Below are 72,089 nucleotides of genomic sequence, written 5' to 3' on the forward strand. Positions count from 1 at the left end.
GAAGTTGTAGAATCAGAAAATGAACATAAGAATATTGAAATTATATACCAAGGTGTAAGAAGATCAAAAGATGTAGGCGATAATTATACTGAAGCATTAAAGTAATTTTTACCCAATCACGAAAAAGTGGCAATTTATTGGCCAAGTGATAACTTATTTTGCTAAATTCAGAAAAAATATGGTGAACTCTACAGCAATCAAAGTAAATAAATATTACTAACATGCCCTTTTAAAAGATTTAAAAAATACAGACGATGCATTGAATCTAATTGGAAAAATTCATGAGAAATTAAATCATAGAGGAATACAAGAAACATACCTTGAAATCAAAAATGAATGCTATTTTCCGAAACTAAGGGAATTAATAAAAAGATACATTATTAATTGTACCATTTGTCAGATAGCGAAACATGATAGAAGCCCGGAGAAAATAAAGTTTGAAATAAGCAAAATAGCACTTAAGCCAAATGAGCTCTTACATATGGATATATAAATTCCAAGTAATGATATTTACTTTTTAACAATTATAGACAAATTTACTAAACATTTGACAGGTTTTCTAATAGCCAGTAGAAACAGTCATAAAATAATTGAGCAACTTAAACTTAGGTATTCTATATTAGGCAAACAACAAGAAATAGTATGCGATAATGAATTTAATGGCCTAACATTTAAAGAATATTGCAATGAAGAGGGAATTAAATTAAAATTAATGACCCCAAATCATAGGACAGGAAACTCAGATATAGAAAGAGTACACGGAACACTAAATGAGCATGTAAGAATATATAATGCACAAGAAGAGAAAAAGAGCATATTTAACTTAAAAGAAAAAGTAATAAAAGCAGTTAGTGTATATACATAAATGTACCAAAAACACTCTAGTAAAGATATAAATCCTTCGTACGTATCACCTTCCAAAACCCATTTGTTTACATTGTTGTATTTGTAATGTGAACGAATTCAACGAGAAAAATTGACGTTTTTTCACGCATACATTGACACACTTACTGAGGTTTTTGGGGAAATTTAATAAATTAGAGGGGAAATTACACGCACACTATGAAAAAGTTTATGAGGCTGATTTCCGGTTTAGCTGGTAGGCAAACCAAGATGTCTAACGAGGATTTATATCTTTATACAGAGTGTTTTTGACTGTACAATACATTCAACGACATTAAGAAAACCAATAGATTTTATTAACTTCGAAGGGATAAGAAAAAGAGTCCAAAAAGTTAAAGACGATAATATGAATCATAGACACACCATATAAGGATCGGAAACAAATCTGTCATTCTGGTTTGCCTACAAGCTGAAATGTAAACTTACACACACCCTCACGTCTAACATCAATTCACCACTGCTAACATCAATTCACCACCCTCTAAAGTCAATTCACCACGAAAATAAGGAATAGTGATGAGAAATTCTTTAGGGGTGGCGCCTAGTGGGTACGGCTACATTAGCTATTGCATTTTTTGGGAAGAGTACGATAACTCAGGCGACAAAGGTTGATGACGGATATGTGTAGAACAGTTAAAAACAAGTTTGGGTTTGTTTCCCCCCATTTAGGACGTAGGGACATTTTAAAAAAATATCTAAGTTAAATGAAAAAGAAATAATGGTAATACTTAAAACTGTAGTACCCGTAGCAAGATGGTTAGTGGGTTGGACTGTCATGCAAGGGGTCTTGGGTTCAATCCCTGCCTGTGCCACCTTAATTTAAAAAATTAATTTGCGCGGGTACTGCCTCTTGCGAGGAATTGACAAATCCTTCAAGAGTAATTCTTGTCATAAAAAAGTGCTTTCTCAAATTAGTCGTTCGTATTCGGCCTTAAATTATAGGTCCCTTCCATTCCTGACAACAGTACTCGCACATAGGAATGGTTGAGAGTTGTAAGTCACTAGGCCCTGGTTCACAACGGACTGTTGCGCCACCCAATTTATTTAATTTATTAATACTTACAACTAAGTTTTATAAATTTTTCAAAGCCAACAATTTTGTCCATTAGCTTTTCTTTATATCAAGTCAAAACTGTGTAAATTAGAATAGTTCGTTGAGATATTACATTTTTAAATAAATATTTATTAATCCAAACATCTCAGATGCCAACTTAAGACTAAAATCGAAAAACATTTTTGCTGTTAACTGTCATTAAATATTGTTAAACAAAGACCTTATGGTTTCTTATACATGAATCACTTATTAAGAAAACAACATGTTCCTACGTGATTGTATTAATATGTAACATAATATTTAAATCATATTTTATGATCAAGAGGATCGTGCTTAATGCTTATTACTATATTTTGGTTCATATTTTCTGATTACTAATGGAAGAGACGTTTTAATTTGCATAGTTTTTGAAAAAAAATTGTTTTTAGCTCAAAATTTGGGCAAAAAATGTAAAAAAAAGATTTGAAGTGTAATTTTCAAAACTAAGATTATCTATTATTGTTTTTAGAATTCATTGTTCATATTTGTTTATGATCAAAAACTGAAAACTAGATAAAATCTTCTTGTTCTTGAGAAAATTAGCAAAAAAATATATTTTAATTGAATTATTTTTTCCTTCCTTGGGTATTTACGTAGTCTTATTTTGATAGTAATAATCGAATATGGATTAAGGTACACACAGGGTAAATTATTTTTTCTTAAACCCAGCTTATTTAAATGCAAAAGAAACTTTTGTAAGAAGAAGAAGTGGCAAGAATTTTTTAATTTTTAACATTACTATATTTAAAAGTGTGTACCACGTTTAATACACTTTTCAATTCATTTGTTGTATTATGTAAAGAAAACCTGAAATATTTTAGCAAAAAATGTAAAACATAGTTTTTTTTTAAATTTTGAATATAATAATAATAATATAAAGAGTTCGTGACGTGGACGTGTCCTTGGAACAATAGTGTACCTACAGGAATGGTTCATACCTTCCTGGAATCCTTGAAGTGTGAGTAAAAACTTTGCATTCACACTTTTTGGTAAAAATCAAAAAAACTTGTAAGAACACCTCCAAGTGAGTTCCAATGTTCGTATTTTCCTATCGAAAATGTTTAAAAATGCAAATATTGGAATTCATTTGGTCGTGTCCTTGGAACAATAGTGTACCTACAGGAATGGTTTATACCTTCCTGGAATCCTTGAAGTGTGAGTAAGAACTTTGGATTCACACTTTTTAGTTAAAAACAAAACAAATTAAAAGAACACGTCCAAGTGAGTTCCAATGTTTTTTTTTCCTATTAAAAATGTTTAAGCATTTTTTCATTAATTTTTTTTTTTCGGCTGACTCGGAGTTAATAAAACACTATTAAAATTTGCATTCGGCTTTTAACTTTTCGTGGAACCTACGGTTCCATTTTCTTTTTTATTATTATTTGAATATATAAAAATCCATTCGAACACAAAAATAAATATTAAAAATCTAACAATATTTCTTCCTAATTGCTAAATCAATAGAAATCAACGGATTCCAGGTCGATGAGCATTTTGTCACGAGTTTGTTGCTTAGAATCTTCCTTGATTTCTGTTGGAATTGAATCACACTGACCGAACATGAATTCCAATTCATCGGTGGTCAATTTTTAACCACGAAGCTCCAAGGCACCAATGAATTACTTTCTCATTTGGCCTTTTGGTTCGCAGATGCTTCTCTGTTAAATTTGGAATGCAGGTGGTGGCTACGACCGCAGGAACTGTTGCATATGGAGGTGTATGAGCGAACAGAGCGGCACAACATTTGTGTACAAATGCAACACAACCCAGTTACCTTCTCCAGCTTTGGTCCCTTCGTTGATGTAATCTTATCCGAAAATTTCCCACACTGAACAGAAAAGAGCCTTATCTGCGAATGCTCGCATCTATGCCATTCGTTTGTGACGATATTCCTCGCGAACACTTTCGTCTTCGGAGTCTTCAAATTCGTCCATGTTCATGTCTTCGATATTTTTCTGCTTCTCACCACCAGTTCGCTTCTCAATGGCATTCTCGAGCATGGGTGGAAGGATACCTTTTGCACGGAAGACATCTTTCCATTCGGAATCTTCATTTAGATCCTGCATTTTTAAACAAATTAACAAAACAACAAATGCGTCATTTGACAGCTTACACTGCAGCAAATAATTGCACGTACATCAATCAAATTCAAATAAAATTATTACATTTAATGTACTTATAACCTAATCCACGTACCGATTGACTTTATTTTGAACAAAAAATGATACATAGATGTAAGTACAGTATTAATAGGTAACACAAATTTCGACCTTTCTTCTTATAACTTTTTTTTTTATAAACATATGTTTCTATAAGTATAAAAAAATTGCACGTACACCAAACAAATGTACGTACACTGTTGTTTTTTTCTACAGAAATGAAATAACGGTTCTTTTCCAAGCCAAAAACTCGTACGATCATGAGATTGAATCTCCTACTCAGTCTGTTATGTTTAATTGATCTGGCTAAAAGTGTTTTTTTTTGCGTTTTAAATTTTTTTTTTAGATATGGAATCATCACATAAAAAAGTTCCTATTGAAATAAAAAAACAAATTGTGGATCTTAAAAATTATGGAAAAAGTTATTCTGAAATATCATCCATTGTTAAGAGATCAAAATCAACTATTCAATGCGTGATAAAAAATTATGAAAAAAACAAAAGCTTCGAAATGGCCCGAGGAAGAGGTTGAAAAAAAATTTTAAATGACAAAATGGAACGCAAAATCGTACGAATGGTGAAGGTTGACCCAAAAATAAGTGCTCCTAAGATAGCTGCAGAAAACACAGTAAGTCATGGAATATCACTAAACCCACAAACAGTCCGGAACGTATTGCATTCAAAGGGTTATCAAGGACGTGCAATAAGAAAAAAGCCTTATATTTCGAAGACAAACGTGCAAAAGCGTTTGGACTATGCAAATGCGTATATGTTTCGAAGCCGGATGATTTCTGGAAAAACGTGATATTCCTTGACGAAAGTAAGTTCAACATTTTTGGGTCGGATGGAAGAAGGTTTGTGTGGCGGCAACCAAACACGGCCTTGGAGACAAAAAATATGCAGCCAACAGTGAAACATGGAGGCGGAAATGTCATGGTCTGGGGAGCGATGGGGGCTAGCGGGGTTGGGAATTTAGTATTTGTTGAGTCAACGATGGATAAAATGGTTTATCTGCAAATACTAAAAGATAACTTAAAAGCCAGCGCTAATACAATGGGCTTAAGCGAGGAATTTGCATTAGTACAAGACAACGACCCTAAGCATTCCTCAAGGCTTGTGAAAGAATGGCTGTTGTATAATGTGAAATCGCAGTTGCCTCATCCTCCTCAATCCCCAGATCTAAATCCCATCGAACATCTTTAGGATTATTTGGAAAAGAAAATCCGACAATCGGAAATAAGAAACAAAAATCAACTGAAAGCCGTTTTAAATGAAAAATGGAACAAAATTCCACCGGAAGTGACTTCAAAACTAGTCCTGTCCATGCAAAACCGTTTAAAGAATGTTATTAAGGCAAAAGGTTACCATACTAGGTACTAAACGAAGCAATTAACTAATAAACTTTAAAGTGTGTGTGCAATTTTTTTATGTTAATTTTAGTTTCTTCCCTTTTTGTTATTGTTTTTTTATTCCTATGAAGTCTATGTAACTGAATTTTATTTTGTTTTTACTTCTATCATAATAAAGAAAATAATTAATGAAAAAATAAATATATAATAAGTAAGTGATAAAGAATGTGCATTTTTTCACTAAACAGTCAGATGTACGTGCAATTTTTTGATGCAGGTAAATGAAATCTAAAATTCTCACCACAGCAATTTAACAAAAAAAAAAAACCTATTAAAACAAGTCAATGCACCGCATCGAATTTTTGTTGGATTTCACAATTCAAAATGGACGTAATGTCAAAATAACAAATACAATAATATGGTGTGTCTATTATATGAATAAAAGAAATCAAAACAAAACAGATTTTGTTGAACCAATGCAGATGCAGTAAGGACATCAAAGAAAATAGCCGCAAAATATAAGAAAGCAAAAGTAGAAAAAATTATTATTATTATTATTATTATTGTTATTATTATTATTATTATTATTATTATTATTATTATTATTATTATTATTATTATTATTATTATTATTATTATTATTATTATTATTATTATTATTATTATTATTATTATTATTATTATTATTATTATTATTATTATTATTATTATTATTATTATTATTATTATTATTATTATTATTATTATTATTATTATTATTATTATTATTATTATTATTATTATTATTATTATTATTATTATTATTATTATTATTATTATTATTATTATTATTATTATTATTATTATTATTATTATTATTATTATTATTATTATACTTTATTGAACAATAATATAATTACAAAATTCAATAAATATTTATCAGAGCATTAGTTACCAGGGCCTTCAGCTCGTTTGGAGAAAACTTAAGTTAAATATGTATATTAAGTCTTGTAATAATTTCGTTCACAAATTTTATATTACTTGGTGATATTTCGGTTAATAGTTCTTTGAGAGGTTTGTTTGCTATGGATAAGGATGTTGAGTTGATATGCGGACATTGAAGGATATGGGAAATGTTCAAAGTTGGGCACTGGTCGCAGAAGTTACAAAGTGGTGCTGGTTCTTTAGTGATCAGGTGTTTGTGGGTGGCATTTGTATGACCCATTCGAGGTCGTATGTATTTTGTTACCATACTTCTGGGAAGTTCGACAGGGAAAGTCGCCCTCGCAGCATCAGCATTGATTGTTGAATAGTGGTGAGAGTATTCCAGCCAGTTATTCTTATTTTTTTTTCTCATGGAAGTTTTTAAACGGTTTAACGTGTCCTTTTTGTTAAATTGTATAAAAGAGATAAGAGGCTGTCTGAGAGCGAGTTTGGCTTCTGCGTCGGCAATTTCATTACCAACTATCCCTACATGCCCAGGAACCCATACAAGCTTGATAGTATTTCCTTTTGTGATTAGTTTATCCCGGATGTCAACTACTATATCACATGAGTTGTTTATATTTTGAATTGCTTTTAAAGATGAAAGGTTGTCGGTGAATATAATGTTTTTTTTATTTTTTGCACTGTTGATAGCTTTGAGTATGGCATAAGCCTCGGCTGTAAATGTTGACGATGTAAAATAGAGCAGTCCTTTACTAACGACACAGCCATCTTTCGTTACTACAGCATATGAGGTACCGTCAATTGATTTTGAAGCACCTGTAAACAAAGAATTCCGTCCGAGTTTCTTATAATTGTCCTCGATTTCATTAAACAGTGTTTTGTATATATCGTTGTTTGTGCTTGATTTATTATAATTCGACAGATTTGTCAAAATATTTTGTTTTGGGAGATACCACGGAGGAAAGTCAACGTTGTTTTTGTTCTTTACTTCAATTGGAATTTTCAGCTCTTTCGCCGATTCCAAAGCCTTGTACAAAGCGGATTGGTATTTCGGTTTTTTCTTTCTCCTCAATAGCTTTTTTATATCCTCATGTATGGGTGATTTAAATGACGAGTTAATTTTTAGTGTTATTTTCCAGGTTTGGAAATCAATTTGGTCATTTAGGTTAGGGAGTCCTGATTCAGTAAGGATGTTCTTGATTGGTGTTGAGTAGAAGGCCCCAAGGCAGGTTCTTATAGCGGCGTGGTACGGCGTAGAAATTAGTTGCAGAGAAGATTTTGAACATTTCCCATAAATTGGTAGACCGTAATCAATTTTTGATAAAATAATTGACTGAATAACGTTAATAATAGTATTTACATTACAGTTACTTTTTTACTTGAAAGATATTTGATAATATTTACCCTGGTAGTTAGACTTTTTCTTAAGTTAATACAATGTTGCTTAAAACTATAGTTATATTCGAATGTAATGCCTAGAATTTTTGAAAAGTTTACATTTTTTATACAAGTGTTGTTATACGATACATTTTAAACTAGTTTTGAACATTTGTGTTTTTTGCAAATATGTAATATTTCGCATTTAGAGAAAGATATTTTACCCCCTGAGGTTTTACCTCATTCGGTCAAGTCTTTAATGATCATTGAAAAAAGATGTGATACTTCTTCTAGGTCTTTCAGTTTAGTGAACAAAATGAGATCGTCCGCGTAAAGGACGTGATTTGTTTTAGGGTATACGCGAGTTATTTTACTTATTTCATTAAATGCAATTTTGAATAGCATGACCGAAAGGGGGGAACTTTGGGGAATGCCATTCATAAGTTTATGAATTTGTGAATACATGTTATTATTAGTTTTAATGCGAAATTTTCGGTTGGTAAGGAAAGCTTTTATAAAGTTGAACATTTTTGTACCGACCTTCCAAAGTTTTAATTGGTTTAAAATAACGTGAGGTCCTATTCTGTCGAATGCTTGTTCAAAGTCAATTGAGAGAATCGAGATATGATTTCTTTCTGAGAGCGCTGAGGTGATGTTTATGTCCAAATGAAGGAGTGCATCTTGTGTCCCACAACCGGATTTGAACGCTGTTTGGTTGATGTCGATAAACTTATTTTTTTCCAGCCGTAGGCCATAGGCGTTTGGAAACGATTTTTTCTAAGACTTTTGAAAGACAGGGCAGAAGTGAGATTGGACGGTAGCCTTCGATAAGTGTGTGGTCTTTGTTTGCTTTGGGGATGGGCACAATGGTTGCCACTTTCCATGTTTGGGGAATAACTCCCTTATCAAATATGTGATTGTAAAAGGATAATAATCTGTTTTTTAAACAGGAAGGACTGTTTTTGGTCATTGAATAATTTATTCTGTCGTATCCGGGGGGGTTCCCTTTTACGGAGCGCAAGCTAGTTTCAAACTCTATAATATTGATTGGGGATTCTATTGATTTTGTTGAATGAGTGATGGTGTAGTTAGGAATGACTTCGTTTAAGCATTTGTATTTTTCTTCAACGTATTTTGGTTGGAAATTAGAGTCGTTATGGATACTTTCCCAAAATTTAGCAAAGTATTCGTTGATCTTTATAGGACATGTAATATTTTCAGAGTCGTATCTGATAAGTTTAATTGTATGAGGTGTAAAATTTCCTGTAAGGCTTTTAATGTCAGCCCACATTTTTTTGGGGTTGAGTTAGGGTTGATTCCCTCAGTAAATTTTATCAAAGAAGACGCTTTCGCTGTCTTGGCTGCTCGTTTAAATTGGGCGTTGGCTTTCCTATAAGCGATTAGATTAACATCATTTGGATATTTTTTGAATATCTTCCACAGGTCTTGTTTTTTATTTCGCAAAGTGCTGAGATTTGGGTCCCACCAGGGGACTGTTTTGTAGTGGATCTTGTTAGTGGTTTGGGGGATTGCCGCATTTGCGGCAGAGCGAATTATCTTTGTAATGAAGGCGGATTCTTTATTCGTGTTAATATTGGTTGGGGGTGGTTGGGCAGAGATTCGGGCTGAGATTTCGGATTGGAAGAGATGCCAGTTGGCATGGTCGGTGGGAAATTTTGGTTGGGATTTCGGTAGAGTTAGACTGTTATCTAAGGAAATATTGGTAGGGATCGGAAAGTGATCACTTCCGTGTAAGTCATCGGAGACATCCCAAGAAGATGATTGTGTGAGGTGTGGAGATATCAGAGAGAGGTCGATGTGGGAGTATGTGCCATGGGTTGAGAGGTGGGTTGGTCGTCCATCATTTAAAATTGCCAGCCCAGAATTTGCGATGAAATTTTCGACTAGCTTTCCGCGGCTGTTGATTCCAGGAGAACCCCAGGCAGGGGACCATGAGTTGAAGTCTCCGGTTAGAAGACAAGGGGTTGTTATATTCGTAAAAATGTTTTCAAGATCGTGGTAATTGAATGATTGGTCTGGCGGGATGTAAATTGAGATGATGGTAATTTTGTATTTTAATTCAATTTCAACAGCTATAGCAGATATGTTAGAGTCGATCGAAATGAATTTGTGTGGAAGTGTTTTGTGTACAAGGAGTCCGGTGCCTTGTTTGGAGTTTGTGTTGTGGGGTAGGTTATGAAATTTTGACGAGTATTCTTTTGGTGGGAGTGGTTGAAAGTTATGTTTGATGTGTGTTTCTTGAATGGAAACGATACATGGCTGGATTTCTTTGATAAGCAATTGGAGCTCATGATAGTTATTAAAATAACCATTCATGTTCCATTCCAATATTTTTAAATTATTGTAGACGGTGGATGGCAACTTTTTCCCAGTACAATTTAATGTACTCGTCAAAGGTGCCCTTCCACCTGGTGATAAATTATTTCCGCGCCGCCACTGGTGACGAGTGCCCCCTCCAAGGTGGTTGGGGCAATCGTCATCAACGGAGGCGCGGGTTGAGTGGGGACAATTAATTACACTAAGAGCTGTCATTTTCGTCTATGATCATTGCGCTTCGTGTGGGAGTATGGGGTTTTTGAAGAGAGATTTTGTTTTGAGTGTTATTGATGTTATTGATTAATGATAATGGTGTAGAAGTATTGTTTAAGAGATATTCTTGTTGTGATTGTGGTAAAATGAGAGAAGGTTTAGATTTGATTCCATTTGAGATTGGAATAGACGTTTTTGAAAGATTTTCTCTCGTGGGAGAGGAGGATTCAGCAATTAGTTTTTGAGTGTTGGTAATTTGTGTTGTTTGATTATGCAGGTTTTCTGAGGTAGATGGTGGAGATTTTTCTCTTATGAGAGAGGTGAAATCATTAATTTGTTCATCGATGTTTGCATTTTGTGTTAAATGTTTATGTATGTTATATGTTGAGTTTTTCTCTTGTGGAGAAAAAACTGTTTTGGTGGAAGTTATTTTTTCTTTATCACTAGAGTGAGATAAATTAGAAGAAGACGTGGATGGAATAGGAACGTTTTTTTTAAGCGTTGCATTTTGGAGTTTTGTAGAGTAAAGATCGGAGGAGAAATAAGGAATTTTTGGGTTGCGTTCTGAGTGGATGCGCCTAGCTTCTGCCAAGGTGCATTTGTTTTTTGTTTTTATTTCGATTATTTCTTTGCTTTGGACATATCTTGGACATATTTTTGATGAAGCGGGATGGGGCCCAGCACAATTTGCGCAGAAAGTGCGCGTGCAATTTTCGTCTTCATGAAGAGGAAGATTGCATGTTTCGCAGGTGGCTGGTTTTTTACACCATTTTTTTGTGTGTCCGAGAAGTTGGCATTGCATGGGGTTAGAGACATATTCAGAGACTTTAGTTTTATACCAACCAATTTCAATTGTGCTAGGTATTTTAAACATATCGAAGGTGAATATCATAAGTCCCGTGGGAACTCGTTTGCCTTCTGGATTTATTTTTGTGAATTTATAGACATCGGTTATATTTTGAGCTTTAAGTTCACTAACGATTTCGGTTTCGGTGACATTTATGAGACATGGTGCATATGCGATTCCCTTCGAATGGTTAAGATTGGCATGTAGTTTGATATCAGCAGATGGGCAAATAGTGCCGAGAGCTTTAGAGGTTATGAATCTGTCGGCAATTTTTTGATCTTTGGTAAGAATCAATAATGATCCATCTCTAAGCTGGGAGATCTTTTCATATTGTGTGCTAATAGAATCAATAGTTTTTTTTAATAAAAACACACTGATAGATGATAGTGGTCTGTCTTTAGAGGTTATGTGAATGAAGCGGGGGTTTTTGTACACTGTTTTTGTGGGCAATTCTGGAAAGTCGGAAAATGTACTATTTGAAGGTTTAAATCTTTTACTCTGTAGGATGGGAGGGGAGTCTGGGGGATCGGAAAGATGGCATTCATCGAGATCACCAAATCGGTTTCCCGATTTTTTGGCAGGCTTTGGCGCCATGCCGAGAAAAAAGTTTTTTATTGAGGAAACTAATAAGCGTTCACTGGGTATTTATGTATTTTTGGATAAGGAAGAATAAGAAGAAAGTGAAGAAACACTTACAAATTATGTATATGAGAGCGGGAGAATGGGAAAAAATGTGATCACTTTTATTCACCAGAGTAATAGGTCTGTACGGTTGGGATGTCAGCCGATGACTGAGAAAAAATTAATAATAAATATTATGTGAATAATAAGAAAATACATAAAACACATTTCAAAAGCAAGTATAAATATCAAAACAGTGATAATATTAATTTAATCTCTTTGCAGCCAATATGAAAATCGTTACCTTTATTATATTGTTCGCATTAACTATAGGCTATGGCGAAGTCAACATTTTTGTTGCAAGAAATTCATAATCAAGCAGGAGACATAAGTATTAAACAAGAACCCATCCAATTAATTTAAAAATATGTTAAAATACTTCATATAATTAATTTAGAAACGAAATTATTAAACAAATTTAAATTTTTATAGAAACAGGTTATAACAATTTCCAAGACTTAAGACTAAAAAGACTAATGACAGAAGCATTAGGAAATTTAAAGTCAAAATTATATAGTATACTCAATTATTCGAGACAAAGGAGAAGAATAATAAACATAGGAGGCATTGTACTCCATTTTCTTTTTGAAGTTATGGACAACGATTAAATATTAGAAATTGAGAATCACTTAAAAATTATAGAAGAAAACTATATACATAAACGCTATAACAGAATCAAAGAAACAAATAAGTTTAAATACACAATTCCAAACAGGATTAGAAACTATGGCAGACAGAATAAACAAACACCAATACGTGTTAAGAAATTTTATCAACTCAACAGACATTATGTTATTAAATAATGAAATAGAAAAATTGAAAGACAACATAGTGTTTTCAAGATTAGTGGTTCTAGAAAGATATAAATTGACTAGGGATGAAAATATACGATTTAATGTAACTATTGATAAATTAAAATACATTGAGAGTAGCCTATTAACCAGAAATAACCAATAAGTGTTCGCTTTAAAAATACCAGTATTTAGAAATATCAACTTATAACTGTATAATTTGTAACAATTTATTATATGAACAAAATTTATTTATAAAACATTAAGAATATGTCCACTATGTATGCAAAACTCATTTAAAAATAAATATCAAAATTATAAAATAAAATAAATATCATGAATTATTAGAATTAGAGGATGGATTCATCTTAACAAAAAACTTAGCGGAAACAAATTTAAATGAATATTGTAATAACATTAAATATAAAATTACTAAGAATAATTTAATAAATTTTAAAGATTGTAAGATTCAAATAAATTAAACATTCTACTCAATTCAGAGAGAAAATTTTAAACAAAATATTGTAATTCCATTATATAACTCATTGAATTTAACGAAGAAAAATCAAACTTTAGAAGACATCCATATAAACCAAATTGAAAATTTATAAGAATTAAAAGAAATTAAATATTAAAATAATGTAAAACATGTTGTATCATATATCATAATCATAGTCGTTGTAATTAAATTTTATATCGATATTGCAACATAAAAGAAACCAAAAAATTGAAAATTGAAAATAAAATTATAGATACTCACGAGAGCATCAAACTTAATGTGGGAGTTATTACGTTCCTAGAACACCCTACCATCACATTATAATTATACAAAACACCCTTTATCAATATAAAACTGTAATGCTAACACAAGATACACATCAAAGTGCATATCAGCATATTTAATTTTAATTCGAGATCATCCTTACAACTAAATGAAATAGTTAATAATAAGGACAAAAACAAAAACAAAAAAATATATACGCAAATACAAATCAGTGAAAAGCAGTGATAAAAGATCTAAAAAGACAATTCTATTTGTCTCGTAGAGAGAATGCTTAACTGATCGTGAAAAAAAAAATACAACTAGTGAAAAGAAAAAAAAAACAATGCAAAGCGGATATATAAGGTGAACAAAAAAAAATGTTTTTAAAATTGAAAAGTTAAGAAGAAAAAAAGAAGGAAAAGCAGTCAAACGCCACAACGTGATCGATTAATGCAGAAATTCAAACCCTACAGTGTACCAGCATCATTGGAAGCCGATATAAAGTCAACAGAACCAGAAGAAAATTTCAACCAAGAAGCGGAATTAGAAAATAATGTAAAAATTGCAACTATAAATATTGAACCATTGGAACTCTTTAAAAATTTGCCAAATTTGAATGGCAGAGTATGAAACATTATTTATAAAATGTAGTAAGCCAATATAATGAAGCAACGAAATTCATAATGAACGAAATTAAAGGTAAAATCACAGATAGTTCACTAGAGGTAGTATTACGGGGTGTTGTGTGGTGATGGTGACCCAAATAACTGGCAGGAAAAAAAATTATTAACAAAACATTTTGGTAAAAAAGAGTCCTTTTAAAAATAAAGTCTATACCAAAAATATAGCTCAGTTATATAATTCTTTTGCGGACATTCTTTGCAGATTAAATAATAAATATTATTAATCGGAAGATAAACCAATAGAATATAATTGTATTAATAACGAAGCGTCATTATTAGCAAAATTTTGTGAGAAAATTCCACCAAATGCTAGTTCAATTATTACTATTAATCATGGAATACAAACTTTAAGTGAAGCCTTTTATAAATTAGAATCTTGTCATTGGACAAAAGAAGGGAAACAAATATTAGAAATCAAAGAAATGAAAGTTACACAACTAATTCTAGAAATCATAATTACAGAAATAATAATCAGTATCAGAACCTTAACAGAAATAATAATCAGAATCAGAGTCAGAACTTTTAAAGAAATAATAATCAGAATCAGAACTTTAATAGAAAAAATAATCAGCGTCAGAACTTTTATAGAAATTATAATCAGAATCAAAACTTAAATAGTAATAATTATCAAATCGAAACCATCGATATAATGGGCAACCTATCCAATCGAAATCATCCTTTTGCTATACAAAGAAATATTCCAGAACCAATGGAAGTAGATAATATTACTCATAATACATCAAATTTTCGAGTGAAAGCCTCAACAGACCTTTACCCTGCATAGATATTCATATTCTCAATAAAAAACTTAGATTAGTTGTAGGCACAGAAGCAGCGACTTCTACCTTAAATGAAAATATATTTCCAATACATTTTGAAACTAAACTAGACAAACCACATAACATTAAAACATTATACTCAGACAACTTAATATATACCAAAATAATTGTGCCATTACCAAGTGAATTTAATAAAAATGAATCATACATGAAATTTTTAATTACTCCAATAACGAAAAGTACATTTGCCGGTATTTTAGGAAATAATATTCTTATACCATTTCAAGCCAAATTATCTTATTTCACTCATGCTGTGAAAATTTATAATATAAAAAGACCATTGCTCTGTAAACCCAAAGATTATCCTTTAGATAGTTACATTGAAGATTTATCATGCAGACAAATAAATTTACGTAGAACTGATGTAAATTCAGAAAATTTAATTGACAAATTAATGAAACCTTATATGTACGCAGGTGAAAAGAAAGCTTTAACTCAAATAACCAAGAAAAATAAACATTTATTTTATAAAAAAGGAGATATTTTAACTAATTTAAAGGAAGTTACTCATAAAATTGATATTGAATTGAATCGGATGCCATTCGGACTTAAAAATTCACCGGCAACTTTTCAGCGAATGATAAATCACGTCTTAAAAGGACAAATAGGAAATATATGTGTTGTTTATTTAGATGACATTCTAATATTTAGCACATTATTAGAAGAACATATTTCTTCAATAAATAAGGTATTTCAGAAAATTAAGGAAAATAATTTAAAAATACATAGATAAATGCAAATTTTTCAATAAAAGTACAGAATACTTGTTATAACTACAAATGGTATAAAACCAAATCCAGACAAAATAAAAGCTATCGATAAAATACCTTTTCCATGTACAACTAAATAAATAAAATAATTTTTGGGACTTACGGGCTATTATAGAAAATTTATCAAAGATTATTCAAAAGTAGCAGTGCCTATGACAAAATACTTGAAGAAAGGTACAAGGATAAATATTAAAGACCCGGAATATATAACAGCTTTTGAAGAATTAAAACTACTCATTTCTAGCCACCCAGTTTTAAAATATCCTGACTATAATAAGGAATTCGTTTTAACAACCGATGTATCAAATTATGCCATCGGATCAGTTCTTTCACAATCAAACCACCCATTATGCTATGTATCTCGAACCCTCATGAGCGTACATATAGCACCACTGAAACAGAATTATTAAGTATTGTATGGTCAGAAAATATTTTCGACCATATCTTTACGGACGCAAATTTAAGATACAAACAGATCACACCCCTTTAATTTGGTTAAGCAACCTTAAAGAACCTAACTCAAAACTTCAGAGATGGAAAATAAGTTTAAACGAATATGACTTTGACATAGAGTATTTAAAAGGAAAAGAAAATCGTGTAGCAGATTACTTAAGTAGATTAGAAGTAAACGCAGTTAATGAAATGGAAGATAACTCGTTAACCATAAATCATAGTGGAATAGAAGAAAGAAATTATCATAAAGGACTTTCAGAATTACCTACAAACATGTTTTAGCATCAAATAGAAGTTGTAGAATCAGAAAATGAACATAAAAGCATTTAAATTATATACCAAGGTGTAAGAAGATTAATAATTAAATCAAAAGATGTAGGCTATCATTTTACTGAAACATTAAAGGAATTTTTACCCAATCACGCAAAAAAGGCAATTTATTGTCCAAGTGAAAATTTATTTTGCTAAATTCAGAAAAAATATGTTGAACTCTACAGCAATCAAAGTTAATTAATATTACTAACATGCCCTTTTAAAAGATTTAAAAAATACAGACGATGCATTGAATCTAATTGAAAAAGTTCATGAGCAATTTAATCATAGAGGAATACAAGAAACATACCTTGAAATCAAAAATGAATGCTATTTTCCGAAACTAAGGGAATTAAAATAAGAAGATACATTATTAATTGTACCATTTGTCAGATAGCGAAACATGATAGAAGCCCGGAGAAAATAAAGTTTGAAATAAGCAAAATAGCACTTAAGGGCATGTCGCATGCAAACAAATTGATTGGTGCTTTGCGCTTAGCTTTGTAGCGTTCACATTTTTTTAAATATTTAAACGAAATAAACGGGTTTTGATTGAAAATATATTGGGCTAAATATTTATAAAGGAATAAAAAATTTAAAAAAATTGTTTGTTCCTTAACAGCACTAGGATCACTAAAAAATCATTAAATTCAGGTAGTTACTTGCGAAAATCAATGGGGCAGTGTGTAAAATATAATTTTTTATTTTTTTTATATTTTTTTCCAAAAAACAATAAATTTTTATAAATAGTATCGATTTTCTTTTTTTTTTAATTTATTTATTTATTCCAAGAAAAATTGTAGAAAACTATGAAAAATAGGGCAAATTTGCATTGTGGCATAGGTGCAATATTTGATAAAACTTCCAAAGTATAACAGCTAGCTAAGTCAATTTAACTTTTTTTCAAATTCTAAATATATGTTCAGATATTTGCTTTAAAATTTTTTTTTTTTAAAATAGTTATAGTAACTTTTTTAGACAAAAAATCCTAAATGCATTCTTTTTTTTCCAATATTTTTTGCGAATTCATGGGGCGAGCTGATTTTTATTTTTTTAGTTTTAATTTTTTTTTAAAAAAAAAAAAGGACCATATATATTACTCTTACTATCGATTTTGAAAAAAAAAAATATTTGTCGCAACATAATTAAAAATGCATTTCAATATAACAACATTTGTGGTGCAATTGTGAGGGATTGGGAGTTTATATAATTGCAAAATATTTTTTTTATTTTTTTTTGGCATTTTGTTTATTCTATTTAAAAAAGTAAAAAGTTCTTGCGTCTACTGTTTATTTAATTTAATTTTTATAAAAGAGGTCTATTTTGCATTTTTTAACAATAAATTTCTTTGTAAGCGCACACAATGAAGTTTCCAGTTCCCAAGAATGCCACTGCATCTCAGCGCTCAAGAAGAGAATTCTTTGCAAAAGAATTTCGCCCGCCCATCCTCTCTCAGATTTTTTTTTTTTTGTTGTTGGTCTCATGGCTCATTTAGTTTTTGTATTCTTTGTTTTTTTTGCGGTATACAATAACAGAAAATACAACAAAAAAAAAGACTTTTCTTAGAAATATTTTTTTTTCTAGTATGTGGTATGATGTAAGGTCATGGACTCGTGATTTGGGTGTTACGTAGTCAATCGTATACGCAGAATTTGATTTTTGGTTCAACTTTCGGCAAGTTTTGTGGTTGCACATTGTAGTGTAGGTATAAAAAAGGGTAAAGAGGTATTGTAGGTATCGTGAATTCGCTGTCATATATTTTGTTTTCTTGATTTTTTTTTGCGTACTATCACTCCTGGGTATTGCATTTTTTTAACTTCCCATACGAAGTTATTATAATGGGTCCGATTTGTCAAATTGAAAATTTTGACATTTTTCGACGTTTCAAGGTCCCTAGAGTCGAAATAAAAGATTTTTAGAAAGATGTCTGTGCGTGCGTGTGTACGTACGTTCATACGTCCGAACGTCCGTACGTTCGCTACGTTTTTTTCGTCGTCCATAGCTCAAGAACCAGAAGAGATATCGACTTCAAATAAATTTTGCTATACAGATAATAAGGCAGAAAGATGCAGAAAGGGCTCTCAAGAAAATTGCGTAGGTGGTTTTTTTACCATAGCAGTTTGAAAAAAAGGTGAAAATTTTGGTTAACACTAAATATCTTACGAACCAAAAACGCTAGAGACTTGAATTAAATTTTATATAATATATTGTAACGTGATATCAAAGTATATTTTTTGAAAAAAATCCATTTAACGGTTTTTTTATAAATCAAAAAACTGAACAAAAAATGTGTCACCTACCAAATTTTACGACTAAAATATGATTTCATCTCCAAAACAATTTTGTGCAACGAAGAATAATGTTTTTGACATCTGATAAAATTTTGATAAAAATCGAATTGACAGTTTTTTTTTATACAAAATAAAAATCTAAAAAAACTTTACTCAAAGTTGGTAAAAATTGAATATCGATTCAAATATCTTTTCAAAAAGTTGAAATTTAGGCTTCAAACTAATTTTATCTTATAACAAAATCAAATTGATAGTTTTTGTACAAAAAGTTAAAAACCTAAAAAAAAATTAACAAAAGTTGGTCTAAATTGATTTTCACCTCAAATATCTTTTCAAAAATTTGAAATATTGGATTCAAAATAATTTTATCTTATATGAAATATTCTTTTCAACATTTGATAGAAATTTGAAGAAAATCTCATTGACAGTTTTTTTTACAAAAAATAAAACTCAAAAAAAAAAAAAAAACAATACTAAAACTTGGTAAAGATTTACTTTCGACTCAAATAGCTTTTCAAAAATTAATAATATTGGCTTCAAACCTTTTTTTATTTCACAGAAAATATTGTTTTCGATATTTAGTGATTTTTATATAAAAATCCATCAGTCCGTTTTTTCATAAAAATAAAATCTACAAAAAATAAAACGCAAATTTGCTAAAAATTGATAGACAAACTTTTAAGCAAGACAAATCGACAGACGTGATGGGAAGTTATCAGTGTACACAATCCTGTCAAACTATTTCAAAAAAGATGCTGCTATGTGACCCACACTTATAACTTCCCATCCCGTCTGTCAATTTGTCTTGCTTAAAAGTTTGTCTATATGTACTCGTATCAATTTTGACCAAATTTGCGTAATATTTTTTGTAGATATTATTTTTTATGAAAAAACGGACTGTTGGATTTTTATATAAAAATGAAATGAAAAGAGTTTTGAATCGATATTCAATTTTTACCAATTTTTGTTAATTTTTTTCGGTTTTTAATTTTTTGTAAACAAACTGTCAATTCGATTTTTCTCAAAATTTTATTAAATGTTGACAACAATATTTTTTGAAAGATAAAAGTAAATTAAAGCCAATATATCAAAGTTTTGAAAAGATATTTGAGTCGAAAGTCAATTTTTACCAACTTTTATTAATTTTTGTTTAGGTTTTTATTTTTTATAAAAAAACTGTCAATTCGATTTTTCTCAAAATTTTATCAGATTTGAAAAACATTATTTTTCGTTGCACAAAATTGTTTTGGAGATGAAATCATATTTTAGTCGTAAAATTTGGTAGGTGACACATTTTTTTCAGTTTTTTGATTTATAAAAAAACCGTTAAATCGATTTTTTTCAAAAAAAAACTTGGTTGATATCACGTTACAATATATTATATAAAATTTAATTCAAGTCTCTAGCGTTTTTGGTTCGTAAGATATTTAGGGTTATCCAAAATGTTCACCTTTTTTTTAAACTGCTATGGTAAAAAAACACCTACGCAATATTCTTGAGAGCCCTTTCTGCAGCTTTCTGCCTTATTATCTGTATAACAAAATTTATTTGAAGTCGATATCTCTTCTGGTTCTTGAGCTATGGACGACGAAAAAAACGTCGCGAAAGTTCGGACGTACGAACGTACGTACACACGCACGCACAACCATGTTTCTAAAAACCTCTTATTTTGACTCTAGGGACCTTGAAACCTCGAGAAATGTCAAAATTTTCAATTTGACAAATCGGACCCATTACAATAATTTCCAATGGGAAGTAAAAAAATATTAAAATAAAATAGGTATTTTCAATAATTAGAAAATGTCGACCAAAAAAAGAAATTCAAGAAAAAAACATCTCCTTCGATAGCAAAATACCCACTTGCTTTATAAAATTCGAACCATATGCAAAAGACAACAACAAATCTACCTAACTAGACATACCAAAAAAAACCGGTTTATCATGCAACGTTGTTCTATTTCTTATTTCTTTGATTGGCTGCTTGTGCGGAAATATACCCCTCGCTCTGAGAGACAAAAAAGATCAAGAGGCAAATATAGAGTAATTGGAAATTCAAATTTTGAATTTGATAATGAAGAGAGTAGGAAATTTGCTCACCAATGAAAATTTTGTGTGAAATCATCAAGGAAATCAGCTACTCGAATCATTGAGGAATAGCATGCAATGAAATCCTTACTGAAAGGCATTGCGTTTTTCCTATGATTATACAATCCACCCTATCTTTTTCCTTGTAAAATATTTCATTCACGATATGAAGCACGAGATGGGTGTTTTGTATTTGTTTATATTTGCCTTTTTCTTCTCTACCTGCCACTGAATAATACGGAGATTGGCTTTAGTTTTAGAACATCAATGCTCGGGTTTTTAACATATAATACAAAATTGCATATCCCGTTCGGCAGCCTGGTTTGCTTCGAGAAACAAAGTTATTTCCAACAACAACGACCGACGGTGATGGCGACGGATGGTTGAAGGATTGCAATCAGCGTTACCACTTTACTTCAATTAAAGTAGATCTACTTCTTTTTTTCAAATAAATTTAAAATCTACTTCCTAATTCGCACCATCATCAAAATATTGAAATCTACTTCAATTTCAATATCAGGTTTTTTACCTTCTTCAATTTTAATAAAAATAGACTGAATCTACTCTTTTTTTCTCTCACTCTTGTACGTAGTCTTAAAACTTTCTAGAGAATTAAAAATCGCTTGAGTATTTGCATTTGCAGTGAATATGTATATTATGTTTTTTCTGTTTGTTAATGTTTAAAGTTGGACCCTAGTCTTATTTTGGATTTGATTGTTTGTTTTCAATATGAAAAGATATTTTCACTTTTTTCCTAAAACCTACTTCCACTTTTTTTTGAGAAGTGGTAACGCTGATTGCAATGTTCGGATTTTTACATATCATAAAAACTTCGATTCGCGATCCTCAGCCTGGTTTGCTTAGAAACAAAGTTATTTCCAACAACAACGCACAGTGTTCGGGGTAAGTGATTTTTTTTTGAAAGCATTGTTGTTTTTTCGAGAAACAATTTTCCAGTTGAATTCCATTGTTCATAGTGTCAACAAGTGAGTAAAGCTTAAAATTATTAAAAAGAGTTTAGAAAATAAAATATAAGTGTAAAAAAGTGAATATTTTGGTAAATTGGTAGAATTTGTGTTCAAATGGACAAGGAAAATATTCAGGTAATTTCATTTAAATTACAAATCCCTTTCTACAATTATTTAGTCCTATTTTATTGCTCTTTTTCTAAAGGCTTCCAGATCTAAACAGTCGGCAATGGACTCCATTGAATTTTCACCCACAAAGCAGGCAAGGCGGATTTTTAAGAAAACGGTAATTATAACTACTATTATTTTATTAAATGAAATTTCTATATATTTGCTTTACATTTTGTATAGAATCAACAAGATATGATAGACGAAATGAGAGCGGACATTAAACGTTTGTGTGTCACCACGGAGCAGCTAAAAAATGGGATCTGCACATTGGCAGCATTTTTTTCAATAAAATCATAAAAATTTACATGACTGTTTTTTTTTTTAAATATTTGTATCCAAAGATTTAGGTATGAGTAAAAAATAATTCGATAATAAAAACATGATTGACTTCATTTATGCACATTCACGACATTTTTCACCAGGTCAATTTGCATTAGTGAATGAGTTACATTGGCTTCCCTAAGGAAACCACTGGTCAGTATTCATTTATGAAAAAGGCGTTCAATTTTGCAACGTGAATTCCTTGGTGAACATTCATCACATTTTTCACCAATGTAAAGTACACAAGTATATCAGCAACTCCACTAACCTAGTGATTTCCCCGGTGTGAGTTCACGGTATTTTTCATCAACTACAATTCACTTTGGAATACACCAAATGCACTTGCTTGGTGATTTCCTTACTGAACAGTCACCATGAAATTCACAACTTGGTGAACGCCAATCCAATCCCCATGTTAATTTCACTGATGTTTTCACCATGTTTTCATGGGGTGTAGCTTCCATTCACCAAGGAATAAGTTGGTGATTCACCGATGAATTTTTTGAAATTTCCTACTGGAACGATCTGGAACTTCGTTATAACCCAGTAGGAAATTTGCTCACCAATGAATATTTTGTGTGAAATCGCCAAGGAAATCAGCTACTCGAATCATTTAGGAATAGCATGCAATGAAATCCTTACTGAAAGGCATTGCGTTTTTCCTATGATTATACAATCCACCCTATCTTTTTCCTTGTAAAATATTTCATTCCCGATATGAAGCACGAGATGGGTGTTTTGTTTTTGTTTATATTTGCCTTTTTCTTCTCTACCTGCCACTGAATAATACGGAGATTGGCTTCAGTTTTAGAATTTCAATGCTCGGGTTTTTTACATACAATAAAAAATTGCCGTTCCCGTTCGTCAGCCTGGTTTGCTTCGAGAAACAAAGTTATTTCCAACAACAACGACCGACGGTGATGGCGACGCATGGTTGAAGGATTGCAATGTTCGGGTTTTTTACATATCATAAAAACTTCGATTCGCGATCGTCAGCCTGGTTTGCTTAGAAACAAAGTTATTTCCAACAACAACGCACAGTGTTCGGGGTAAGTGATTTTTTTTTGAGAGCATTGTTGTTTTTTCGAGAAACAGTTTTCAGTTGAATTTCATTGTTCATAGTGTCAACAAGTGAGTAAAGCTTAAAGTTATTAAAAAGAGTTTAGAAAATAAATTATAATTGTAAAAAAGTGAATATTTTGGTAAATTGGTAGAATTTGTGTTCAAATGGACAAGAAAAATATTCAGGTAATTTCATTTAAATTACAAATCCCTTTCTACAATTATCTAATCCTATTTGATTGCTCTTTTTTTTAAGGCTTCCGGATCTAAACAGTCGGCAATGGACTTCATTGAATTTTCACCCACAAAGCAGCCAAGGCGGATTTTTAAGAAAACGGTAATTATAACTATTATTATTTTATTAAATTAAATTTCTATATATCTGCTTTACATTTTGTATAGAATCAACAAGATATGATAGACGAAATGAGAGCGGACATTAAAAGTTTGTGTGTCACCACGGAGCAGCTAAAAAATGGAATCTGCACATTGGCAGCATTTTTTTCAATAAAATCATAAAAATTTACATGGCTGTTTTTTTTTTAATTTTTGTATCCAAAGATTTAGGTATGAGTAAAAAATAATTCGATAATAAAAACATGATTGACTTCATTTATGCACATTCACGACATTTTTCACTAGGTCAATTTGCATTAGTGAATGAGTTACATTGGCTTCCCTAAGGAAACCACTGGTCAATATTCATTTATGAAAAAGGCCTTCAATTTTGCAAAGTGAATTCCTTGGTGAACATTCATCACATTTTTCATCAATGTAAAGTACACAAGTATATCAGCAACTCCACTAACCCAGTGATTTCCCCGGTGTGAATTCACGGTATTTTTCATCAACTAAAATTCTCTTTGGAATACACCAAATGCACTTGCTTGGTGATTTCCTCTCTGAACAGTCACCATGAAATTCACAACTTGGTGAACGCCAATCCAATCCCCATGTTAATTTCACTGATGTTTTCACCATGTTTTCATGGGGTGTAGCTTCCATTCACCAAGGAAAAAGTTGGTGATTCACCGATGAATTTTTTGAAATTTCCTACTGGGAACGATCTTTCACTAATACATTCAAATTCATTTACATGAGTTCTGATAGTTCGCTTCTGCGGGAGACATACCCTTAAGCCAAATGAGCTTTTACATATGGATATATATTTTATAAGTAATTATATTTGCTTTTTAACAATTATAGACAAATTTACTTAACATTTGACAGCTTTTCCAATAGCCAGTAGAAACAGTCATAAAATATTTGAGCAACTTAAACTAAGAAATTCTATATTATGCAAACCCCAAGAAGTAGTGTCTTTGTATATAAAAACTATAGTACTCTCATGGTGGAAGTCGAATAGGGCGGCATCTACATATTTTTTGTGGAACGTCTAGCGATGACATTAATTGAGAAATTGATTGCAGTCGGGAGACTTATAAATGTTATAATTTGCAATAGAGAAAGACTATAGTGAATTAACGAAAGTCTGAGTGCGAGTGGAATACACATTTGTTTCTTTGTGTTTGTATTTTGGTTTGGTTGTATTTTTACATACGCAAAACGGTAGACTGTCTATACAAAGACGATAAGACAAAGCAAAAGAATTGCGATTTAGTGTAGAAATTTTATATTCTTGGTTGAGATTTTATATTTTTGATGATTTAAAGATTGTATTAGGGAATTATAATTTGAACTATTATAGGCAAGTAAATATGTAGGTATTGTATTGTTATGAAATAACACATACCTAATAAATATTTTTTTTTTTAATTTGATCTCCTAAACTTTTCTTATAGTTTGTTTTCAAATCGAGCATAAAGAAGTTTAAATCTTCAAATTCTTAGAACGATGTTTTTTTTTTAATAAGTTATTTTGTTGATTGAAACTAAACGCTGGTTACACAATTATTGACAACCTATAGTGAAATAAAATATTTTGATGCATGTTAAATTTTGTACACATTTAAAAAGATAGTAAACATACCTACCATTATCGCATAATTGAAGGAAATTTTAGCTTGGATGTTTTTAATGGTTGTGTTATAACTTCCGGTCGAAAAAGTGTTTCATGGTCAAATTTGGAGACAGTTTTACTTAAGTTCTTCTTCTTATGATATTATGCTATATGTAGGTATTTATTATAATCTATCTACAATAGTAAGTTATCAAGGATGTAAGGAAATGCTTTCTTTTATTTTAGTAAACCTACTCTGGCCCATTTTTAAACTTACATAAACTTTGTTTAGATCTTTATTTTTAGAGAATAATTAGACTTTGTAATTGTACATACCTACATAAATTTGATGACTTTGTCTCAGTCGTAGCATATCTAAATTTTAGCAAATGCAATTTTTTTCTGTCAGAGCAAAGTTTTTAAATGTGGGGTAATTTGTCTATACATTTGGAATGAACATAAAGTTTAACTACTGTTTTAAAATATAGGTACCTTCTAATAATAAATGAACTCCAAGAGAAATTTACGAAAAAAGCAAACATTTAATGATGCTCTAGATCACCCGAGATAAGTTATGTTGAAAAAGCTGTTTTAAGCTTTATGTGTCATAGGCTGTAAACAGAAAGGGAGAGTATTATAGCTTGGCCGCCAAGATTTGGTCAAAAGCGTGCGCTTTTGACTATCGAAACACTTGAAAAAAAAAACATTGTTCTTTTTTCAGATTCAAAAAACTTTTTTCTTTTTTAATTTGTTGCACACCATCTTAATTCCGCCAAGGATTAGCAAAACTTGCAAACCATCAATTTCTGATGCACAAAAAGATATGTTTGTTCACTTGGTAAGCTTAAATAATTTTAAACATAAGGAGGATGAGCTGCAACTCCAACAATTTTTTTTTTCTGTGTGAACGGGGTTTTATTTCTTTTCGTGCAGTAAGTAAAGGCAATTTCAAAAGTAATGATTTGGATTGAAAAAAATCCTCTACCTAGTCTATTTAAAAATATTTACTAAATTTTAGGATTGAAAAAATATACCTGGCTCAAAATCACCAAGGTTGCAAATTTCAAAATTAGTTTTATGACAAAAAAAAATGGAAGCTACAATGATGGCTTTTACCTTATACTATTTTAAAATTTGTATATTAATAAACTTTGACAGGGCAGCGCACAGAAAATATATACGGTGTATTGAGTAATGAACGGGGTTTAATATCTTAACTTTTTCAATTATATTTTGGACTTGTTGTTGAAGATTGTAAACTAAGACGCGTTCCTGAAATGATTTTCTATGCGTGTATATTGATTACATTTGAAATTCACCTTATTAAAAATTATATTGTTTAACACAAAACAGGTTAGTTTTACTATTTTATTCATTTTTTTTTTTAAATTAAGTCAAGATTTAAGGCATTATTTTTATTGCTAGCAAAGCCCCAATTCTGCACCTTGGTCATTTTGAACCACCTGTTAAAAAATGTTGTTTTCAAAAATGATAGTGCCATTTGATTTCTCATAAAAATGCTTGCAGCTTTTCGTGTTTTGTTAAAAAAGTTATTAGTTGAACTATTCTTAAAAAATTTAAAATTACCAACAATAATTTAAATTTAAAATATATATTAACGAGAATTGTTATCAGCTTTAAAAACATTTCTTAAAAGTTTTTTTATTTCTTATATAAACCAATACAAATTGGATGTATGAAATTAATTTGAATTCAATATTTTCTATTGTTCACGAGATATCGAGAACCAAATCAATTTTTTATATTTGAGTCAAAAATTTTATAAACAAAGCTGTCAAATCGATTTGTCTCCAAATTTTAACATTAATGTCAAAAACGTTATACTTGTTGCACACAATTATTTTGGAGATAAAATCATTTTTTGATATTTTAAGTCAACTAAAATTTTAACCAACATTTTAAAATTGCTATGGTAAGAAGACCACCCACTCATTTTTTAGAGCCCTTTTCGCATATTTTTGCTTCATTATCTACGTAAAATAATTTATTTGAAGTCGAAATTTCTACTTGTTCAGCCTAGTACATACTTGTGAACCATCTCGTGAACCCATACAAATTTCAGTTTTTGGTTCACTCGTGAACTTGCTTGTGAAGCTGAGTGGAGAACAAAGTGGAGAGTTTTCGTTCACGGGCAATTCACGTGCAAAATGTACGGGAACTGTTGGTGAAGCTTTGACATTTGGTTTGTTCATGTTCACAACGTGTACTCACAAGTGTGTACCAGTGAGCAATGTCAAAAGTTCACTTTCTCCACTGGCGAACGTTCACTTCACGAGGAAGTATGTACTAGGCTTTCTTTAGCTATGGACGACTAAAAAAACTTCGCGAACGTACTGACGTATGCACGCACACACAGACATCTTTCTAATAACCTTTTATTTCGACTCTGAAGACCTTGAAACATCGAGAAATTCAATATTTTTAATTCGACAAATTGGTAAGTACTCTCATGAGCAAAATTTCTTAGGACAACAGGATGCCGAGCTATTGGCGCTAGTATCGACAGTGGAGACATTTCGGGGGAGCGAGAGAAAAATATTATTTCTATTTCCATAAGCAGCCAGCAGAATAAGGGAGATAGTTATTTTTCCACCCAAAATATCTACACAATTTCCTTCATTCTATTTGAGTCTATCATTGTATATTTTTCATATACAAAGCTTCCATATGAAGGCCAATTTTTTTTTTTTTTTGTTTTTTCTTTATATCAATGCATTTTTATATGAAAAACGGTAGAGTAAAACAAAAATGGCTGAACATTGTGTCCAATAAGGAGATGAATGAAATTTTTGTATGCTTACATCCTCTGTTAAGGATCTTTTACCGATTTTTTTTACATTGATAAGGCTGCTTCTCCTTGTGTACGATCTTTATACATATACCTATGCACAAAGGTTTGTATTATGAATACAAAGCTACGATGCGATTTTTGTATTGCAGATCTTTGTAAAGAAGAAGAATATGGGGGTAGTTATACGTTTGGATATAGTTATGTATATTTTGGCTGGTAGGTATTTTCCTTTTATTTGGCATTAAGTTTTTCTGCAATATTTGAAGATTAGATTTGTTTGACCTTTAAAGTTTAAGTTTTTTTTGTAGATAAGGTAAGGTGATTTTTTTTTTTCAGGATGTGGGTTTGATCGCAAATTCAAATTAAAGATAAAAAGGGTATTGGTAGGTAGAAAGGTATTTCATAAAATTTCATAGGGAATTCCTACTATAGTCTGTCCGATAAAAATTGGCAGTACAGGGAAGATAGGGATATCTGCATCTCTTTTCCTACGCATAAGTACCTTTCTCAAAAAAGCTCTTACAGGGTTGCCGTAATGCGCATTTTGAATTTGAAAAAGCTAAAAAAAATAACTGCAGGGTTACCATTCTTCTTTTTTACATTGAAATTTCATTGTTTTCATAATTATATATGAAAATGAAATAAAAATTATCTTTTTCCACACCACCAAGAGGTAAGATAAATGGCGCGTTTTTGAAGGGTATCCCCAGTAGGCCTAATCCCTTTTTGATAAAAAACAAACAAAAAAAATGTATTCATAAATATTAAGATAACAAAAAAATAAAATAAACAAGCATAACAAAAATAAATAACAATTCATGTTTCATAATATTTACATATACATATATACATTTCAATCCGAAGAGTAGTTACTGCTGCTGCTCTCTTCATCTAAATTTAAGATGAGGCTTTCCACAGCATCTTCCGAAAAAACGTCCATTTCCCACATTTTTGGCTCAACCACCTGCTCAACGTGTTGGACACACCAATGCCATTTTTCAGCGTCCACGTTTTGTATTGCACTTTCGAAAAGGCCTTTTAGTTCTGTCATCTTAAACGACTTGTTTCGACTTGCCACGAATCCTTTTACTTGAGCCCAAACCAATTCTATTGGATTCACAGCTCACAGTGGTAAGGAGGCAAGCGAAGCACTTCGTGTCCTGCAGCTTGGGCCATATCGTCAACGACGTATGTTTCATACCTGGTTTTATGGTGCTTAACAATGCAATGAACAAACCTACAGCCCGGCACAAGAATCTACGCAAATAATATACTTCCTCAAATAAAATGGCTTTGATATAACTGCATTTTAACTGATTTCCAGAACTTTAAAAGAAATGCAAAAGTCAAAACACAACACGATAACACTCATCGTTAAGAACTTTTAAAAAAGCTCTCAAAGCAAAAGCTCCTCAACAGAAACCCATTGAAAAAGTAAGAAAAAAATACGAAGTGAGTTAAGAAATTGAAAAAGGCAACTCTGAATGTGTGTGATTTAATGAGGGTTGAAAAGCAGCAGAGAACGATCAGTGCATGCTCATGCTCAAGTGTGTGCCAGGTAGGTCGTTGTGGGATCTACGTTGGATGCCATCGAAAATTCATGGGTGTTTTATTAAACTTTTTAAAGGAGTTTCCTTCAATTGGGTATGGTGTAGAAAATAGCGCGCCACTGATTTTTAAAAAGCTCTCCCATAAGGCCTGTACTGCCAATTTTTATCGGACAGACTATAGTATCAGGACAGTGATCATATCCGTACCTACACTTAGCAATTTGTTTGAGATTAGTAGATATGAACCTAGGTACAGTTTTTATAAATATATAGTTTAAAATAAAAAATTAATTCTTTATGTTGGTCCAGATAATGTAGATAATTTGATAGTTGAAATGTATGTCTTTTATTTATGTTCCAATCCTACTTTTGCTGTAGGTATATTTTTTAATTAATAACAATACACCTTAGAGGGCATAAACAACATAAAAATGTAGTATATAGTTAGGTATTTAGATATGTATATGTTGTTTGCTGTTGTAAGTACCTTTAATACAGTTTTGTCAGCTCGTCTATTTTCTGATGTGTGACTTTAACAAAAAATCTAATTAAAAGTTTTTTTTTTAACTTATCAACTACATATAAGTAAGTAGATATAGTTTCCTTAATGAAGTTTAGAAGAAGGCATTTTTAACTTTACATAGGAAGTTTTTGTAATCGTCCGATTTGTCGAATTGAAAATATTGACATTTCTCGCCGTTTCAAGGTCTTCAAAGTCGAAATAAATGGTTTTTAGAAAGATGTCTGTGCGATCGTGTATACGTTGTTTCTTACGTCAGTACGTTCGCGAAGTTTTTTTCGTCGTCCATAGCTAAAGAACAAGTAGAGATATCGACTTCAAATACATTTTTTTATACAGATAATGAAGCAAAAATATGCGAAAAGGGCTCTAAGAAATATGAGTGGGTGGTTTAATAACCATAGCAATTTTAAAATGTTGGTTAAAATTTTAGTTGACACAAAATATCTCACGAAGCAATAACGCTAGAGACTTGAATTATTCTAAAAATCTCGTTAAAATAGATTTTGAAATCAAACTATTTCATCATATGCAAAATATTGTTGGTAATTTTAAAATTTGTAAGAATAGTTTAACTAATAACTTTTTTAACACAACACGAAAACCTACAAGCATTTCTATGAGAAATCAAATGGCATTAACATTTTTGAAAAGAAAATGCCTTAAATCTTGACTTAATTTAAAAAAAAATTAATAAAATAATAAAACTAACCTGTTTTCAAACAATATAATTATTAATAAGGTGAATTTTAAATTAAATCAATATACACGCATAGAAAATCATTTCGGGAATGCGGCTTAATTTACAATCTTCAACAACAAGTCAAAAATATAATTGAAAAATTCAAGATATTTAACCCCGTTCATTACTCAATACACCGTATTTTTTAGACTATGTAGTTTTAGAGCTGCTTACAACCTTTGAAACTTAAAGCTTAAAACTGCTTTTTCAACATAACTTATCTCGGGTTATCTATAGCATCATTAAATGTTTGGTTTCTTTCGTAAATTTGTCTTGGAGTTTAATTTAATTATTTATACCGATATTTAAAAACAGTTGTTAAACTTTATGTTTATTCCAAATGTATGGAAAAATTACCCCAAATTTAAAAACTTTGCTCTGAAAGAAAAAAATTGCAAAATTTCTTTAAATTATGCGATAATAGGTAGGTATGTTTACTATATTTTTATATGTGTAAAAAATTTAACATGCATCAAAATATTTTATTTCGCTATAAATTGTCATTTGTCAATAATTGTGTAACCAGCTTTTCAATTGCATTTAGTATGAATAAACAAATTTGTTTAATAAAAAAAAACATCGTTCTAAGACTTTGAAGATTTAAACTTCTTTATGCTCGATTTGAAAACAAACTATAAGAAAGGATTAGGCGATCAAATTTAAAATAAAATTATTTATTATCAGTTATTTCATAACAATACAATACCTACATATTATTTGCTTGCCTATAATAGTTCAACTTATAATTCCCTGCTTTTGTCTTATCATCTTTGTATAGAAAGTCTACCGTTTTGCGTATGTAAAAATACAACCAAACCAAAATACAAACACGAAGAAACATATGTATATTCCCCTGCACTCAGACTTTGGTTAGTTCACTATAGTCTTTCTCTATTGCAAATTATAGCATTTATAAGTCTCCCGACTGCAATCGATTTCTCCATTAATGCCTTCGCTAGACGTTCCACAAAAAATATGTAGATGCCGCTCTATTCCACTTCCACCATGAGAGTACTATGGTTTTCATGTACAAAGGCGCTGATTAGTCTATCTACACTGAGAAATCGGCGCCTTGTAAATTGTCTGATGTTTGTATATAGTTATGTGGTTTCAATTTATGTTATTTAAATTAAACACACATTTAATTATTTTAGAACTTTTATTCACTTATTTAAATTTTTAAATGTAAAGCGAGTTATAATACTTGACATAAAGAACACACAAAGTCGACTAACTTAAATAAACTTAAGAACTAATTTACATACAATATTTTACGATCTATGCTTACGATATTAATTGATCTCTCCAGTATTATCTTCTTCAGAAGATTATATTGGAAAGAGATTAAACAACAGTCTCTGAAACACTCTTGCTGTTTGCTTTACAGACAGCAAGAAGTGTGGTGAAAATGACCTTAATAGGTGAAGGCATTCCAATATGTGACACCTCCCCCAATAAGTATTTTTGGTCTCCAAAAATTTTAATAGCAATAAGTTTTATGTATTTTATTTATTTATGTGTAATCAAATATAAATGATTTTTTTCTTTTTTTTTTATGTAGTTTTTTCAATTTAGTTTTGCTTAGTTAGATTTTTCTTATTTTAAATTTCAACTCATTTTTAAACAACTTAGAACTATTATAAAAGTAAATATTTTTCTTGTTTTTTTTTTTTTTAATTTTATATTTTGTTCCTAATCTTATATCCTTATATAATATGACATTGTTTAAATATGTATCCTTATAGTCAAAACAGAATAAATTCACATTTGGTTTCATAACTAATTGTATTGTAAAGCATCAAGTTTTTTATTTATATTTTGATTAAGTAACTTTTAAATTTATGTTTTTCTTTTCTCTTAGTTATTTACATTTTACGTCTTTTTTTTTTTTTTAGTACTTATTTTTTCTTATATTATTTTTTGAACCAGAGATTTCAATAGCAACTATTTGTCATGAACGTATAACGACAATTTTTATTAGAATTGTATTCAAAAGTATCCTAGTGTTTTATTAATAAACGAGACCTATAGTCCACATAAACAACGCCTAACTCCAAACTTAACATTTTTCAATGCTGTGTAAACCCCATTATGTTTGTGTTTACACCATAAACATTCCAATGTATTCTGAACGCATTCTAAACAAACTTTGACAGCTATGACATGAAATGCATACCGAAATGACATTTCAGCTTTGTATTGCTATTTGTTTATTATTGTTGAATGAATATCAACAATGGAGGACGGAAATAATAATTTAAACAAAATAAGCAAGATGGACAACCGTTATGAATTGTTTTTAACTAATCTAGCCTACAAATACGTATTTCTTTTGAAGAAAAAAAAACAATAATTTTCTTGGAGTAATTATAAATAACTAAAACGCATGGAGATAACTTTGTACGATTATGCTCAATACTCAAAGAGTTTCTGGATACAAAACTTGTAAGATTCAAGGAAAGCGCAAACATTATGTGAGTAATTTGGGTTGAAACATCTTGGTAAATATAAATATATGTTTGGTTTAGCTTAGTAATTGTTTTTTTTTTTATTCTAATGGACACTTTCGGATAAGAAAACTTAGTAAAAGGTTTTGCGTTCTATTCCGAGATCAATGTAATGTTTTGATACATACATAATTACATACAGATATGCCGGGATCTCATCATTAGATGTTCAATTCAATGACCGTACATTCTTATTCAATAAAAAAGAACTCATCTTCACGTTTGAAGTATGCATGGAAAAATTTGTATAAATTTACTAGTGTTGATGTTTATATTTTCTCTTTAATTGTTTTTTATGGTATTTAGTGTTTCGTTTTGTTGATCTATCAACAACATAATTACCATCTTGTTCAAATTGGTTTAGCTTTTTATACTTTGGTCTACTTTTGAAGATAGCCCTATTTTGAACAATGTTTGAACATTGGTTTTCGGTAGTAGAGGGTTCTATATTTTTATTTCTATTATTTATCCTAATCTCTTTCTGTTTTTGAAACCGATTCACTAGTGATGCTATGTCTTGCTTACTAATGTTTTTTAAAATAAAATCTATTGGTTTCAGTTTAGTCGTCGAATGGATGGTGTCGTTGTAAATTGAAATTATCTTGTACAATTTGTCATTTAATTCGGAATTGTCCTTGGCTGCGTTCATGATTCGCAAGTGCTCGTTTAAAGTACCATGTAACCTTTCGACGTCCGAATTGCCTGTTTTAAGGGAAGCTGTTGTTTTGTGAAAAACGATTTTGTTTTCCTTCAGAAATTGTTCGACAGCTGAATGTAATATACATGTATCACCATCTGAGACAATTTTATTTGGTTTACCAAGAAATTGGATTCGCTGTTTTATTGCATTTAAGATTGCGATCCAATTTCTATCGTTCAAAGTGTGGATGGTAGCATACTTAGAAAATTTATCTATGGTTGTAAGATATAATTTTCCTCGTTCGGGAAACCATATATCCATGTGTATTATGTCGTTGAAATGTTTAGGAGTTTCTGTTATTTGCATTTGCATTTTTAAAGGTTGGCAGTCATATTTTGCAAGGTTACAAATTTCGCAATTGTTGATGAACTTTTGAATTTCAACTTGTAACTTGGGATAAAAATACAAAGCTTTCAGTTCCATAAACGTTTCATTAATACCGCGATGATTTTTACTCAGGTGTTCGTCTTTAATTTTATTCAATAAGTCATTTTTGTCTAAGATGTCTATCAATTTATTGCTGGATTTTAAAATTCTAAGATTTTTATTCATTGAAAAGTACTTGACATACAAATTTTGAAAATGAAGAAACAGCGACAAATCTTCGCAAAATATGCACATGATACCCTTTTGTATAAGAAACCTTTTCATTATTTCTAGTAAATCAGTATTTTGTTTTTTTATTTGGACAATATTTTGAATTTTTTTGTGAACTATTTTCATAGAAACTTTTTCGTGGTTGCTATACGACAAATATATTTGGTTTTTAAAAAGATTTACAGGTTTGTGCGTTATATAAATGTGACGTGTTTCATCTTCCATTGCACTATGGACTGTAGCACCAGTGGATATAACTTCTTCGTTATTATCCAAAGAAACTGGAGAGATAACATCTTCGTCATCGTGATTTTCACTTATGCTTATTTCATTATTGAAGAGGTCTACTAAACTAACTTCGTCATTAGCTTTGGACCTATCTTCTGTGTCTTGCTTGTCAATGTACCTACTCAACCCATCTGCTACACAATTTTCTTTACCTTTTAGGTATTCAATATCGAAATCGTATTCATTGAGTATGATCTTCCAACGCTGGAGTTTCATATTGGGTTCTTTTATACCATTCAGCCATACTAGAGGCTTATGGTCTGTTTGAACAATGAAACGTCGCCCATACAAATATGTCCGAAAATATTTTATAGACCACACTACTGCCAGTAACTCCTTCTCTATAGCGGAATAATTTAACTCGTGTTGATTGAGGGTGCGAGAAGCATAACAAATTGGGTGGTTGTCTTGGCTTAGTACAGCTCCAAGAGCATAACTAGAGGCATCTGTGGTGAGAACGAATTTTTTTGAAAAATCAGGACTCCTTAAGACAGGATCAGACGTTAGTAAGATTTTTAATGTGTTAAATGATTTAATGTATTGAGGGTCAGTAATTTTTAATCTCTCAGACTTCTTTAGGTACTTGATCATTGGATATGCGACTTTAGCATAATCCTTAATGAATTTCCGGTAATAACCGGTTATACCAAGAAATTGTTTTATACCTTTTATATTTGAGGGAAGTTTCATTTTTGTTATAGATTTAACTTTATTTTCATTTGGTTTTATCCCATTATTTACTATAACGTGGCCTAAATAGTTAGTTGATAAGTCAGCAAAAATACATTTGTTTATTTGTATTTTTAAATTACTATCTTTGAGCTTCTGAAAAATATTTTTAAGGGATTGTAAATGTTCATCGAAACTTGTTGAAAAAACGAGAATATCGTCCAAATAGACGACACAAATTTTATTTATAAAATCTCGCAAAACATGATTCATGAGTCTCTGAAATGTCGCTGGGGCATTCTTTAGACCAAACGGCATTCTCAGAAACTCGTAGTGTCCACTTTTGGTTGAAAATGCAGTTTTCGCTCTATCATTTGGGTCGACTTCGATTTGGTGAAAACCTTTCACCAGGTCGATCGTAGAAAAATAGTTGCATTTTCCCAGTTTGTCAAATAGATCGTCGATGTTGGGCATAGGAAATCTATCCTCTATGGTCTGTGCATTCAATCTCCTGTAGTCAACAACAATTCGCCATTGTTTTTGTCCATTTCTATCATCCTTCTTAGGGACTACCCAAATGGGCGAATTATAGGGACTACTACTAGGAACAATTATTTTTTGCCTCAACATCTCAGAAATCTGACTGTCTACTTCATTTGAATGAATCTGTGGATAACGATGCAATTTGCTATAAATGGGTATGTCATTTTTTGTTATTATTTTGTGTCTTATTTCATTTGTGAATGATAATACATCTCCTTCTTTATAAATAATTGATTTAAAACTGTTAAGCAATGATTTTAATTTTGAAACGTCAGTGTCATTTAAATGATCTGCGAAAAGATTTTTGGGAATTTCTGATATGAAGCTTTCACTACAAAAAACATTTAAAACTTCTTCGTTTTGATAAACATGATTCGCGTATATCTCTTCTTCTTTGTTGAAATATATAGGAATGCTAGCATTTTCAGTAATAAGCATTCTTTTCTAAAAATCTATTATTGGGTTTAAGTCCATGAGAATATTATTCCCAATTAATCCGTCAAAGTTTTCATGAAATTGAAATTCCAAAAAATTTACAAAAAAATTGTTTTTATTAAATTCGCTAAATAGGGGAATTCTATACTGAACATTTACATTGACTTTGCGGTTAAGTACTTTTAAAGTATGATTTGCAGATGAAATTTTCCATTTTGAATTGCATACATTTTTATTAATTATGCTGTACTCTGCACCACAGTCAATAATAAATTTTAATGGTCTTAAATGGTTTTTTATGATTATATAGGGTAATTGTTTTGGCGGTTTGTTGAAAAATTTGTCCGGTTTTGATTCGAACTATCATTTTGGTTTTGATTTAGGGTAACATCCATGGGTTCAGTGTTAGAATTTTGAGGTCTTTACCTATTTGATCTACCAGATTGACCACTTTGTGCATTATTATTACTACGCATAGTTTGGTCACTTCTGGTGTCATTTCGATTTTGTTGGAACCTATTATTACTATTATTTCTGTTTTGTCGTGATGTTTGATTGTTTTGCCAATATGAACTATGTGCATTATTATTGTTATTGTTTGCATTATTATTGTGTCCAAAGTTGGAATAATTATTGTTATTGCTATTGTTTCTATAATTGTCGTTATATGTATTAGTATTGTTTTTTAAGTTTGAATAGTTATTGTTGTTGTTATAATTTCTATAATTGCTATTGTTTGTATTGTTGTTTCTTAAGTTATTTTGGCTGTTGTTTGCGTTACTAAAAGTTTGATTATAGTTATTGCCCTGTCTAGAAATGTTTGGAAGGTTTTGAAAATAATTTGTGTGTCCAAAATGTTTATGATCTATTTCTAAAATTATTTTATAGGCTTGGTTTACCGACTTTGGATTTCGACTCAGTACAATAGATTTCGTGGGTTCGGGCAAATTATTTTTAAATGAATCTAAAGCAATTCTATTATTAGAAGCAATAATTAGCTCGTCATTTTGATTGTTAAGTAGAAGAGCATTATTAATTCTACTTAACAAATAATTAATAGTATTGTAAAAATCTCCTATATTTGTTGTAACTCTTGCTGATCTTATTTTGTCTAATAATTTGTCTGTTGAAAGTCTTTCTCCAAAATTATTTTTTAAAATTTCCTTTACTTGTGTCCAATCACTGACTCTACCATGCTTCTAAAGCTCAATTCTAGCTTTTCCAACAATTTTATCCCTGAGAAACCCTGATATAATAATTAAGGAACCTTCGTCAAATGTCGACAAAATAGGTGCTAATGAATCCACTCTGTCTAGAAAATAAACAAGACCACTTGAATTTCCATTCTGGAATTTTATTTATTAAATCTAAAACTATTTTGAACTTATCTACATTATTAAAGTTATCCATTATAAAGCTTAAATATAACTCACTAGAGCAGCTGGTGTACTTTCGTTTAGTTTTTGTATTCTGCTTCTCTCCGTTGTCTTCTCTTCTTTTAGATTAAGTTGTCGTTTTTTTGTTTTTATTTATGAATTAATAGTTCTTCAACTTTTCTTTTCACTATTGTTTTAATTTATTGTATTTTTGAATAATATTTAGTTGTGTATTTTTTTTATTTAATGTTTGTAATGATTTTTGGTTTGTAATTTAAATTGTTTTTGTTTTTTTTCCAATAAAGATTTTATTATGAGTTTGGTTTTCTTATATAAGTGTTCGTTGATTTTGAAACTTGTTTTGTTTTTTTTTTTTTTTTTTAAAGTTCGATTTAGATTTTGTTTGAAAGCTTTTGATGCCTTGGTTTGATGCACTTGTTATCGAACATTCATGTATTTTTTTGTTGTGTATGCAATTAAACAAGCTTTGCGAAATGGGAAGCGATGTATAACGGGTTGTTGTTTTTCAAATGTTGGCGTCACTTTTTAATGACTGTACTTTCGATTTATAATATTTTTTTTTGAAAACACGTACGTAATAATATATTACAATAATAATTGTTTTTTTTCCTTTGTTTTTATGCTTTACGCTTTTTTATTTATTGTTATTGATTTTTTTTGTTTAAATTAAACGGGTATAAATATAATTTCAAATATGTTTTGGTACAGTTTCCTCGTGATGCGGTAACATTTTTCGGTTAATTTTCAAAAACTATTTTTTATTTTTTAATAAGTCTTTTTTTTTATTATTACTCAACCCGATTTTTGTTAACCGACTGCGCCAGTTATGTAGTTTCAATTTATGTTATTTAAATTAAACACACATTTAATTATTTTAGAACTTTTATTCACTTATTTAAATTTTTAAATGTAAAGCGAGTTATAATACTTGACATAAAGAACACACAAAGTCGACTAACTTAAATAATCTTAAGAACTAATTTACATACAATATTTTACGATCTATGCTTACGATATTAATTGATCTCTCCAGTATTATCTTCTTCAGAAGATTATATTGGAAAGAGATTAAACAACAGTCTCTGAAACACTCTTGCTGTTTGCTTTACAGACAGCAAGAAGTGTGGTGAAAATGACCTATTTACTTAATAGGTGAAGGCATTCCAATATGTGACAATATGATATATTGTCTTACCATATAAAATGCCCTGTTTTGCTAAATCTCTTAAATATCTATGTTCCAAGAAGAAATATCCGATCAAGACATTAGTTTTATATCCCCTTGCATAGATATAATTACGGTTGTAATGAACCATTCACAAGATGTATGAAATTATTCAATGAACTTAAATTTAATTTAGTGATAAGTTTTGAAAGAAATGTATTTAAATTACAATTAAGTGAAAATATAAATATGAATTAAGTTTATATTAGTTTTAAGCAATTTGTAAGAGAAAACTCGATTGATGAATGAATAAATAAATGAAATGAAATAAATTCCAAAATTATCGAATACATCATATCTTACGGAATTTATTTAAGGTTTTTCTACCTCTTTTAAAATGACTTTTTTTGTATTTATTTAACTTAAACTAAATAAAGTCGAAATACGATTCCAGATATATTTCTTGATTTAGCAATCGTTTATGTTGCTTTTTTTGTTGCTTACATTATAACCAGGTTAAGGTTGCTTTTTTCCTTCGTTTATATTTAAATTGTGACAAAAATCTTTATAAGCTTTATCCTGGTAATGATGTGTGTAGGGGTTATGCCTTATCCGTGAAAGTGTGAATTCCCTCTTCCATTGGAGGATGTAAAACAATTTTAATCACTTCACAATTTCATTCATACACTTTACTGAATTTTAAAAAAGACTTTCATTCTATTGAATAATATTCAATGAAACCTTCACGTAATTCACCTTTTGTTCCATTCTATTGATTTAAAACTCTATACCTAACGTTTCTATGATTTAAAACTCTATACCTAACGTTTCTATGATTTAAAACTCTATACCTAACGTTTCTATTTAATTCTGTTGTTTTAACGTTTGACAAGGTGTTAAGTGAGAATTTTGACGTATGTAGTTTATTGTAAATTATGATAAAAGAGGCGGAGATATTAACCTATATTTCATTTCTTTAGCCTAATTTTTGTAAATCTTAACTATTTGTATGAATCTCAACATAAAAGGTGCGAGTGAAAGAGGTATTGAGGGGTTTTTTCAAGCTAACGGGATGTGGTTTTGTTTATTTTTTTAAGCATGTCCCGTTTTAAATTTTAATGATTAAAAACATTTGAATAACTCCACTCAATAGACTGCTCCTTATAAATGCATCCAGTTTTTAAAATAAATAGCTGTTAAAACAATTATAGCCATGCCGGATCCTATCTTTCTATTATTTGTCTCACCACTTTGACCGTTAAAATTACTTTCATTCTCCTTACAACCTTCATTACAATTTTTTCATTTATGTTTAAATATTATTAACATACATATGTAGGTACTTTATTTTATTTTATTATATTCGGTTTAATTAAGTTATTTCGTCTTCTGTAAATGTTTTTTTTTTTTTGTTAGTTGTCGCCACTTAAGGATCTCTAATAAATATCCAACTCGCTTGACTGCCTTGCACCGAATGGTCTTACTTTATTAGTGATCAATACTGTTAACATCAATCCACCACCCTCTAAAGTCAATTCACCACGAAAATAAAGTATAATGATGAGGAATTCTTAAGGGGAGGCACCTAGTGGCTACGGCGACATTAGCTATTGCATTTTTTGGGAAGAGTACCATAACTCAGGCGACAAAGTTTGATGATGGATTTGTTTATTTATTTAATTGAAGTAACTTACAAACTAAATTTATAAATTACTTATTTAAGGCATCAGGGTATCCATACCATACGATGCCGTTATTAATTTACTAGACTTAAGAAAATTATTTACATTTTAAATTATTTACATTTTACATTGTTTATCAATGGAAAGATAGCAATTATAACAACTAAACTAATTAAACTTTATCAAACTTCTGGTGAGCAGATATGGCAGCTTTAATTCGACGGATGGTTTTGACATTTGCTGGATCTAAGATTTTTGCCAGAGTCTCAATTACGTATAGAACAGTTAAAAACAAGCATTTTTTATTACGGGAGGGGGTCTATTTCCCTCGTTTAGGAGGTAGGGGCATACAAAATATAAACGTTAAATAGAAAAAAATAATGGTAATACTTACTTAAGTTTTATAAATTAAAGCCAACACTTTTGTCTATTAGCTTGTTCTTAAATCAAGTCAAAACTATGCAAATTAAAATAGTCTGTTGAGATATTATATTTTTAAAAAATATTTATTAATCAGAAAATATAACATCGAAAAACATTTTTGTTGTAAACTGCCATCAAATATCCAAATTCATATTACTTTCGAAAGCAATTAGTTGTTTATCTTTACCAGTCGAACAAGATTGGTAAGGCTGCTATTTATACATATCACAAATGCAAATAAATAACATAAACCATAACCAAATTATTTATGAATCGTTCTTGTTCTTGATGAAAATACTTGTTTGAAGATTTTGTAAGCTATAAAAGAACAAATAAATACTTTAAGAAAAAGCAACACATAGGACATTGGACTAAAATATATGAGAGCTGGTGTACCTTGTGCTCGAGACTTATGAAAATTATTAGGTACTCAATAGTGTACAAACTTCTAAACACTGGAAGTTGATTAAAATTCAAGAAACAAAAATAAGAATAGCAATACAATGAATGTTTATCACTTTTGTACGCTTAATATAAATACCACAAAATTAGTATGATTTTCCGCATACCTATCATACGAATTAAAACCATCTTCAAAGAATGTTGGAATGTACTTTGGGTACCTACATAATTGATGGATAATTTAACACAAATTTCATACACACTTAAGAGAGATCAAAAAGAATTTTTTACTTTCATTAAATTTTAAATTCCATGCAAACAAGTGTTTAATATTTTAAAGTTTTTTATATGTAAATTTTTCACCAATAGTTCCATCAACCGTAATGTAACTCAAAACAAGTAAATACACCGCATCAAATTTTTGTTAGATTTCACATTTCAAAATGAACGTAATGTTAAGTTACAAATTCAACAATGTAAACAAATGGGTGTTGGAGGGTAAATCGTACGAAAGATTCCGGTCTTTATATGGTGTGTATATGTTTAATTATCTCTCCTCTTTTCAGTTGTATCCGTCAATTACAGTGCTGCCAGAGACTACAGTGCTCAAAAGAGTTTTCAAATAACTGACCATTAAAACTGTTATTTTTACATGAGAAATATTTTTCATAGATATTAATAAAAGTAACATTTATCATTTTATATTTTTTATCCTTAAAAGAAAACTTAAAATAATGTTCCAACTATTTTTCGTATTCCTTAAAAACATTTCTTTTGAGATACCACAAATTAAAGACAAATAATTAGCCAAAGGCGGAAATATTCTTTAAATCATATTCGGAGCCATAGAGGAAATATATTATCTAGAGTCCCGACTTAATGGTATTGCTTTCTTTTTGCCTACAAACTAAATTGAGAAAATTTTGCCCGTAAGCATAAGCATGTGTTAGTTCACCCTTGCATTTCTTATGGGAAAGTCCAGATTCTTTTGATGAAGTTTGCACAATTAGAGGAAAAACAATATGAGGTGAACTCAGCCGTTCAAAAAAAAAATCCGTTGAATTCAAAAATTGAAAAATTAATGCAATATTTTTAGAAAAATGAATTTTACAACTTCTTTTCAATGAAAAATGTGCTAAAAATAATATTTAAATGCCTTTGGCACACAAATTCTATTGTTTTTATGAAAATTTTCGCTAAAAACAGAAAAAATCGTGCTGAAAGTATAAGCGCACAATAGAACTGTAATGCGAACGTGGCCCAATTTGAGTTATATCAAGTTTTGACAGATTAACAGCGAGGTGAGTATTTTGACAATTCTACGAAAATGTAAACAAAACAAAATTCAGTATCAATAATGCAAATGAAGGTAAAACAAAAATATTCATTTATTGAATATTGAGTGAATAGGTACAAATTGAATGTAAATGTGTTCATATTAATTTTAAACTCAAATTATATGAATTGTTTTGTTTTTTTTTTTTAAATTAGACTTCTCAACCTTTTTCTCAACCAACTTTGCAACCTATCTGGCATGCTTCATTTGTCGAGATGGATATACAAGTCGAGAGTTGCTATAAAGTTGAGGAATCTCTTTACTTGGTGGTCATTCATAGCCAAGCCAAATATAAGTTGAATCAATTGCAGCGTGTGAAAGCAGTAACACATTCACGTAATGTGCCACCATCTGCAATGCAAAGCATTTCTTTCAGTCAGCTACGATTAGGCAAAAGATCGCAGTGTATGCAAGTCCTTCTTCATCATGTAAACAATATTTAATTTAATCTACAGTCAGTTTTTCAAGACAGTACCTACCACCGAAGATTGGCCAATTGATCTGTTTCACTATGTTCTTTTTGCAGAAATTCACATTTAAATATCTTCCTTTTACATTTTTTGGCGAACTCGGTGATGTAGTAGTGGAGGATGTGTTTATAAATAATACAATAAGAACTATCTTAATTTTCGCTTTTTATAATTTAAATTGTAGGTCTCTGGAATTCAATTGAAATACCTTCCTTCATTCCTGATTTATTTCTTTCGATGCCGTGAATAACTTCAATTCAAATCGGAATCCAATCTATCAATTTAGGCTCTTGAGATATTATTCTGTTTGTAATACGAAAGCTATTCTATACATACATAAAACGCTTTTCGAAGCTATCAATTTTATGAAATAAAAAAATAGTATAAAAAATAGTATAATAGGAATAGTATTAAAAATACCAATACTTAAAACAGCTTATTTGTTTTTTATTATTATTTCCTGAATAATATATATAAACTATAATCTCTTCACTTCAGGATTTGTTTCTTCGATTTGTTGCTGAAAAAAAACACATCAATTAGATAGTGCTGTCAAAGTTTGTGGTTTATGTGAAGCTTACTTTGAAGTAGTCTTGCCATTATAAGCCTTCTCGTCAATGGACGCACAATTAAATTGTAACAAGTTCATTGGTTTATAATTATAAAACTCCTGCTGGTAATTCGATCCGTTGTTTAAAAATTGTGGCAGTTCTTCAAGTGATTCCAGTTAGTTCTTGATTCAATAAGCATTGCGTATTTAGAAATTCGGCTTCTATTTTTTCTGTCTATATAAGAAAATTCTAAATTAGTGCATACGAAAATGATTAGATTTTCATTATTCAAAAGACTTACCAATGGTTTTTGATTCCCGTCATTTAGGAGGTGTCCTACCAGCAGGTTGCTTCAATGTCGACTTTTATTTCATCATCTACGTGGTCTGCGTAGGCCTAAAGTGGTCGCAGTAGCCGATGACTCGGTCTGCAGAGTCCTTACCGTTCTTTAGCAAGATATTTGGCGTTACAAGCATCGATTTATATCTAGAAGGTGAAGATTAACAAAGTTAATCACGATTTCATTGTTTCGATTTGTACATACACAACTTAACCTCATGTGCTGTTGCACTCTATGAAACCAGAAGATGTTGCTTTAGTTGCAGCTGCAAGAGTGGTTTTTTTTTGTCGGCTTGTACCATACTTCTTGGCAGCTGATGAATGGGCAAAGGACGTTGAAAATCCTAAAGAACCATAGAATTTAAAATATCCGTGTTAAGATTACTCGTAAGTAAATGAATGAACTAACCTGATTTGCATGCATATTCTGCCGTTGCTATTGCCGCTGTTAAGTTATTCCAACACTGGGCGGTTGACTATTGAATGTCAAAGCTTTCCCTTGCACCATTGAATTGAATTTCACATTGTCGATGACTTAGCTGTAGCTGAGGATGTTCGCTAATTCGGAACTGAATTCGTGATTCTGGTGGTGTTGTTGCATTCCGTGAATCTTACTATTGGCAGAGACGTTGACACCTCTATCGTGAACGCCTGCGCCCAAAATAGCTGAGACAGATCACAACGGTCATGATGCAGCAGCAATTGAGTGTAGAAATATATACTTTGCTTCAACAATCAAAAGGCTTCGAAAAACTATTTACAAATAAAGGCGAAAGTCTGTGGTTGAAAACATTGATATTAAGAGAAATATAATATAAAATAAATTCACCTGGAGAATAGCGCCCTTGTTTTGAGCAAACCTTCCAAATTGAGAGAAATTGCTTTCTATATCTTCTTTTTTTAAACGTACCTACCTGAGCTCCGAGTAGAGTAAGTCTCATTTTTTTCTTATGATACCTGGTCCATCGTTTGTTCAATTAAATGCACTTGTAGCTCTTAATCGTTAAGGAAAAGAAATAAATCCTGTTAAATGTTCAACAAAATAATTTACAAAAACTTACTTGTGGAATCTCAAATTGAATGTTTTGTTTTTAAAATCGAAATTGTGGATCTGTCATTTTTGACAAGAATATAATATTTTTAATTTAATATTTTTCTATTTTACATTTTGTATATATGTACATATATACATATATAGATACTACTCTCGTGATGGAAACATAACCAATTCGATATTCGAACTCATATCTAATTTGTCGTTTCCTACAAATCGTTTCGGGATTAATTATTATGATTATTCAAAATTTGTCAAATATCTCTACCTGGCAAAGGCCAATTGCCATTTTTTCTCGGTATTTCATTTACATAGCTACGGATTACTTCTTTTGTTGAAACTTGAGTTGCTTGTAACCACGATGATCTGAGAATACTTGTTTGAAGATTTTGTGAGCTATAAAAGAACAAATAAATACTTTTAGAAAAAGCAAAACACAGGACATTGGTCTACCTTGTGCTCGAGACTTATGAAAATTATTAGGTACTAATAATAATAGTGTACAAACTTCTAAACACTGGAAGTTGATTAAAATCAAGAACCAAAAATAAGAATATCAATACAATGATTGTTCATTACTGTTGTACGCTTAGGATATCGACATGTCGGGCCAAATGTAAATGATACAAAATTAGTATGATTTTCCGCATACCTATCATACGAAAGTCAAATCATCTTTGAAGAAAGTTGGAATGTACTTTGAGTACATAATTGATGGATAATTTAACACAAATTTCATACACACTTAGAAGAGTTCAAAAAGAATTTTTTACTGAATGAAAGTTGGTTGAAATGGGCGGCCACATTCAAAGCAAACAAGTGTTTAATTTTATAGTTTTTTTTTATCAAAAGATAACATGGAGCTATCAACACGTGCTGCTTATAGGGGTCAAGTGACCAGACTCGTGAACTCAGCACTCGAATTTCTTAAAGATGATAGGTCACGTGTCAACGAGGAAAACGAGCCGAATTTCAGTGAAATTGAGGAGGAACTCGTTACCCATCTTCAAAGATTGACGTCCGCTCATGATAACCTTAATGCAATTAACGAGGAAATAAAGCAGAAAAGTATTCTCAAAGAAGATGAATTGCAAAAATGTGTCGACTATCAGGACCTGGCTTTACGCCATCTGAAAAGGCTGTTGGTCTGCTCCAAGAGCGATATGGAAGCACCGAAAAACTCATCGACAATCATATCCAGTAGTTAGTAAGTCTATCTACAGTTCGGGACCGTAAAGATACCTCTGGGTTACGAAATCTTTATGGGACTGTTGTAAGTTGCACACGCTCGCTTACAGCATTACAGGTGCCAACAAGTAATTATTACGTCATGCTCAGGTCCATATTGCTTCGATGTTTGCCAACTGCCCTTCGCATTGAATACCACAGACAAGAGGAAAGTGCTGTAAAGGAAGAAGAATCTAATGATACTTCATCGAACAACGGATCTGCTCTATCGCATATTGGTGGAAGCGAAGTAAAAGACATTTTTCGATTTTTAAAAAGAGAAGTAGAATCGCTAGAAAAAAGTGGTGTTACACATACCAATTCAAAGGTTAGAACCGTTGCACAATCGACAGCCTCTAGTTTGGTGACCATCAACGAAGTCGAAGTTGCATGCATTTTTTGCAAGATGAACAACCACAAAACAAAAGACTGTGACAGCAATATATTGAATATTAAATTTTGCGGAGTGGCGGCAGGTGTTTTCGTTGTGCTAAAGCTGGGCATTCTTCGAAGAAATGCAGAAGCGGTAAATTTCTATCGTGTAACAAGTGCAAAGGTAGGCATATGTCATCAATGTGTGATCCTATATATAAGAAAACAATGCAAGAGAGTGATGACAAAAGTAAAACCAGTGCGTTGAATGTGTGTTCACATAACACGACCGAGAGTGTTCTCTTGAAAACTGTAAGATGTGCCGTTGCTTCAACAAAAACAAAAATTTCAATTAGCGCTATTATAGATGGTGGCAGCCAACACACTTATGTTCGCGAAAGTGTTGCAAAGAAATTAAAATTAAAAGTAATTGGTACAGTCGACTTATCAGTTATACCGTTCGGTTGTAAAGAGGCAAAGCCGATGAAAACATTTAATAAAGTTAAAATTAATCTAAAAAGCTTATTCAGCCACGAAGTGCTTGTCACCTTAGAGGCAATTGTAGTGCCTGAAATCTGCGTTGACGTGCTGATGGTTCCAGAAGCCAAGTGTCCACTTTTTGAAGGCATTCAGTTGTCTGATGTTCGGCCCAACAACATGGAGTTTGAAGAGGGGCTTAGTCTACTAATTGGATCTGACTATAATTGGTCTATTGTCACAGGAAAGCAACGCCAACTGACCAAGCGACTGAGAGCTGTTGAGACTGTTTTTGGCTGGACATTGCAGGGTGTTCACAGTGCCGTAAGTGATGAACCTGATTCCTCTTATAAAAATTCTTGTTTCTCTTCCAGATGTCTCATTAATTTGACATCAGCAAAATCAGAAGAACTCACACAATTCTGGTCATTAGAGGCAATTGGAATACGAAACAACGAAGATGAAAACATGTACCTTACCGAAAACCTAATCGACAAATGCATCACGAGACAAGGTTCGCGTTACGTTGCAAAGTTGCCATGGAAAGCTTACGACTCGATTCTGCAAGACAACAAGGGGCAGGCTTTGCAGCGTTTGAACTCTCTTATACGTCGTCTGTCCAGGGATCCAGCAAAGTTGTTAAACTACGACGAAGCCATCAGAAAATTGATTTGCGATGGCGTTGCTCAGGCAGTTACGTCATCATGTCAAAAAGAGTGTTACAAGTCACGAGTTTTCTACCTTCCGCATCAGCCTGTTTATAAAGAGGCAGGAACGACCAAGCTTCGCGTGGTGTTTGATGCTTCGGCACACATCGATGGAACAGGTTCCCTCAACGATCATCTTTGGACAGGAGCTAACTTGCTGCCAGATGTTATGAAAATTCTTTTAAACTTCCGCTTAGGCCTCCATGGCATTGTCGCTGACATCGAGAAGGCATTTCTCCAGATTGTCTTAAGCGAGGAGGATCGTGATAGCCATCGCTTCATATGGTTTGGAAGCAAATTAACGTCTGCTGGTGATAGGCCAAAGTTTGCAGAGCATCGAATGACTAGAGTGACGTTTGGTGTGAATTGTAGCCCGTTTTTGTTGTGCGCGACGATCAACTACCATCTCAAGCTTGAAGCAAAGGGCTTTCCTGAAACCTGTGCAATACTTTTGGAAAGTATATATATGGACGACCTCGTCATAAGTACAGATTCTGAAAAAGAAGGAAGCAGTATGTGTTCCGAAGCTGTGGACATATTAAAACGAGCTTCATTGAATCTACACAAATGGAACTCAAGCAGTCAAGTGATTCAAGATGTGATGAATGTCAACAATGCTCCATCTATGCAAAAGGTGTTGGGTCTCTTGGTACACATACAGTGATGAACTCTCTATTCCGATGGAATCTGTGCTGAGTATCCTTAGTTTGGATTCAACAAAGGGAACCAAACGCAATGTGCTACAAGCTATTGCGAGGATATTCGATCCAATAGGTATTCTTGGTCCAACAATTGTTAAATTAAAGATTCTTTTCCAGAAACTGTGGAAACAAAAGCTTCTGTGGGATGAAGTTCTGTCCGGAGCCCTACTTACTGAATGGAACGATTGCGTGAAGGCAGTTCTTGAACTTAAAGGAATGACCTTTCCAAGAGCAGCAATTTCTATTCCATTAAGTGAAGGAACTTTCCAAATCCACATATTTGCAGATGCCAGTACCAAGGCATATGGTTCAGTGGCATTTTTAAAATGTACTTCCTACAGCGGAGAAATCACAACCTCGTTTCTGTGTGCCAAAAACCGTGTTGCTCCTTTAAAGATGGATGGTTCCAGTGAGTTGACACTCCCCAAGTTGGAGCTAACAGCCGCCCTTATAGCGGCACGTCTTCATGCGTACCTACAGAGATGTCTTAAGCTTGCTTCCGCCAAATACTTTCTTTGGACGGATTCTAATATCGCCCTGAACTGGATCCAAGGAGATGTACAGCGCTGGCAGCCCTACGTCCAAAACCGGGTTGATGAAATTCGACGGCTTACAACAGTTTCGCAGTGGAATCACTGTAGGGGAAAAGATAATCCAGCTGATCTCCTCACCCGAGGTGTAAGTGGTAAAATTTTGCAAAAGTCTGAGTTGTGGGCTAAAGGTCCCATCTGGCTTGAAGACAGCGACAATACACAGCTTGATGACAACGACGATACACAAATCGAAGTTCCTGATGTCACTGCTATCCTGTTGACAGAATCGCTTCCATCGACAGGTTTCATCGAAGATCCACTTCTGTGCTATGACAACTATAGTACCTTGATTCGTCTCATCAGAGTGACGGCTTTTGTCCTCCGCTCAATAAGAGCTTTTAAAAGGAGGCAAAAACCCGAAAAGGTGTTGCAGTTTGCTGATGTACCACCTTTATGTGCTACTGAAATCCACCAAGCTGAAAGTCATTGGTTGAGGTATGTACAAGGTCAACATCAAAATTTTTCTAATGAAATCATTCTCTTGCAGAAGAAAAAGGCCTTAACCACGTCTTCAAAGATCTATGAGCTATCACCATTCTTAGACGACCACGATTTACTGAGGTTGGGAGGGCGTCTGCAAACACTGAACGAACCAATGGATATAAAGCATCCAATTATACTTCCATCGCACTCTCCACTCCTCGATCTTTTAATCGATGACTACCACAAACGGACTATGCATGCAGGAGTCAATACGGTCCTAACGAAACTTCGAAAGCGATTCTGGATAGTTAGAGGACGCCAGATCGCCAACAAAACGAATTAAGAAGTGTCTAGTATGCAGAAAGCTTTGGGGCCAACCAGCATCACAGACTTTTGCCCCGTTGCCAATCGAGAGGATATCCCTATCACGGCCATTCGACAATGTGGGTGTCGATTTTGCAGGCCCACTCTACTGCTATGATGATGATTCAAATCCAACCAAAGTTTACATAGCAATCTTCACATGTTCTGCTGTACGTGCGGTGCACCTTGAAGTGACGAGAGGATTATCTACAGAAAACTTTTTGATGGCTCTGCGGCGTTTCATCGGCAGACGTGGAATACCTTCGATGATACTTTCGGACAATGCTCGTACCTTCCGAAGAGCTGCACTAGAACTCCGTAGCCCCGACTGTTTTTGGGATGAGGAAGTCATTCAAGGGTTTCTTTCAAGAAGGAAGATACGCTGGCGATTCATAGTGGAACGTGCCCCTTGGTGGGGTGGGTTCTGGGAGAGGCTCAACCGGACTATGAAGAACCTGTTGAAAGTCACTATTGATAAGGCAAAACTTAATTTTGAACAGCTTCGAACAATTGTTACAGAAACTGAAGAAATCGTCAATAACCGACCCCTGACGTATATAAGCACTGACCCATTGGATCTCTCTCCACTAACGCCAGCTGACTTTCTGATTGAATCCCGAGTGTGCAATTCAGAACCACCAGAAAGAGAGCCTAATGCGGACTTACTACGAAGTACCTGGAAGCATCGGATGCGATATACTCAGAAGTTGAGGAAAAGATGGCAATCGGAGTATCTCCAACTTTTACGCTCTTACCACAACTCGCCTAAGAAGGGGTCTGAATACAACCTAAAAGAAGGAGACGTTGTTCTTGTCTTCGACCAAGCATCTCCACGAATCAACTGGAAGATGGCCATCATAGAACAAGCATTCCAAGGAAAAGACTCGAAGGTTAGGTCTTGTCAAATTCGTTTACCTGATGGAAAACAGTTCCGACGTCCAATTCAGTTGCTTTACCCACTTGAAGTTCAACCTTGCCCCCACACCCCCCCCCCCCCCCGAGGATGTTGAAAATTAACTGGCGAAATCTTTATTTTCTATGTACACATATCATTTGCACAACTCTCTCTTTTTTAATAGTTGAAATACATATAAACTCCAGTCTAATACATGCACAATGTCCTACTATTTAAGCTCATACTCATGTCATTTAAAACACAGTTGTAACAATCCATTCTTATGATTTACTTTGTCTAAATTTCTAATTAAAGTCTTGAATTTCACTCGATAGTGTTTTATTTTGCTTGGGCATTTTTTACATATATAATTATATAATGTTAACTTATAAAAATAAATAATTGGCTTACTTATTCTTTATAATTTGTTTAAATTTATATGTCAAAAGAAGAGTGAAGTAAATGAAGTAAAACTTCTTTCTGAAACAGAAAAAACCTAATTCAAAACCCTCCAAGTGGTTAGTGGGTGCCAGGCGGACAGTAGTCCTGTGGTTTTTGGCAGGATGGTGATTAGCTAAGGTTGACTTGGGTCGCTGAATTGTTGTAACTACTCAATAGCACAACGTTCGGAAACCCAATTTAGTTTAGAGGTTCCTAATTTCAGTGGTGGTGTGAGCGTACTTTGTACGAAAACCGTGCAAAAGAATGGAAGCCACTAACGAGCTCTTTCGGATGCTGTGGCAAGGTTCTTCATATTTCTGCGTTACCTCGGCAAGCGGCTACCGGGGCTGACCTTTTTTCCGCATTACTCGTGAGGACAAATAGAACAATAATCAAACAAAAATATCGCGCCATGGCTGCCAATGCGGTCACATTTCCTGAAAAGGCTGTCGAGCGGGAGTCTTTCTCCTTCTATAGCCGCAACCTTTACTTGAAGAAATTACCCGTCACTGGAGCAGCTGTGACGCTCCGCTGTCCCAAGGGCGGCAATTCCACACCCCACCTTTTTCCCGCTCCTGTTATTACGTTGCAACCGACCCCAAGGAGGGACACCCCATCCGGAGAGACAAAATCTGCGACATGTGGAATTGACTCAAAGGGTGAGGGCACACTACAATTGGCATCGGTAGCGACTAATTTTGGAGTTGCAGCCACATCTGGATAACACGGACATAGTTCTGGGCCGGCCAACAAGAAGTCCAAGAAGTCACATGCCTATCGAGACCAACGCAATGCTGAGAGGATTCTAACCGCAGTCGGTGTCATAACGGCGGCGGAAAGAACCCCGCAGGAAACGCGAAAACTCGAGTGGGCTAGTGGCTTTCTTAGTAAAATATTAAACCGACCTGAGGCGACTCAACGTCAAAGGTTAATAGGTCTTTCGAGGTCGATAAGCCTGAACCAAAAAGGCAGAAGGTGCTTTCCAACAGCACAACAGCCTTCATAAAAGATCTTTCCTTTAGCGACGCGCTCAAAGGCAAGATCATAGCCGCAGTCATTGACAGGAGTCATGTGGATGGTAACATCTCTCATGATCATTGGGCAGACGTTAAGGCTCACCTCGGTTTCAGCTCTCGTGTTGATCAATAGGGAATCACTGGCTCCACTGGCCGCGACCAAAGGCGTGATTAGGTATGGTTTCGATGAAATCGTGATCCGTATCTATAAGAAAGACGAAGATACGCTCAAAACGCCCCCCACAGAAGCCTCTTCAGCGGAAGGAAACGCTTCACTACCACCAATAATGGAAATCTTGACAAATATTTCGAATAATGAAAATATAAAATCACCCAATGTCCGGAATTTTGTACTAGACGTTCCACTGTGAGCCAGTCTGTTATGCCTCCCGAACGAAAAAAATTATTCAACAACCGATAAGGAATTCTTAGCAATAGTATGGGCTACCACATATTTCAGACCGTATCTTAGATATTTAAAATGAATCCTGACCATATGCCTGTAAAATATTTGAATAAAACATACAATGGAAAGGAATTTAGTCAAAGAGTTCAAAGAGGAATTCTTAAATTACAAGAATATGAGTTTGACATTGAATATATAAAAGGCAAGGGAAATAAAATAGCAGATTTCTTAAGTAGGATCCCAGAGGAAATAAACGAAACAACAGAGACTGTATTGTATTATTATTAACATTTACCAGACTCAGCTTATACTGACTTATTCTGTAAACAATGAAACAAAAGTACAACATACTAAAACAATAATTGAGGTAGATATGACGAAAGATGACAATACTGGACAAATTTATTTAAAAGAACAATTAAATCAGGCACAATAGGAATTTATTCAGAAGTAGAATATACAGAACATAATAAAGTTCAAAAAGTTTTAATTAAAATGTATGGGCATGACAAACAAGTAAAATGCTACAAACTGACACAGATAGCAAAGGCTTAGAAAAAGTTTAAGATGCTCATAGACAAATATCATTGTATCATATCAAAGAGAGTAATCATTCAGGTATAGTAGAATCATATCACAAATTTAAAAACAAAGTATACTTTCCAAAACTAATAAGAAATTTCAAGAGTTATTGGGAATTTCAGACTTGTCAAGAAGGTAAATACGACACAAAACCAATAAGACCCAAGTTTAAACTAACAGAAACTCCACTTAAAGGAAATGACATTTTGCAATGGATGTTTACCATTTTAATAAATTAACATACTTGACATTTATTGACAATTTGACTAAAAAATCTTATGGTTACAATTTAAGTAGCAAGAATTGGACACTTACTTGTCCAATTTTTGCTCTTTAAAATGCATTGAAGAACAAAAAATCATTCAGAAAAAAAGGAATTTATCTAGGGAAAATTATCATGAAAACCGAAATGAGAACTACATTAAAAACTATAAACATTTACGACACAAAATCGAATCATATTACAGAAAACATAATTTAAAAAATGTTGATCCAACAAATACTAAAAGACCAAATAAATCTGCAGATATTAGACATAGAAAGACATAAGAAATAGACATGGAAAATGTACAGTTTATAGAAATAAACAATGTTCAATATGTTTATAATCCTAAGAGCATTTATTTGAAAGATTTAAATATAAGTAATTAATGTATGACAAAGGACTCGTGTACTTTTCGTTATAACAAAGAAAAGAAAATAATAAAAATTGATGAGAATACTTTAATATGTACAAACTTAGAAAAAGAAAATGACATTCCAACGCACTTTTTTTTTTAATTCATTATTTTTATTAATTCGATCCTAAAGCTAGACAAAAATTCATAAAACTAGCCTAAATAACCATAACTTACAACTAACTTTATATTCCTATACGGACACCCTAAGTTAAACTATAACACTTAATACCAATGCCTTAGGCCCTAAGACCTATTTTACTTCAATTAAATTTTACTTATTTTTGTATTTGTTAGAAAATTTGAAAACAAAAAAACTAATACTTAAAAAAGATCCTTAATATGAAACTTGAAACTAACTTAAACTGCCTATTCTACCTATAAACTACTTAAAACTAGTTTTTTTTGTATGTTTTTTTTTTTAATTCATTTTTTTAATGGTTTTTTTTGTATTTTTTTTCTTTTCTTTTTTTTGTGCCACCATGCCTATTCTACTTAAAACTAAACCCTAAAACTATAAAACAAGTATGTAAGCCGGCCAAGGCTTAAAACCCCATCCCGACTACCCACTATCAAGTGCCGATTGAAGCCACCAAAACTGGTTCTCCTGCTTCACCCTATCAGTTCGGTCCTGTTCGGACACAGCCCTACTGAACCGAAGGAGCTCTGCTCCGCCTTGTGTCATGACGTCCCTATTGTACAGGAGTTGCCTATCCACGGTTCGTCGTCTGACGTGGTAGATTAACGGAACTGCCAATCTTTCCTGTATGAGACCGCATCTATCTAAAAAGAGGAATGCCTCTGGTGGAATGAAACCACTCAAGCATGCACTTTCACGTATCGTCATTCGGATAGAACGCCCCGAAAATTAAATTGTTGGTCGAAGACATAGCTCTAGCAATGTGACCTCGAACGAGTTTTATCACGAAATTGTCAATTCTGTTGATTCGAGCCCCGTTGTATAGGACCTCGTTGGAATAGTAATGCACATAAGAAGATTCGGCTGTTCGATATAAGAGTTGTTGACAGTTGACAGTTGAACAGTTCGGTTGCATTAAAATTTAGCTCCTGTGTTTTAGCCAAATTTAATATAAAATAGTTCATTATAACTTGAATTTTTGACGTAAATTTAATTATAATCACATTGCACGTCACTGTTATCGAAGTAAGTCTCAAAATATTATTTAAATACATTGTAAAATTAGCCAAACAACATCGGCAAAGCGCAAAAGCTAATTGTCACTTATTGCACTACATATATGCATAAACGTAGTATAAGTAATATATCGCCGGAAGCATGCCCCGAGTCAAAGAAACTGCAAATCTCCGAAATGACTTTGAACAATTTGTCCATTAGCGATCTAGGCAAACTTCTCGATGAAAAATTAAGTGATCAAGTCCAGCATTTAGTAACAATGGCGGACTTAGATGTACTTACCACCAAAATGGCGGCTGCTGAAGAGAAACAATTAGCACTTGCACACAAAGTTGCATCTGCAGAAGAACGTTGCGAAAAGCCTGAGATGCAAATAGAACACCTTATGATGAAATTCAACGAAAAAAATGTTATTGTGCACTTGCCAAGTAAGACCAATGTTGATCCTTTGAATGAGGCGAAAGAGCTCTGCCAGAGTTTGGCAGAGAACACCGTAGACTCGGTTAAACTAACACACACAAACACTAATAGCGACAACGAAATAAACCACCTAGTTGTGGTATATAAAATCTTGAAAGCATCATCCAAATTGAAAAACACTGGAAGAAGTGTCCGTAAGGAATACCCTTTGTCAATAAGAACAAAAAGAGCAAAGATGATCAAGCTAAAAAAATCATTATACACCGAACGCCCTGGAACAAAAATACAACTGCGTGATGACCGATTGTTTATTGAGGGAAGGGCATTTGCATGGAGCACCGAATATGGGTTAAAATGTGGTAATGATAATGGATTTGTTGTTTTGAAAAAAATGTTCCCTGATGTTAAGTTTGATAACGTGGAACGAGCTGTCAACTTTGACAGCAACGATAAACGTCATGGACAGCTGTTACAAAACTCCTCACTATATATAGTAGCGCCATCTGCACATTCAATGCAACAACATTTAACACAGGGGGGTTTAAAATCAATTCAATACAAAAAATTAAATAATTAAGAATTTGCCGTCTGTCAGTCGGTTAGTAGTTACAATTTAAATATTTTAAGTTATAATATAAATGGATTAAAAGTAAATTATTATTCTTAAACTTCTTTAACTATTTAAAATCATTTGATATATTTTTATTATTCGAAACATTTTTATTGAAAGAAAATTACGATTTATTTAATGGTTATTTTAACGAATATGATTTGGTATGGGAGGAAGCGGTAAAAACTAACAAATATGGAAGAGCAAGTGGTGGATGTATTTACGGTTTTAAGAAAATTTACAAAGAATTTTTGAATTTTGAAAAGGTACTAGGATATAATATAATTAACTAAAATTAGAAAACATTTGTAAGCACTGTATAATACCAACTTACTTAAATTGCAATCACTGGGAAGATGATTCTAACGCTCTAAGTGACTTAGTCTGTACTATTCAAAATGAGAAATTGCCTGTGATAGGGGATCTAAATGCAAGAATAGGAAGTGAACAAGGCTTCTACAATGAAAATGGATATCATAATCTACTAACCTTAGCCCCCAAAAGAATATCGAAGGACAATAAGACCGATAGAAAAGGAAGAGAACTGCTTGATTTCGCTGAATCTTTCAACCTAATGATCCTAAATGGCAGATCTAAAAGTGATATAAAGTGTGAATTCACTTTTGTAAGAGGAAACTCGTGTTCGGTAATTGATTATTGTTTTGTAGCAGATGATTGGCTGTATGAGGTATCGGATTTTAAGGTTCATGAAAAGTGTTTTTCGGATCATATGCCAATTTCTGTTGTTATGAAAATAAACAACGATAAACAGTCAATATGTCAAGGTTTCACTGAATTAACATTGCCCAGATTAATGTGGCGAAATAATCTCAAAAAAACGTATCAAGATGCATTAGACCTTAAACTTGTTTCCATGAAGACAAGAGGCGAAATAGTCTCAATAGAAAGCTTGCAACATGTAATACGTAAATCAGCACAAAAAATATCCGATATCTGGTAGAATTCAACCAAAACAGAAATGGTTTGACGCAGAGTGTCTTAGAGCTAGAGAAAAAGTCTTTTCTTTTCTGAAACTATTTAGAAGATATAACACCCCATATTGTAGACAAGAGTATGCGAAAGAAAAAAACGATTTAAGGAGATTTGTTTACACAAGAAAACCCAGTATTTTGAAGAAAAAGTGCATACTATCATTGCAAGCCGAAACACGAAGGAATTCTGGAAAGCAGTTCGATTTGTAAACGGAGCAAAACTCAAAATTGGTATTAACATTCCTAGCCACGATTTAAAAACTCACTTTCAATCACTTTTGAATGTAGAGTCATCAACGTTACCTTTTCATTACTGTGTTAATTATATCGAGAATCAAGATATGGATCAGCCGTTTTCATCTACAGAGTTGAAATCAGTATTAAAAGAAATGAAAGAATCTAAGGCACCAGGAGAAGATCTTATACCTCACGAATTTTATAAGTATTGCAGTGATAATTTTGAGAAACATCTGCTAGCGAACCTAAACGATTTGTATGAAAACGACATTGTCCCAACATGCTTTGAATCATCCGTTATTCTTCCAGTTTACAAAAAAGGAAATCAGAACATGGTGGAAAATTACAGAGGGATATCACTGCTTAATACAATTCGTAAGATATTTGGAAGTATGTTGTACAGACGCCTTAGTAATTGGACAGAAGAACAGCAGATACTTAGTGAATGCCAAGCTGGATTTCGTCAAGGTTACTCCACCGTTGATCAAATTTATACACTTAGCACTATTGTAGACATTTACCGTGAGGAAGGCAAAAATATCTATGCCTACTTCGTTGATTTCAAATCCGCATTTGACACTGTAGATCGAGATTTAATGTTCTATAAACTCTCTGCTCGGGGTCTACCATTTAAAATGTTGAGGACATTAAGAGAAATATACAAAAACTGTTCAGCGAAGGTATGGGATGGAGTCAATATGCCTGAAAGTTTCGCAACACCATCAAGGATGCATCCTGAGTACACTTCTTTTCGCCCTTTTTTTTAATGATATTGTTTCTTATATTAATGGAGGGATTGATGTAGGTCGTACTAAAATCAAAGTTTTGATGTACGCTGATGATAAAGTGCTGTTAGCAGACACGGCGATAAAACTCCAGATGATGATAACTAAGCTCGAAGAATTTTGTAAACTGTGGAACCTTACAGTAAACAGAGGAAAGTCCCAAATAATGATTTTTGGTAGAGGCAAGAGACAGCGAAGTGGAAGGGTTAGGTTAGGTAAGGTTATTGTGGCTGTCCAAGATGGAACGGACACACTTAGGCCAGTTTAATGGCCCATTGTGATACCACATAAATCTTGAGGCTTCCTCCTAAGCTCAATGGAACCAGTTAGAGTCTCTTACGAAACGTGAGAGGCTGATTATCCCGATATGATTTAGATCGTTTAGATCGTTAAAGAAGAATTCTCCTAGGTAATTCTTGCGTTTTCGAGCTAGAACAGGGCATGTGCAGAGAATATGAAGAACCGTTTCTTCCTCTTCCTCGTCCATACAGCTTCTGCAAAAGTCATTTGAGAATACGCCGAGTCTCATGGCGTGCTTTCCTATTAGACAGTATCCAGTTATGACACCTATTATCGAGCTTATATGCGATCTGCTTAGAGAGAGCAGGCACCTTGAACGTTTTAAATCCAGCGTTGAAAAGATGTTTTTTGTGGCTTGACACGTGGTGATGTTGGTCCACCTGGTGCCTGCCCTCCTCACAGCGTCTTGCATTAGTAGCAGTTTACAAGTAGCGATTGGTATGCCAGTACTTGCCAAACGTGGTAGGATGGGTTGTACTGTACCGTTCCTGGCGAGTTCATCTGCCTTACAGTTACCTGGAATGTCTCTATGGCCCGGCACCCAGCAAAGGTGAATATTAAACTGTTGCGCCATCTCCATTAGAGATGATCGACAGTTATGGACTGTTATAGAGTTTGTAGAGACTGAGTCCAGAGATTTGATAGCGGCCTGGCTGTCGGAGAAAATACGGATATCAGATGTTGATATCACGTTTTCTTTGAGCCAAGACAAGACTTCCTTAATCGCCAAAAGTTCCGCCTGGAACACGCTACAATGATTGGGAAGGCGGAATGAGAGACTTAATTTCAGTCGTTCAGAGTACACACCATCACCAACCCCTTCTTTGGTCTTTGAGCCATCTGTGTAAAAGTGGATTGACTCATCCTCTAAGAATGTCCTATCCTCCCAAAAAGATCTGGTAGGTATAGAAATCTGGAAATTCCTATCGAATTGTAGTTGGGGGATGGTGTAGTCTGTGTGCTTTGGAATTGATTCTAAGTACCTTAGAATTACGGAGTGGCCAATGTTGTTGTTAGTCCACTGCGAGGAAGCATTGAGGCGGATAGCAGAGCTTGCAGCTATTTGTTTACTAAATGTGTCAAGAGGTGTAAGGTAGAGCAAGGTGTCCAGTGCCGCAGACGGGGTTTTGCGAAGCGATCCGCTTATACATAGGCAGGCTAAACGTTGAACTTTATTTAACTTATCCCTGTTTATACCTTTCTCTAAACCAGTCCACCATACTGCTACACCGTACGTTAAAATCGGTCTGATTACCGATGTGTATAGCCAATGCGTGATTCTGGGTTGTAAACCTCATTTATTACCAATAGCTTTTTTGCAAGAAAAGAGAGCTACAGTAGCTTTTTTGACTCTTTCCTGTACGTTGCGTTTCCGATTTAGTTTTTTGTCTAAGGCAAGACCTAGATATTTGGCCTCGTCTGAGAATTTTAATTGGATTCTTTAATGTAAGGAGGGTTGACAAATGGAATTTTGTATCTCCTCGAAAATAAGACCAGATCGGTTTTGTGTGGGTTAACACCCAGTCCACACCGATCAGCCCAGAGTATTAGTCTGTCCAAGGCATTTTGTAAGAGTTCTTTTAGGATATTAAGATGCTTTCCTGAAACTGCTATAGCAACGTCGTCCGCATAGGCTATCACTCTGAACGAAGCAAGACTTCCTAAAATAGTTGCTACGCACGCCATCGCAAAAAAAGCATCATGCTTTCAGAAATGGAAAGAGCTGGCTGAAAGGACGGGACGTCCATTAAATTTATCGGGATTCAACATTCAGGAAATGAAAGTTAAACTTTCATTATACTCCAGAATCTTGATGAAAAACTACATAAAGAATTAAGAAAACTACACTTGGGAAAAGCTAATTACGAAGAGGATGAAGTTATTGATATACTGAACGGACGTGATTGGACGGCTCTTTACAACTTTGTGAAATCAGCATTGGGATATAGAAACCAAATCTTAAGAGAAGCGTTCTAATTAAATTTTTAACCAAATGAAAAAATGTATTGTAAACCTAGTGCACCTATTTATTAATTTTTATTATTCAAATCATAAACTTGTCAATCTGGCAGACGGCTTTTGCCATGTCTTTAAAGATTTGTAAACCGAATTCAAAAATGTACTTATGATGAAATAAAATCTATTTTCTAAAAAAAAAAAAAAAATTCTATAAGAAAGTACAGCGTCGTAAGCACTGCAGCTCAAACACCCGAAACTTTTCCATCTAGGAAGGGGCAACGTTGAACCACACAGGACAACAATAAACGATCATTGGCCGTATGAGGGCCATGTAGCAAATTACCTTCACTCTGGGGTCAAGCCAACTGCTAAAAAACAGCCGTTTAGTCAGAGCGAAGGCTCCACTGGCCCTGGTCAGTAGAAGCTACATTGCCACTTTTGACAACAAACTTTTTACCGTTAAGCATATCATAAAATATATACACTTTCATACTTGCTTATGCCAAGCCTACTCAGTTTAAGGTAAAGACCCTCTTACCATACGGTGTCAAAGGTCTTTTCCAAATCAACTAGAACAGCACCTGTGTATTGTTCTTTTGATTTATTCCATTGGATATCAGCAACGAGTTAAGACGAAGCATGAATTGTGTCATGACCCGCCTTGAAGCCAGACTGTTTATCCGGAATTATTTTGCTGTCCGCAGCCCACTTAGTCAAAGCCCTATTGATGATCTTTTCGAAAACTTTTCTGATATTCGGGAGAAGACTTGTCAACCGAAGATTTGACGGGTTGGAGTTGTACTTTCCCTTTTTCGGGAGAGGATGAACCACAGCGGTCTTCCAATGCACTGGATAATAGGCATTATGGTGAATGCTTACATTCACCCTGTACACTTGCTGGAAAGCAGCTCCCACCGCCTCCACTTTTTCTTTCGGAACTTCAATTATATAAAAGTCATCGTCAAAGATGGCTTCTTCTGAATCTATCTGCGCTGTCATGAGTACGTCTCTTCAGTTCTTTGGAGCTTCAGACACGAAAGGTCATTATCGTTTTCCTGAATATCTTGTTGATTTTAGGGAACATACTAGGGTCACTGGAATTAAGTAACCGGATCTTGCGGTCACAATACTTGTTAATTGATAACCTGTAGTTCTCCTTAATCAACAGATTGGCATTTTTTATTGACGACTTCAGTGTACTAACCTCCAAGTCATGTGGGTCTATAAGTTGTCTGTACAAGTTTTTGAGTCTTGTCAGTAAGCCACTCTTGTGCCTTTGCAGTGCATCAATAGTCACGTTTCTGTAAGCAACCATTTGGTCCCGTTCTTTGTACTTTGGAATCGTCCGTTCCATCGTTTGTTTTATTGTTTCGCCCATCTGTTGTAAATGTTCGTCAATTTCCGTCTTTGTCAGGTTTCTGTTCTAGGGCGTTGGTGAAACGAGGCCAGCGCATTTTACTGTAATTGTAAAAATGCGTTGCAACGTATTCCTCCAACTCCACTCGTTCCTTCGGAATCTGCATTACAGCAGCCAGTCCTCAGTGATCACTGTCGGTAAGCAGTTTCGAGGGTGATTACCCACTTTGTCTGTAACAGTCAGTCTGGTGTCGTACAGCAAAAGATCCAGAAAGGAGACGCTTCTTGGATACGATGGCTTTTCGGTAGCCAGCAGGTCGACGCCATATTCAATGTTGTAAAGATTCAACAAATTAAAAAGATGGTTACCTCTGAAATTACTATTTTGATTTCCCCAATCTTCATGTTTTGCGTTCAAATCACCGGCCAAGTTTTCCTCCAAGCTCAGTTTAAGTTTCCTTAAAAGAATCTCGAGTTCTGATGCAAAGTAAGTAACCTGCGAAGCTCCAGCTGCATAAGCCGCAATCATATACATTCGCTTCCCTTGAGAGAGAGAGAGATGCATACAACGCAAACTTCTAGCGTCTTGAGTTTTCGCAATTCATTGTTGTATATGACTTTATAATTAATGCCTTTTCGTATAAAGAAAGCGACACCGCCCCCTTGATTGGAGTCGGGCCGGTCTCTCCTTACGTTATAGTAATTTTTATGAGTCAATTTGTGTTATTGTTTAGCTTAGTTTCGCTAGCCATAAACACATCCGGACTGTAGTATTTTAACAATTGGAACATATTGGCTCTACGTTCAATCCTAATCAGTGAATTTACATTCAAAGCAAGGACTTTAAGGTGCATCTCCGGCAGCTCGCCCATTATGGTCTAAATTGCGCCAGGCCAGGCAACAAAGAGAGGAAATGATCTACACTTTTGCCTTGCTCCTTTATCTGACTTTGCAGCCCTGTTAGTTGACCTTGGATACTCAACAACAAGGCTACAATGTCAGGCTGCACCTCTATTGCCTTAGGCACTAGGGCCTTTGAGACAACCTGTCTCGTGTTCCCATTCCCTGACACCGTTTGGGCGTATGAGAATTTGGGATCCACGAATTTTTATGTTGCAGCCTGTCGAACTGTTCGATTTCCTTCGGCTTTTTTACTTTTCTGTTTTTGCTTCATTTGCTGGAATTTAGGGCAGCCCCTATAGTTAGCCGGGTGCCCTTGGTTTCCACAAAGGACACAATTGAGCAGGGTCAAATCCTCAACCCGCTTATTCCGCAGCTTGCGACCCTTGGATATGTTTCCTTACGCCACTTCCGCTGGGCTATCGATTTGTTATGTTTGGTGGTGGCAAACTGCTTACTTTATTTATGACTTAACTTGCACTATTTAATTTGGAAATAACTAAAAATGAAAACACTTCTTCACTCGCTGGAAGTCAAATAACGAAATTCGTCCAACGCACTAACCATCATGCTACGGGTACTATAAAAGAAATAAATTATGAATCAATATAAAACTTAAAGAAACAGCTGATGTAAGAGATGATATTATCATTATTAAGATTATATTTTGTGTTAAACTCAAAAAAAAAAATACTAACAATACTACAACTTGAAATCGGTAGCTTTTGAAGTAAAAGAAGAAAGAAAACCGATATATTATCATTATTTAGATTATACATAATTTGTGTTAAAATCAAACAAAAAAATAACAATGCTAGAATTTGTTACACCTTTTATTATTTTTATTATTCGTGAGGGGGATATTATATTATTTAGTATTAATTCTTATGAAAACAAATTATAACAAAACCGAGCGGCGCGGCAGCGCTGCGACGCACGACGACGCATGCAACGAATCCAGCAACTCGCACTCAGCCGAGTACGAATGCGACACAAAGGAGAGAATAATAACAAAAAGTGTAACTATACAGCTTATTGACGAATCTGTAATCGCGGCTGCTCAGCTGGGCTGGATTCTTTTGAAAGAATTGTGTATAAATTGTAACAATGTTCATCGATTTATAAATTCAATCAAATTGCTACAATTCGTAAATATTTAATTGCAAGTACCTACAGTTATTTGCAATTAAAATTGGCACCAGGCATTTTTTGTACAAACCGAAGAAGAGAGTTGTCAGTGAACTTTCGTTGGGGAAGGTCCCCCTGTGTTGTGCGTCCGTTGCGCATGCGCGTCTTGTTCGAGTCTTGTGCCTAATCGTGATATTTGTCTAATTGTTTCCCCTAAATTATAATGTTAAAATAAAATTATATATAAAACAAACAATCAATAACAAAACGAAACAAAAATAAATAGCAACCAAAATATTAAAAGTAATGAACAATAAAACAACAAAAATAAAATAAAAAAACCAATAAATCACGCCACACCAAATCAATTACAATAAAACAAAAACAACAAGCAACCAACAAAAAAATAATACATATCATCATGTTAAGCCAACTCATCATAGCGATAGCACAGTCAGTACCATCCTTCACTTTCCCTTCTCTCGTACAGTCGCATGGCTTAGCATGTGTATCAAATTGCATGGTGTTTAATAACTAATGCAATTGATACAGAGACTACGTCATCGTTGATAACAGATTGTTGACAACAAAAATTTTACTGTTTTGAATTAACAGGGCCAGATTCGATTTTTGTCACTACTAAGGCATAACACTAGTAGTGGCGTGTATCGAATAGCATTCTGTGGTTCAACTCAGTAATATTTTTCTTATAGTCTTCGTCTGTTTTGGTTTTTGTGTTTCTTTTATTTGCAATGGCTGGAAATTTCAGGGTAGATTATTGTAATATTCGTGGGCTTAGATCGAATTTTCTTTCTGTGTACTCCCATACTGCTTTAAACAGGCCAGCTGTATTGGCACTAAGTGAAACCCAAGTGGGTGAGGATTCCGATCCCACTGAATTCTTTATTCAAGGGTATAACTTGGTGCCATTATTCTTTTCCCACCATGGTCTCGCCATTTACATTAGGAATGATGTTGCTTATCAGTTTTTGCCACAATATGGTCTCTGCACCAATTCTTTTTTCAATTTTATGTGGTTTAAATTTTCCATGAACAAGCAAATCATTCACTATTGCTTACTTTATCGAAGCCCAAATCTAGACAGAGTATCAACTTCTCGTGAATTTGATGCTTTGTCTGATTCCATCCAAAGAATTGTTTCGTCCTATCCTCGCACTGAAATCGTTGTTACGGGCGATTTCAATGTACATAATTCTTCATGGCTTCAACATTCGGGCCAGTCAACACCAGAAGGAGTGTGTGCTGAGATCTTCGCTGAGTTAAACCACATAACTCAGCTGGTCAACGAGCCCACTCGAATATCGGACGTGGTAGGTCGAGCAGAAAACACTCTTGACTTGTTTCTTACCTCTGACCCTGGTAAGTACACTATTAGTGTCCTATCTCTTCTAGGCGCATCTGACCATTGTGTCATATCAGCAAATTTCTCGTGTAAAAACTCTCTAGTTAAAGAAAGAGCTCCTAAGAGAACCGTTTGGCAATACGAGAAAGCCAACTGGGACGGTCTCAATAATTACTTCAGGATCTTTAACTGGTCACTATGCTACCTCGATAGTGACGTTGACGCCAGCGCTGATATGATCACAAGTTTGATTCTCCTGGGAATGAGAACTTTTATCCCGAATAGGGTTAAAAGCATCAGACCTAAGGAAAACGCATGGTTCGATTCGAGCTGTAAAGAGGTTATTAGGGTTAAGAAGGTAAGTTTCCGTTGTTTTAAAGCCAATCCAACTGAGGAAAAGCGGAATAAGTTCAAGCAAGCCAGGAAGGCCTGCAACGCCCATATTCGACGGACCAAATTTTTACATGACCATAAATTACGGCAAAAAATACTGCAATGTCCCAAAGGCAGTAAAAATTTTTGGTCATTTGTAAAAAATATGAGGAATTCTTCCTCTTCCTCGGTTCCTACGCTCGTTGTGAATGACACTCCATTTGTTAGCTCTTTAGAGAAAGCAAATCTCTTTGCTAGGATGTTCGCCGCCAATTCAACTCTGCCAGTGAGTATTATGACTCCGCCTGTACTTGAGCGAGTTAATGATTCTATGGGGCAAATCTTTTTTCGCACTCGTACTGTAGGGAGAGTCCTAAAAGATCTTAACATACACAAATCTGCTGGTCCGGATGGTATCCCCACTATTGTTCTGAAGAGGTGTTCTTCATCGCTGGCAAAACCACTGCGTAAGCTTTTTCATCTGTCCTACTCCTCAAGTCTCGTTCCGATCGGATGGAAAACCGCATTTGTCCAGCCTATTCCCAAAAAAGGCGAATCTTCCTCACCGTCTAATTATCGACCGATTGCACTTACGTCCCTTCTTTCCAAGGTCATGGAAACGCTGATTAATTATCAGCTCAAGAAATATCTTGAAGAACGGAAGCTTCTTAATGACCGACAGTATGGCTTTCGTAGCAATAGGTCCACTTGTGATCTCATGGTTCATCTCACCGAACAGTGGAACAAATCGTTACATAGTTTTGGAGAAAGTAAGATTATTGCACTAGATATTTCAAAAGCATTTGATAGGGTTTGGCATCAGGCTCTCTTATCGAAAATGCGTGCTTTCGGTTTGCATGAATCCCTCCTTCATTGGATTAGTAATTACCTTTTGAATCGTTCAATACAAGTTGTATTGGATGGATTCAAGTCTGCAAACCACAAAATAAATGCTGGTGTGCCCCAGGGCTCTGTTCTATCTCCAACACTCTTCCTCATTTTTATTAATGATCTCCTGTCTGCAACATCTAATCCAATACATTGTTTCGCTGACGATAGTACTCTTAGCTTTTCATATTCGTTTTCAGATTCACACCCTCTTCTTCGGATGTGAAACTGCAACGACAAAATATGATAAGCTCATTAAATTCCGACCTAAACAGCATTGTACAATGGGGAATAAGAAACCGCGTGGAATTTAATGCTTCGAAAACGCAATGCTGTTTTGTATCGTTAAAGCAAAATATACCCCCCCTGCAATTATACATAAATGGCACTTGCATCGAGGAAACTGAACAACTCGATATTCTTGGTATGTGTATCACCATCCACCTTTTGTGGAACGATCACATGCGCGATGTCGCCAAAAATGCCGCAAAATGTTTAGGTTTTCTAAGGCGATGCAAGAAGTTTTTCTCAACCTCTGATCTAGCTGTTATTTACAAGACTTATATACGTCCAAAGCTTGAGTATAACTCCCATATCTGGGCTGATGCTCCTGCAACTTACTTAAGCCTCTTGGATAGTATTGAACGTAGAGCATTTAGATTGATTGGTGATATTACCATCATAAGATCATTTACGTCACTTGAACATCGTCGAAATGTTTCTTGTCTCACGCTTTTTTACCGTTATTTTAATGGTTTAAGCTCTAGAGAAATAGCCAGCTGCATTCCTCCCCTTAAACAGTTCAACCGTAATACTCGGGCTTCTAGGAATGCTCATCAATATACCCTCGAGCCCATCTTCGGTCGTACTGTCAAGTACAGAGATTCGTTCTTTAGCCGTACTATGCGAATGTGGAATGCCTTGCCACACTCTGTCTTTCCCAGCTATTGCAATATTCAGGAATTCAAAACCAATGTGCACCGACATCTCCTTTCAACCCCTCTCTCCCTTTCCTAGTGCTCACACTGTGTCTACATAATACCCCTTGAGTGTGCGCTTATTATAAAAAAAAAGAATTCTTTGAAATCAGTGAAGCTATTGAAAAAAAAGACAACACAACGACCGTTTGGCTTTTAAATTAAATTTTTATTTTTGCTAAACCGTGGGATTAAGGATCCCTGGAATAAAAAGCAAAATGTTTTCAAAATAAAGAATTGAACTAATGAAAAAGCAACTAATAAAAGAAAATGGCAAACAAAGTGGGCTTTTTACACCAGTAGCGTCCCGTCATATACTGGTATATTCAAGCAATAAAGATAAAAAAGAAGTGAAGTACTTATCCTTATTTCTTCCTCTTATTCCCGATCCTCACACCTCGAACCTAAATTCCTGTTTTTTTCCATCCACGATTTCCTCATTCCTTCTCGACTTTTCCTTTTTTCTTTTAAAAAATCCTCGAACAATGTTTCTATTTTTGTCTTACTTCTTAATCGCCTTCCAAGCTAATTCAAATCTATATCTTTCCTCCCTCGACCATTCCAGTCACACACACATTCACCCAACACAAGCATTCGTTTTCGTGATTGTCGGTCACGGCTTCACAGCTTCCTGGAAGCTTTACGCTCAACAGGAAAGCCACCGTTGTTGACTCTCAGCGAAGCTTTACTTTCACACACACAATCACGGTTTCGACAAGTTGTTGGATGAGTCTCCAAAACTTGCCGAAACATAATGGCGAGTTCAGACCCCTTCCCAACTATTTTTATTTCACGAGAAAGTTCAAAGAAAAACAAAAATCAAGAAGAAGTCTTAACTAGGCATTTTAATATTACTATTAATATTACACGCGAGATTCGAGGTTTGAGATTGTACCAAAAATGAAATTAAGCGACTTTAAAAACGTGGCGTTAAAAACCCATTTTTTACATAAACGATTAAATGTTAATTATTAAATCTACGTTAAGAATTGTTGTCTAAGTAAGGGTCCGCCTGACCTCATACTTCTTCGGCTTTTCCGCGGGCATTTTCGACCTTGTCGAAAGAACTCGTTCTCGAATCCGATCACCTGCTTCTGTGTCTTTTGCAAAATAACGGCTAGGTACACCTGTATCTGATGAGACCATGATTCCCCTCAACTTTGCCGATATTTTGCAGCCACAACTAGGGAAAAGAAAACAGCCAAAGGCTGGTTTTTGTTGCGGTAAAATTTACCGTAACAAGAGGATTAAGTTTTCTAAATGCCTATTTTTTCCTTTTTCTACTTTGGGTGTTTATGTAAAGAAATAGAAATATGCAAATAATAGAAAAATAATTAAATTCATATACGTATTTGGGATATCTTACTGTATTTGTTTTCATTTATTAAATTTTTCCTTTTTTCCAGGATTTTCTAACAAAAATGGATTTGGGAGTAGCGGTTACAAACCAATGGGAATAAATAATTCTGGAAACAGTTTAAATCTAAGTGGTTTTAGAATGTTTGAAGGTTTAGGTGGGTATATCAAGGGTAATGATTCTTGCAACAACTTCGATATACCCATGAATAATAATAGCATGGGTATAACAAAGGGTTATTTTGGAATATTAACGATATGAACATAAATTTGAGAGGTGGCAATGATGTTACAAATCGATCGTTAAGTGGCAAGAGGGAATTTGACAATGGTATGCCTTTATTCTATTCTTTAATTATTATTACTCAATTTGTGCTTTTATATTTAAAATATTTTATTTCAAAAAAATAAAGGGGGCAATAACAACGGATTTGATAGATGTAATAACATATTGAAAATGGGTAGTGGAGGTGGTATAGGAGTCAATATAGCCAATCAAAATAAATTTGATAACAATAGTGATATGGGATATGATAAAGACCTATTTTGCATTCATATGCGTGTGCTTCCTTATACCACATTTGAGTTGTTGGATGAGTTTCCAAAACTTGACAAAACGAGGAAAATAAATGAAAAAAAAAAATCGAGAAGAAGTCTCTTCAAGGCTTTTTCCTATTACTACTAAGATTATGCGCGGGGTTCGAGGTGTGAATTTCGTACCAAACAAGAAATTAAGCGACTTTAAAAATGCGGCGATAGAAACCCAGTTTAAACATATGTAAGTGATTAAGTTAAGAATTACAAATTTTAAAAATGAAAAAGATATGTTGTTGTTGTTATTGTTTTAGTAAGGGTCCGCCTGGCCTCATACTTCTTCGGCTAAACCGCCGGCATTTTCGACCTTGTCGAAAGATAGATAAAGGAGTTATAGTGAAGATTATTCTTATCAAGTATAAACGAACGTATGCACATCACCATTACGATACCTCTAAAATTGTAATAAATAAGACCAAGGGGAAAACAATAAGCATATCTTAAATTGATGTAGATCTCGCTACAAGTAATATAAGAACTCTTAATAATATACCTATAGTTGAATAAGAAATGAGTTTGCTCTTAGAAACTTTTAGTTTCTTTTTTAAAATAAAGTATTAAAATTTATATCATACATAGATGTCTCATCACTACACAAAAATGCAATTTTAATAAATGACAAATTATTACCTGAAAAATATACAAACGTTTAGGCTTGGTACACAAGGTGTGATTAAATAATATAATAAAAGCAAAAAACCTTACTATGATGAAAATAAAACCTAAATATAAGTACTTTTCCATCTAAGTTTCTTGTTTGGATAATATTAGGTTTTATTTAATTTTTTGTTCGAATTAATACGTTAATTTATGCATTAAACGGGTGTATCGAATAAGCCTTTCGTTGTAATAAATGTTGTTATTTCTCTGGACTCCGGAGAAGTTTCGACCTGAAATCAAATTTGTTTTGATTTATCTAATATCAGATAATATCAAAATAAATTGCAATTTGGATAAAAAATTTTTGGGGCGATTTCCACTACCGCAGCACGATTTCTGATATTTGTTAACAAAGGTCTGAATAGAACATGTTTCAAATATAAAGGCGACGAAACACCTATATAAGTCACAAAACAAAATATTTTCTTTTTCGGTACCCTAATGAATTTTTTAACCCTGCTTATTATGTATTTCGTTTGTTGAGCCCAAAAAAAATTGTTTTTGATAATACGGCGGGCGGCGGCGGGCGCGGAGTTCTAACAGCTAGGTATGTGTGGGAGGAAAGCATGGCCCTGCTTATGATCACTATAGGATTTGGGGAGGGTGGGAGTTTGAGTACATACAAAGTACTTTTTCCAATATTAAACAAATTCTCAACAAAAAATCAAGTATGGCAAACACTGAAGAAAAAACAAGGAAGAAATTTCAAAATCAACCATTTTTGAGTTTTTTGTAAGTGAAAAGGTTAACTTTGAATATTAATTTTCTCGCTCCAAAATTGCTGTAATTATTATTTATTTGCACATATCTATCATACAAAGAAAAGTATCGGCTTCGACTAATATATGGTAGAAAATCTTCCATGATCGGAAGTGGATAATTCTCCCGTTCCACTGCTTCATTTGCTTGTCTCATGTCGATACAAATACTATCATCTTTTTCCTTCAGTATGACAATGACAACCATAGGATAGGGGATACTCATTTAGATGGCCTATTAACTTTTTTGATGATCCCTTGTTTTAAAAGGTCAACAGGAGCACGTAGATCAGATTGCACGACTGGCTCTGAATTTTCTTTAATTGGGATTGTAACAATCACATCTTTAATTGTACCACTTTGATGATTTGTGGATTGCTGCAATTCTTCTTGAGTCTGATTGTATCCGATATTCAAAACATTGAGAATGCTTGCTGCATCACGAACGAGCAAAATTTTCCCAGGACCGTTTATGACATAGAAATCTGCTGATGTGCATTTAAGGCCAATTTTAATTTGTGCTTCGAATACGCCATGGATTTGTAAAGTGTGTCCGCCATAAGCTTTGAATACTTTATCAGATTTCAGAATATCCTAAGTCTCTTTGTCCAATAAATTAAATTTGGATCCTGGGTAAATCACTGTTGTCATGGACCTCACAATTATCATTTTTTTCTATTGTCGTTGTTATACAAAATATATATTCGTTCACATTCTTACTATCAACTACGTATTTGACTGCTCGTATGGTTTTCAGTTTATTTTGTGGTTCATCTTTCGAAGTTTTTTTTGCCGAACCCTTTTTCTCAGTTTTGTTTGTTGCTGTGGTGTTCGGGCGTTTTCGTGAGCGGCATTTTCGGCGA

The 72,089-nt window shown here is 33.3% G+C and overlaps 3 protein-coding genes and 2 long non-coding RNA genes across 5 annotated transcripts; 4 read left to right on the forward strand and 1 right to left on the reverse strand.

Annotated features, from left to right (window-relative positions):
* Nucleotides 1–10,346: 10,346 nt before the first annotated feature.
* On the reverse strand, nt 10,347–11,798 carry LOC129943813 (uncharacterized). The gene has a single exon (XM_056053061.1). It carries the CDS (start codon nt 11,796–11,798, stop codon nt 10,347–10,349), a length of 1,452 nt encoding a protein of 483 aa, XP_055909036.1.
* Nucleotides 11,799–20,281: 8,483 nt separating this feature from the next.
* LOC129941408 (uncharacterized) lies at nt 20,282–22,315 on the forward strand. Its single transcript, XR_008780856.1, has 3 exons — nt 20,282–21,975; nt 22,046–22,126; nt 22,192–22,315. It is a non-coding gene; the product is annotated as an uncharacterized LOC129941408 (long non-coding RNA).
* A 594-nt stretch (nt 22,316–22,909) lies between these two features.
* Nucleotides 22,910–23,920, forward strand: LOC129941643 (uncharacterized). The gene is made up of 3 exons (XR_008780900.1): nt 22,910–23,580; nt 23,651–23,731; nt 23,797–23,920. It is a non-coding gene; the product is annotated as an uncharacterized LOC129941643 (long non-coding RNA).
* A 22,472-nt stretch (nt 23,921–46,392) lies between these two features.
* LOC129943845 (uncharacterized) lies at nt 46,393–48,982 on the forward strand. The gene is made up of 3 exons (XM_056053062.1): nt 46,393–46,742; nt 46,814–47,288; nt 47,357–48,982. The coding sequence occupies exons 1-3, from the start codon at nt 46,393–46,395 to the stop codon at nt 48,980–48,982; spliced, it is 2,451 nt and encodes an 816-aa protein (XP_055909037.1).
* Nucleotides 48,983–48,998: 16 nt separating this feature from the next.
* On the forward strand, nt 48,999–50,378 carry LOC129943861 (uncharacterized). The gene has a single exon (XM_056053063.1). It carries the CDS (start codon nt 48,999–49,001, stop codon nt 50,376–50,378), a length of 1,380 nt encoding a protein of 459 aa, XP_055909038.1.
* Nucleotides 50,379–72,089: the final 21,711 nt, after the last annotated feature.

This window comes from Eupeodes corollae, chromosome 1 (genome assembly GCF_945859685.1).
Source record: "Eupeodes corollae chromosome 1, idEupCoro1.1, whole genome shotgun sequence".
NCBI lineage: Eukaryota > Metazoa > Arthropoda > Insecta > Diptera > Syrphidae > Eupeodes > Eupeodes corollae.

Bases quoted from the DNA above. Each gene is read 5' to 3' on its own strand.
- LOC129943845 (XM_056053062.1), top strand. From the start codon at position 46,393: ATGGAGCTATCAACACGTGCTGCTTATAGGGGTCAAGTGACCAGACTC. The intron at 46,743-46,813 runs GTAAGTCTATCT...GACTGTTGTAAG, and splicing joins ACAATCATATCCAGTAGTTA to TTGCACACGCTCGCTTACAG. The intron at 47,289-47,356 runs GTAAATTTCTAT...CCTATATATAAG, and splicing joins TTCGAAGAAATGCAGAAGCG to AAAACAATGCAAGAGAGTGA.
- LOC129943861 (XM_056053063.1), top strand. From the start codon at position 48,999: ATGGAATCTGTGCTGAGTATCCTTAGTTTGGATTCAACAAAGGGAACC.
- LOC129943813 (XM_056053061.1), bottom strand. From the start codon at position 11,798: ATGGCGCCAAAGCCTGCCAAAAAATCGGGAAACCGATTTGGTGATCTC.